Consider the following 70,973-nt stretch of genomic DNA (forward strand, 5'->3'; position numbering starts at 1 on the left):
TACAGGGGGAAACGCATCTCCTTCTCAAAGGGAACCTCGTGAGACCGAGCTATTATTTGTAGAGCACTTTGAGATCTTTGCATGGAGAGTGCTGCTGAAGGGTCCGGCGATACTATCGTGTCCTGTCCCGTCTGTGCCATTAACAAGCGGAGCGGAGCGGTGTTTGGAAGGCCCGAAGCACAGAGAACAATAGTGGGTTTAAGCACGCGTTTGTTTTTGCCAAGTTTGGATGGCTGGCACACACTTGCGTTTCATTTAGCATTCATCTAAAGGATCCGATCAAACATTTTGGTGACTTTTCAAACGTTTGTTTTGCTTGGGGATTTTTTTCCAGGCTGTTGACATGTGGGAGGATGAAAACAACCAGGAGTTCGAGACAGAAGAACTGGAAGAGAAGCACGGTGGGGACATCCCTGAGCCCAGGCTGGCTACCGATGTGAAGGACCCTTCTGCATCTGCCTCATCTGCTTCTTACCCAAGGCCTCATGTCAAGCAGTTCATGGCAAGGAAATTTTTCGTGACCAGGGTAGGTAATCCCTGGCACCAGGTCACCCCCTTTGCTTGCAATTCTGCACTGAGGGTGGCTTTGGGCCTGGGTTGATGACACAGATGTGAACACATAACACAATTACCATTGGAGCCATTTGGATGGAGGGTGCTGCTAAAAGATCCAGCAATGCTATTATGTCCTGTCACTAGGAAGGGGAGGACATGCTAGAAAGCAGCCCTCCATGCAAAATCCACATGGATAACTGAGAAGCGTCTTAAAGAGGGATCTGTCTAAGCTGGGAATTTCCCTAAATTCCACTAATCAATGGCCAGGCTCCTTACAAAAATTTTTTACTGGTATAGTTAGCTCCTGCTTACAATGGGGATAAACCAGATCTTAGTTAGTCGAGGCTTGGGTTTTGCATTGCTGCAACTGTTTCTTCTGCCAGGCACAGGTGATTGGAGTGCCCAAAATAGATCTCCGCCCAAATTACTATAGTTAGTTTGCCCTGGATTTAGGACTCCGTTAAGGTTCAGGAGAAATGTCTGTAAGTTAGCATGCAGCGATGCAGAAAACCCCTTTCCCCCAGTGCCAGTTGCTACAAAATAGGACTGCACAATTTTCCTGTTAAATATATTGACCTGGCTGGTGTCTCCTGGCTGTTTGAGCTCACTGGTTGTATAAGCCTGGCTCTCCTGGAGATGTTGAGCAACTTGAGTTTCTCTGGCTTCAGTGGTAGCTAAAGTTGCTCTGCATCTCGACCGAGGCCTTTAATTTGTGCTTTTATCTAAAGCCAGGGCAGCGTGCTTTCCTGGAAGAAGAAAATAGCACCCGGGTGGACAACTTGGGGTCTGTTATGAATAGGATCATTGCTGATCCAAAGCAGTGCCTTGCAAAAGGAACTATGCTTAATCTCCACTGAGAAGGAATTTTTATGCTGCCTTCACATTACTTTCCACGAGCTATCGTCCCTCAAAGCCAAAAGGCTGGGGCATTGGAGGCGAGAAAATTATGTCTAAACTGAAATCTGAGCACATAAATGACAGGCAGATGAACAGGGCTAAGCCTATATGATCGGTTACTATTTAATTAACAGCTCCTTGTCACCTTTTTATAGCTTGCACTCTCTTGCAGGCAGCAGGACTCTAATAAGCAGGCTCTAAGCACCCTGTTACATGGTGAGATGCGTTTGACTCTTAAGACATCGGTTCAGATCTTGCCAACACGCGGTTTGCTGCAGGCTATCAGGTAACCCCACAGGGGTCTAGCTCCAATATCACGCTGCCCCCTGAGCATCTCTTTAGGCAGGAATCAAGGGGTGCCTAGAGCAAGTTTGTGCTGCCATCCTGAGCCCACATTTATTTCTGTGGCTGGATGTAGATGGTCACGGCCTCCCTAGTGCTAAGGCTATATTATCCTTTCCTTATTGAGGATGTGGTCCAGGCTTCCTGGAAATGAGTGGCAAGATTCCTATTGATTTCACTGGGCTTCAGCATTGACTCCTGGAAAGCTTGCTAAGACAGGCAAGGACTGACCACAGTGAGGCCAGTTAGTCTTACCTCGGTCCTGGGGAAGCTTTTTGAGAGCGTTATCCTGGCGCATGTCCATGAGGGGCCGGGGGGAGATGATGCTCAGGGGCAACCAGCACAGGTTCATCAGTGGCAGGTCCTATCAGACCAACCTGGTGGCCTCCTACGACCAGGTCACCACATCCTTAGCTGTAGGGGTAGCAGTGGACATCGTCTTCCTGGACTTTCAGAGGCCTTCGACACTGTCTCTCACCCCGTTCTCAGTAAGAAACTGGGGGCTGTGGTGTCGACCCCCCCACAGTCAGATGGGTCCCAACTGGCTGGAGGGCCGCACCCAGACAGCGGTGATGGACGGGGCATGCTCGCCCCAGAGGGATGTGGGCAGGGGGATCCCCAGGGCTCGGTCCTCGGGCCCGCACTGTTCAACATCTTCATCAGTGACTTGGACGAGGGGGTAAAAAGCACCTGCTCAAATCTGCTGATGATACTAAGATGTGGGGGACATGGGCATGCTAGGAGGGAGGAATAGGCTGCAATCAGACCTGGACAGGGTACAGGGGTGGGCGGATGAGAACAGGATGGGATTCAACACCGACAAATGCAAGGTGCTGCACCTGGGGAGGAAGAACCGGCACCATACCTACACGCTGGGGAACTCCCTACTCATCAGGGCAGAGGCAGAAGAGGATCTTGGAGTCATCACTGATGCCAAGATGAACATGGGCCAGCAGTGTGGGGACGCGGTCAGGAAGGCCAACCGCACCTTGTCCTGCATCCACAGATGCATCTCGAGCAGGTCCAGGGGGGTGATCCTCCCCCTCTGTGCGGCACTGGTCAGGCCACAGCGGGAGGACTGCATCCAGGTCTGGGCACCGCACTGCAGGGGGGATGTGGACATCATGGAGAGGGTCCAGAGGAGGCCACTTGCATGGTCAGGGGGCAGCAGGGCAGGCCCTACGGGGAGAGGCTACGGGACCTGAACCTGTTCAGCCTCCACAAGAGAAGGCTGAGGGGGATCCTGCGGCCTGTTACAACTAGTCGGGGGGGACCAGCAGGCACTGGGGGAGTCCCTGTTTCCCCAAGCACCGCCAGGAGTGACCAGGAATAACGGTCACAAGCCGGCAGAGGGCAGGTTTAGGTTAGACATCAGGAGGCGCCACTTCACGGTCAGGGCGGCTAGGGTCTGGAACCAACTTCCAAGAGAAGTGGTGCTGTCCCCTACCCTGGGGGGCTTTAAGAGGAGGCTGGATGTACACCTTGCTGGGATCGTTTGACCCCAGTACTCTTTCCTGCCATGGCAGGGGGTTGGACCCAGAGGGTTGTGATTGATGGCAGTCACTCATCGTGGTGCCCTGTGACCAGTGGGGTCCCTCAAGGCTCTGTCCTGGGACCCATCCTGCTCAACATCTTCATTAACGATGTGGACATTGGAGTTAGGAATGGACTGGCCAAGTTCGCCGATGACACCAAACTTTGGGGCAAAGCATCCACGCCAGAAGACAGGCGGGTGATCCAGGCTGACCTGGACAAGCTCAGCAAATGGGCGGACGAGAACCTGATGGTGTTTAACACCGATAAATGCAAGGTTCTCCACCTTGGGAGGAAAAACCTGCAGCACCCTTATAGGCTCGGCAGTGCTACGTTGCATAGCACTACAGATGAAAGGGACTTGGGGGTCATCACTGACCACAAGATGAACATGAGCCTCCAATGCGATGCTGCGGCTAGTAAAGCGACCAAAACGCTGGCGTGCATCCATAGATGCTTCTCGAGCAAATCCCGGGACGTCATTCTCCCCTTGTACTCGGCCTTGGTGAGGCCGCAGCTGGAGTCCTGCGTCCAGTTTTGGGCTCCACAATTCAAAAAGGATGTGGAGAAGCTTGAGAGAGTCCAGAGGAGAGCCACGCGCATGATCAGAGGTCAGGAAAACAGACCTTACGATGACAGGCTGAGAGCCATGGGACTCTTTAGCCTGGAAAAGCGCGGGCTCAGGGGTGATCTGATGGCCACCTATAAGTTTCTCAGGGGTGACCGCCGGGATCTGGGGAAACGTCTGTTCACCAGAGCGCCCCAAGGGATGACTAGGTCGAACGGTCACAAACTCCTGCAAGACCGTTTCAGGCTGGACATAAGGAAGAATTTCTTTACTGTCCGAGCCCCCAAGGTCTGGAACAGTCTGCCAGCGGAGGTGGTTCAAGCACCTACATTGAACACCTTCAAGAGTAAATTGGATGCTTATCTTGCTGGGACCCTGTGACCCCAGCTGACTTCCTGCCCTTTGGGCAGGGGGCTGGACTCGATGATCTCCCGAGGTCCCTTCCAGCCCTGATGTCTATGAAATCTATGAAATCTGCTCAGGTCCCTTCCAACCCAACCTACTATGAAATGCTACATACAAGCCCAAGTCATATTGGCCAGATTTGGATCTTGCTGATGGCAGTACTAATCTGAAGTCAGCAGAATTACACGCGCGTGCACACACAGAGGAATCAACTACAATGGCGCCGCAATTATCTAAATAATTGGGAAGCCGTTTCAGTGAACCACCTAACCTCCTCCATCTCAGGTGCCATCTTGGAGTCTCCCCACAAGAGCAGAGGAGCGGTGTGGCTGCTTTGTTAGCATTTGTTTTAGTTGGAGCAAGAACATCCTTGTTTGAATGATGCTCCATTTGCTCAGGATAGGCATCCCTGTCACCTCCTGGTGAACCTCGTCACAGCTGGGCAGCCAGGGTAGCCCGATTCATTTATTCATACCATGAACCCTGTCCTGGGAATATTTCTGTGTAATGAAGGCAAGCAGAGATGGGCTGAGTTGTTCTGGCTTCCAAATAAAACCTGCTTAGAAGCCGCGTTAAGAATAGGTTCTTTAGCACTGGGGTGTGGGATATGGTGCCTGCAGGTGTTAATTGGGTTTTATTTGAAGGAGTCACCTGTATGTGTTTGGCATCAGTTGGACAATTTACTGCATATAAAGGAAGCGTCGCCTGGGATTCCTGATTGCCGTGTTTATGATGATTCTCCCCTTTCTAGCCAGGAGCGTTTGACCAAGCCATAGAAGACATCAACACCCATGTCATTGAGAACGCAGGAGAAACCGCAGACAGCTTTTGGCTTCTGACTGAGTGAGTAGTCACAATGAGGCCTGGGCTGCTTCAGTTAAAGGCTGGTAGAAATGAAATGGTAATGGGAGAGGTGCAGTGTGTTGACATATCATGAAACTCTTATAGGCCACGTCTATACAGCCGACTTACGTGGCCTGACATCAGCATTTTCCAGCCTCCTGTATTGCCCTGCATTGGCTGCCTCTTGCAAGCAGTGCAGATGTGCATACATGGCACTCCACATGCTCTAACCATTGGGGGAAAGGGTGGGCGGGGTGGCACAAATCACTCAGTGCTGCTAATTAGTCCAGCTGCAGTCCCGCACGGCTGCTTCTAGTCGAGTCTACCAGGGCACTGTTACCATGCATGGGAAGTTCACATCCTAAATACAACCTTAGCATTTTGCTTTTGGAAATGAGTGTTTAGAAAAGTCACCCAGCTGCCAGACTTCTTACTGAAAGGGAAACTATGGGCAGAAGTTGTACGCATGGTAAAAAAAATCACCGGCATCTTCCAACTGAGTGATATAAGGAACTGCGTAGAGTTTCTTAACCTCAAGGACCCATTTGTTAATGCACTGTGAACCGCAGTGATGGCCAGTGCTATACGAGGGTGTCTTGTTAAATATGTGACCTAGCCTGGAGGGTAGAGTACTGGATTGCATGTCAACAGACCCGAGTTATCTTCCCACTTGTGCTACTGGCCAGCTCATTTCACCTCTCTCTTTCTCACTTTCCCCATGTGCAAAAGGCAGAGGAAGATGCTGGTCTCCTTCACAAAGAGCTTTGCAATGTGCTGATTAAACGTGCTAGATAAGAGCTCGGTGTCATTATTATGTAAGCGTTGAACTACAAAAGAAGAGAGACCATGTGAATTTGAATGAAACTGTTCAGTTCTGTAAAGAGGCGGTGTCAGGCGTGGGGAACTGGATTGTTGTTGGTCTTGCTTGTAGAGGTCTCTGTTAGCAATTTCTTTGTAAGCAATGATAAGCTTTGATGCTTTTTCTCTGCTGGAACTTGGCCATTGCCTCGCTGCTGCTGCCGCCGCTTTCTAGTTAAGGAGTTCCCAGCAGTTGGCAAATGACAGCTCCTCAGGCTCACAAGTTGCTTGAGTCTATACTTAGGCATCTTTGCAGGCAGCAAAGACCTCTGGTTTTAGCAGAGACCAGAATCACATTTAATGCTGCTTCTGACCTTTCTGAGGCCTCTCATAGCCATTTCCAAAGTGCAGGGGTAGGCCCTGATGGGGCTGGGGATATGTAGGAGCCTTGGCAACTATTGCATGCTCAGCAACAACTCCTGCAGAGCATCAAGTGTCAAGCCCTCTCCTAGGGAGAGAAGGCTTATTTGCTAAGACCTTGCATGTTATCCACGGGTGCTTGCTCAGAGACCTGGGAACTTCTGTTTCCACCCAAGAATGGGAAAGGAGGATGTTATGCCAGATTCAGACCTGGTATGACTGAATGCAGCTGCTAGGATCTCAAGGGAATGGTTCCCGGATACTCCATCTTCCCATCGTCTTCCTGGTAGATACTAGAATGGCTTGCTTGGCTGATGCAATTTATTTTCTTCCCATCTCTCACTTGCTGCATAAGGGGAAGGACATTTAATGGGGGGAGAATAATCTAGGGTAAGAACAGTCATGAAACATTTACTCCAGGGCAGGGGACAAGGCTGAGATCTGTAGCTATTTTCTGCAGTGGATTTCACTCCTGGAGCTGGATTTGAACCTATGATTTCTAGGGATGCGAGTTGGGGGAGATAGCAGGTTCCACAGCAGCTTCCTGGTCAGGCCAGGCACATGAGCAGCAGTTTCTTAGTACACTCTTTGTGATAGGTGTTAGTATAGGAGTGGGCAAAATATGGCCCATGGACTGGATCTGGCCGACTAAGGTATTTTATTGGGGCCACGGCAGTTCCCTTGGCCAAGGTGCAGGGGGGCAGACCAGGCTGTGAAGCATGCAGCTGGTCCCGCTGCCCCCGGGCATGCAGCAGTGCAGTGGCCAGACTTGCTTTTTGGCAGCCCCTGCAGCAGTGGCTTCTTCCAGCTGTTCCTGCCAGTCTCTACCGTTGCCATCAGACCTGGCCCTACTACCCAGGCACCTCGACCCATCCACCCTGCACCCACTGCCAGGGCTGCCAGATGGAGTGGGAAGTTGGGGTCTCCATGGAAACCAGCTTGGGACCCCACGGGCAAGGTGTGCTTGGCAGGGATGGGGCCACGGACAGGCAGGAAGCAGCATCCAGGACTGGGACGGGCAGGTGAGGGCAAGATCATGGGGTGATGGTGGCATGGGGCCAGAGCCTGGAGCAGAGTCATGATCTGATGCCTGCACGTCCCTGTAATGGGCATCATATCACGATCTCAGCCCTGGCCATGCCTGCCCCAGCTCCCTCCTGCATGCCACCCCCTGCCCGCCCACCCACAGCCCCATACCATCCACCCAGCCAAGCGTTCCCTGCTCGCATGTGTCCCAAGCCAGTCCCTATTGCTGGGGCTGGGTGGTGACAATGTGGGGCTGGGCCCCGGGCCAGTTTTGGTGAGCTCCTTTGGGCCAGGGGGACAGGTGCTGACCCAGTGTAGCAAATGTGCATCCTTAGAGTGATTGTGATGCCCCCGATACTCAGCCCTTGCCAACCTGGTTTGCCTTGGGGCCATCCCCCCTTTACTCACCTGCCATGCCTTGCTGTTATTCATTGCTAATAAAAGGGAGGCTGCCCAGGGCTTTCTCAGCCTAGTCTTACTCTTGGACCACAGGTGCTCATAACCATTGCCTTAAGGTATAGTTTTGTGGGCTCCATCCTCCGCAATACCCACTCCCAAGCCTTGTGGGTGATCTGCTGACATACACCTTTCATGGGATGTGTCCTCAGCCCTCACTTTTTCTGGCCTCCAGACCTCATGTGCTCTCCATCCTTACTGACATACTTCCCTCTCTCTGGACTTGGGCCCTTTGGCCCCATCCTTTGCCCTCTGACAGGCCCCAGACACTGGAGCTTCCTTTGATGCACCACCCTGGGCACTGGGCCCTCCTGGTCTCCCCCAGGAACTGGACCTTCTCCCGACCTTCTTCTGTTTCTCACTCTCCAGTCAAGTGACTACTCCAGACAGCAGAGACCTTGTCCTGGGAATCGTGGTCAAGCAGACTTTACATGGCCAAAAGAGCAGAGAGATAACATGAAAGGCTTTTTCATCAGCATGGACAAACCTCTTTATAACTGCACCCTGCAGGATGGTGGGATAAGGTCCCTGGTGCTTCTTCTCTGCTTCAACCTCCAGGTTGTCAGGGCAGTACTTGTCCCTTGCATTAACTTCATGGGCTTGATGACAAATCCCCCTGCTTTCCCACCTACCACCAGCTCCCTTCACCCCTTCATTTAGGGAAGAATCCAGTTCCTTTGCGTTCCAGTAGAGGCTGAAACCAGGACTGTACCCCTATAGCGCTGGGCGCTGTTCACACAAGTCTGTCTTTTTTCCAGAGAGCTCATAATCCAAATGGACATGAACAGGGATGGAAGGAAGTGGCTTTTATTTCCATTTTATAGCCTGGGTGCAGTGGCACGGGGGGCAGTTTGCACCCGCAGGGTGTCTCTAGCAGAGCTGAAAACAGAGCTCATGTCTCCTGAGTCTCTCAGACTTCAGACAGGCCTTTCTCCTTCCCTGGGATATTCACATTCCCATCTCTTTCTTTGCTCTTGTCCATCCTCATCCTCTAATGGTGAGGGGGAGTTACAGGACTAAATTAAACAGCCCGAGAAGAATCTGTATCTCGTTCGCAGAGGTTGGGCTGGCAGGTAGCAGCCCTGGGGCAATGTTCCATATTCTGAAACCTCCAGCGTATTGGTAACTACAGAGAAATTACCTTCTAATGACTGGGTAAATACTGCCGCGGCTGTATAATTACATGGCAAATACAGCAAATTGCTTAGCCTAATGATAGGCTAACTCCACTGGAAACAATGGTAAGTGCATGGTTTCTTGCAGTAATGATAGCATGCTGTGGTCATATGATGCGGTTGGTAAGGAGGTTGTCAGGTCTGGCTGCATTCTCCCTGAGCTGGTACGGTTGGCATGAGCACGCTGGTTCAGAAGGGGATGCCCTGGGTTTTAGTCCCTCCAGGAGCCTGCTATATTTTTAAACTGCCCAAACTATCCAGGGAGAGTCACTTAGACCAAGCATGATGTGATTTGCTGAAGCCGAGCATGGCACGGAGAATGTCCAACTCATGCGTTATGGTGGGATATTGCCACGCGCCAGCTCCAGCATCCCGGTGCTGCTTGGGAAGATGCATCAGGGAGTACTTTTAAGTGAGTAGCAGGACCATGAGTTGCATGACAGTTAAAGGCATGTGGCCAGCATTCGTTATAAATAGTGACTGTGTCTCTTGGGTGCCCAAATCACTGAAGCATTTTTGGAAGTTTTTGCTTTCTTCCTTTCTGTGTCATTTCTGTTGAGGGTTTGGTGTCTTAGCCCGCCTGCTCAGCATTCAGAGTTTGGCTACTGACCATAATTACCCCCAAGCAGCCAGAAATATTGCTGGCATTTGTTTCTGAAATGGGCCTTGACTAGATTCGGTCCCCACAGGCGAGGAGAGCGGAAGAACCTGGGTGGAAGAGCCAGGGTCACGACCATGCATCTCACCCTCCTGGAGATGAGGCTGAACAACGCTCCTCTTCATCCCGTTTGGTCTGAGCACTGAGGCGTGTCTCCTAGCCAGGCTTTCTCTGCTGCATTGTCCTAGTCTCCCTTTAATTAGCTTGGACTGTTTCTTATGCCTGAAACAGGCACTTGTGATGACTAATGAGCTCTCTCTTCTTAACCCTTCGGCCCCTGCTTCTGCTCTGCACTCCCACCCAGGCATTTTCACTTCCCTTCATCTGTCTGCAAGATCTCTGCCTCAATCAGTCAACTGTCTGCATAAGACATTGGACTCTGCAGCCTCCTCTTTTCTCCCGAGCGTTGCTGCAGGAGTTTGGTCATCACACGGCTCAAGGGAGCATGGACTCCGCTCTTTATCTTAGCCTCATCTGGGTGGTTGCTTTGTGACCGTGTGTCATGCACTTCTCAGTGCATCTCCTCGGCTGTGGAGGCACCACATTTGGCCCATCAGAATTGCCCCAAAGACGGCAGCCCTGCTCCCAAACCAAGCCCCGGGGGCCCTGCCATGTGCTCCTCACTCACCACGTTTCAAAGACAACCTCTCGCCTTTCCCCGTCTGTGATGCTGAGCAGCGTGTGATGCATCCTGTCTCCCTCTCCTGTCCCCACAGCAGGCAGGCAGTTGGTTGAAGGCCATGCCACAGGTCTGGTTGCCCCCAGAAAGTTGGGCAACCATCCCTCCAGCAGCCTGCCATGCCAAAGGTCCCTCTACGATCTCCCCAGTAATGACTGGCAGCTGTTAGGAGTCTCCAGAAGTGCTTTTCAGCCAGGATAAAACACCCCTTGGTATTTGAAAGCTGTTTCCTGCAATACAGGCATGGAGTAGTTTCACTGCTCGGGGCCTCTGGAGCCCAGACTAGCCTGTTATGATGGGGTTGTGCATGTTGCTACCTTATTCCTTCACTGTCTCAGGTGTGCCGGGACTGGAGTGCATCACTGTCTCAGGCGTGCTGGGCATGGCCTGTTGCATAGCTCTCCATGCTTGCAACATGCAAAGGTGGTGAGGCTGGGCGAGCTGAGTGGCGGGTGCCCTGTGTGCCATGGGACGGCATGGAGCCAGCCTAGCATCTGTACCTCATTGCCCTCAAAGCCCCTGAATGGGTCCTTGTGGCCACAGACTGGAGTCTGGCTGCAGAGCATGTGCCAAATGCAGTCCTTTGGGGACTTAGGCAGATGGGCACTGCAACCCTTCCTACCTCCCTGACTCCTCAGCCTTGCAAGGTGCAGCGCTGATGGAGGGGAGGGTCTTTCCCAAGGTAAGAGTGCAATGCAAGGGGCCTCATTGCATGCATCAATAGCCGCCCCTGCCGCACACCAGTCAACGTTACCTGGTGTGGCAGTCATGACCCGTCACACATGCAGACATCCTTTGTGCACTAGGTACAACCAGCTGGACTCTGCCCTCACATGTGTATTGCAAAGCCCAGCTGGGCTTTTTCTGAGCTCAGTGACCCTTTTTTGGACATCATCAGGTAGCTGACTTAGCCTTTCTGTGCCTCTTCAGTGTGATGTGTGGATGCAGCTGAGCTGTGGACCTCTAATGAACAAGGAGCAATGGGCTCAAGTTGCAGGAATGGGGGTTTAGGTTGGACAGTAGGAGAAACTTTCTCCCTAGGAGGGTGGTGAAGCACTGGACCAGGTTACCCAGAGAGGTGGTGCAGTCTTCATCCTTGCAGGTTGCTAAGACCTGACTAGACCAAGCCTTGACTGGGATGATGTAGCGGGGGCTGGTCCTGCTTTGAGCAGTGGGTTGGACTAGATGTGACCTCCTGAAGTCCCTGCCAACCTGAATTTTCTATGATTTTATGATCTCTTGTGTCTGTATCTATGGGGTGCTTGCCTTCTCACTTGTTCTTGGCTTCTAACTTTTGTGTGGGACTTACCCCTACAGAGGTCCTCAAACATTGCTCCCATTCTCCAGACACCCCCATCAGCTCCCACTTCAGTCTCATCTCCTCCTGCTCTTTCTACCTCTCCAGCCCAAGGACCAGCACACTGGCTTGCTGCTGCTTTGGCATCTAAAAGCTCAGTCTGAAGTTTCCTGAGTACATTTGGATGCTGGTATCTGATAGCTTTGGATGGGCCTGGGCGACATCCAGGAAATGCATGCTTTGTTTTCCAGCATGCATTTGAGCTGGCCCGTGGCTCAGAAAACAGTTTCGTAGTTTCTAGTTTCATAGTTTCTAGGGTCAGAAGGGACCTGAACAGATCATCTAGTCCGACCCCCTGCCATGGCAGGAAAGAGTACTGGGGTCAAACGACCCCGGCAAGATGTTCATCTAACCTTCTCTTAAACACCCCCCAGGGTAGGAGCCTGCACCACTTCTCTTGGAAGTTGGCCCCAGACCCTAGCCGCCCTGACTGTGAAGTCGTGCCTCCTGATATCTAGCCTAAACCTCCCCTCTGCCAGCTTGTGACTGTTATTCCTGGTCACTCCTGGCGGCGCTCGGGGGAACAGGGACTCCCCCAGTGCCTGCTGGTCCCCCCTGACTAGTTTGTAACAGGCCACAAGATCCCCCTCGGCCTTCTCTTGTGGAGGCTGAACAGGTTCAGGTCCCGTCGCCTCTCCTCGTCGGGCCTGCCCTGCTGCCTCTGACCATGCGAGTGGCCTCCTCTGGACCCTCTCCATGTTGTCCACATCCCTCCTGAAGTGCGGCGCCCAGAACTGGACGCAGTCCTCCAGCTGTGGCCTGACCAGTGCCGCATAGAGGGGGAGGATCACCTCCCCGGACCTGCTCGAGATGCATCTGTGGATGCACGACAAGGTGCGGTCGGCCTTCCTGACCGCGTCCCCACACTGCCGCCCGTGTTCATCTCGGAGTCAATGATGACTCCACGATCCTTTTCTGCCTCTGCCCTGATGAGAAGGGAGTTCCGCAGCCTGTAGGTCTGGTGCTGGCTCTTCCTCCCCGGGTGCAGCACCTTGCACTTGTCAGTGTTGAATCCCATCCTGTTCTCATCCGGCCACCCCTGTAACCTGTCTAGGTCCAATTGCAGCCTGTTCCTCCCTTCCAGTGTGCCCACATCCCCCCACATCTTAGTGTCATCAGCAAATTTAAACAGGTGCTTTTTACCCCCTCATCCAAATCGCTGATGAAGATGTTGAACTGTGCGGGCCCGAGGACCGAGCCCTGGGGGACCCCACTGCCCACGTCCCTCCAGATTGAGAAGGACCCATCCACTACCACCCTCTGGGTGCGGCCCTCCAGCCAGTTGGCGACCCATCTGACTGTGTGGGTGTCTACACCACAACCCCCCAGTTTTTTAATGAGAACGGGGTGAGAGACAGTGTCGAAGGCCTCCCGAAAGTCCAGGAAGACGATGTCCACTGCTACCCCTGCCTGTAATGACCTGGTGATCTGATCGTAAAAGGCCACCAGGTTGGTCTGTCAGGACCTGCCACTGATGAACCGGTGCTGGTTGCCCCTAAGCATGCAGTCTCCTGCTGGCCCCTCCTGGATGTGTGCCCGCATAATTTTCTTGAACACCTTGCCTAGGATCGAGGTGAGACTAACCGGCCTGTAGTTTCCCGGGTCCTCCTTCCTGCCTTTTTTGAAGATGGGGACCACATTGGCCCTCTTCCAGTCCTCTGGCACCTCACCAAAGCACCACGAGTGCTCGTACAGCCGTGCCAGGGGTCTTGCAATGACCTCGGCCAGTTCCTTTAGGACTCTAGGGTGGAGATCATCCGGGCCGGCTGACTTGAATACGTCCAACCCCTCCAGAAGCTCCCTGACTAAATCCTCGCTAACCCGTGGCCCAGGTGTGCCTCCCCCGGGGCCCGAGGGGGGCCCAGCAAGGAGGTGGCTGTTCTGGTCCCTACTTAGGAAGATGGAGGCTGGACTCGATGATCTCCCAAGGTCCCTTCCAGCCCTGATGTCTATGAAATCGTTAAACATGTTAGCTTTGCCGTCTGGTGTGATCACCAAATTTCCCAACGCGTCCTGCAAGGGCCCCACATTACCCGGGACCTTCTTTTTACCCCCTACGTATTTAAAAAGGGACTTCTTATTGTCCTTAATCTGGGAAGCTAGTCCCAGTCCCATCTCTGCCTTGGCCTTCCTAACTACCCCCCTACATCCCCGAGCAACTGCAGAATAGCCCTCCCTGGTGATGACCCCTTCTTTCCATTGGGTGTAAGCCTCCTTTTTAGCAAGGAGACATTCCCGGATGCTTTCGGTGAGCCACGGAGGCTTGTGTGCTCTCCTGCTTCTTTTGATCCTTGTTGGGATTACCTTCCTTTGGGCTTGGAGGGTCGTCTCCTTAAGGAGCGACCGCTCTCCTTGGACACCCGGCTCCCCTCCCCTCTGGGACCTCAGCGCTTCTCCAACTATCCTCCTTAGCTCGTTGAAGTCTGCCCTCCTAAAATCTAGGGCTGCTGCCTTGCTGCATGCCTTTGCCACCTTGTGCTGGATGGTGAATCCCAGCAGGCGATGATCGCTGTCGCCCAGGCGGTCGAGCACCCGCTGCCCCCTCACCAGGCCATCACCCGTGGCCAGCACCAGGTCCAACAAGGCGTCTCCCCGGTGGGGCTGTGCACCTCCTGGGTTCGATGGAGGTCCTGCACTCTGGCCAAGAACCGACGTGAGCGGTCAGACCTGGCTGACTGCTCTTCCCAGCAGATGTCCGGGAAGTTCAGGTCCCCCGTGACCACCACATCCTTAGCCTTCACTGCCTCTGTGAGCTGACCCAAGAAATCCTGGTCAAGCTCCTCTCCCTGGTTGGGAAGTCTGTAGTAGACCCCCACCGTTAAGTCTCTTACTTTCCACATGAGCTTCCTGTGATGCAAAATATGTGGCTGCCCTGCTTGGATAATACCTGGTCTTTATTAGGTAGCATCCCAAGGCAGACACACATGAAGGGAAAGGCATCGTATACAGTAACAGCATAGGTCTGCAGAGGCTTTAAGGCCAGAAAGCACCACTCCTACACAGCAGATGCCAGTGCCACCCCCCCCCCCCGCCAAATAATGGCTGCAGTGGATTGAATCACCTGTTGTTGAGCTCGCGCATCTCTTTCCAAAAGCCCTCCAGTTTTGTCTTCATAGCGTGAAGTGCTGGTGAATCTATCACGGACCTACTTAAGTTGATCAATGATAGGTTTACAAAGAATGAGTCTCATTTCCGGTTTGAATTTGCTTAGCTTTTTAACTTCCAGGCACTGGGTCTGGTGGTGCTATAGTATGCTAAGTTACAGAGCCCTTTCGAGTCTAATGCCATCTCCCACTGGATCCCAACTGCAGATGCTTCCTCAGCCTGACGAAGGGTGTTTGTGCCCAAAAGCTTGCAGTTTTCCAACTGTTTGACTTGGTCCAATAAAAGATAGCAGATTTACCCAAAGAACCTGGTCTGCCAATCCCCCACTGGGGGTATTTATGTCTCTTCTGAGATCAAGTCACCTGGCAGCCTTCTCTTCAGTAAGCAAAATACATTGACCTCCTAAGCCTCTCTCTGAAAGACCTTGAATCAAAGAATTCATTACATTGGATCAATTGCCTGCTCAGAGTAGCTTCTGCCCATGATCTGTGACCGCTGTCTGATGCTGAACTCTGTTTTAAAGACTAGTCCTAATACAGGATCAGTTATTTTCTAGCCAAAATGCATCTGAATCCATTCTGCTGATTGCCCTGGATGAGCCGACAACCTCAGCTGACTGCGGAGGTTATCTGCCGTCAGCAGAGCTCCTGAAAGTCCAAGGAGCAGAGACTTGGGGCCTGAAGGGGATTTTCTGCGTGTTCACAGTTGTTCACATCAGAGCCCAGTCCCCGAGCCTGCGTCTTTGATGCTTGGAGAGTTGGTTTCATTCAGGGATAGCGGGAGGCAAGGGATCCTGATTCAGTAAGTGCAGCTACATGCTTCTCATCCAGCACGCTTCTGGCTGCAGCCTCCTGTTACTTGTTCACCATTGCCCTCCCGTGGCAATGTGGGGGATTTTGCCTCAGCCGTTGAATTTTCTTTTCAGTTTTAAACCTGGGATAATCACGATGCTGAGCTGATGTGTTCTTGTGGTATCCCTTAGCTGGATGTCTATGAGTCAAAGCTTTAATTTGCACTGGAAAAAAGAATCCCTCCACAACATGAAATCCATGATGCCCAGGGTGGTTTGAAGCACAACTTTCCCCGTGCCCTTCTGCACCTTGCCTAACATGTGCCTAACTGCCTGCTGTGCTGTGCGCTTGCAGAGCGCTGTCTGTCTGCCATGTCGGCTGTGGGGTTTTGAAGTATTTTCTATGCACGTAGGATGCACCAGCTGCCTGCTGCACCTCTCTCTCTTCATTAGCAAAGCCATCGCCTTCACTCAGCACGTGCATCCTTTTTAACAAAGGCTTTGAATTGTTTTGGCAAGCTGACTTTTTTTTTTTTAAGGGATAGTTCATTCCAGTCACACGCCTCTCTTTTGTTTGGGCAGACGAAATCAAGTTTTTATTGAGCTGTCTGGACTCAGCTGATCCCATCTTGGGACACAGATTCTTCAACGAAGGTTTATTAAATGGGCATAGAGATTTTCCCTGGTTCGCATACGACGATCAGCAGGGAAGTGCTGTAGACCCAGGCACTTTTCTGCGAGGCTTTAAAGTGGTGGTTCTCAACCTTTGTAGACTCAAGGCCCCCCTTGGAAAATGCCAGCTCTGAGCTTTCACTCATTTAGATTTCCTTTACTGTGGAAAAATACTAGAGCAGGCTTTCTGTTGCAAAGGACTGGGAAAACCACAGCACCCTGTTGAGAATCGCTGCTTTAAAGAAAAGCAAAAGGAGGGGGGAAACGGAGCCTCTTAGCACTGCCAGTCATGGACACAAGGGGCACGTCTGCACATGCATTTAAGTGCACCTAAACTTAATGCACATTAGCTTAATGCACATTGAGCAGGTTTAGGCAGGTACCTACACATGCAGGTGTTAAAGCACATTAACTCCTGCAAGACCGTTTCAGGCTGGACATAAGGAAGAATTTCTTTACTGTCCGAGCCCCCAAGGTCTGGAGCAGTCTGCCAGCGGAGGTGGTTCAAGCCCCTACATTGAACACCTTCAAGAGTAAATTGGATGCTTATCTTGCTGGGATCCTATGACCCCAGCTGACTTCCTGCCCTTTGGGCAGGGGGCTGGACTCGATGATCTCCCGAGGTCCCTTCCAGCCCTAATGTCTATGAAATCTATGAAACACTGGGTGTGGATTGACATGAGATTAAAGTTAGTCCCAAGTCAGTCCACACACATGGCATTAATGCGCTTTAACGTGTCTATACATGTGTTTAATGTAGGTATTGGATTTAGTGCATTTGCAGGTATCAAATTGGGGTACGATTAGCCTAAATTCACCATTTTTAATGTGCATTCAGGGTGCGTGTGTGTAGACATGTGTCCTTAATGCACATTAACTTAGGTTAATGCGAATTAAAGTGTCACAGAACTTCTTTTGGTAAAGGCCAGTGGACCAATTCAGCAGGTCATGAAGTGATTTACACCTCTGCTTCATTGGGCTTCCAAGTGAGGCAGAAGACTGCTGCTGTTTTAACTAATTATTATTTCCAAGCAGGGAATGAAGCTCTTTCCCACATGAGAAAAGTCTTACAGCAGCAAATGGGGTTGGATACAAAGGGATATACAGAAGGTGCTCTAAAAAGCTGTGGGACTCTTCACTGAGAGGCACTGGGGTGGACATGTCTGGGCCATTTGAGATGTCTCTGGTGGGTGTTTATGCCGATGTGGGTTGAACTCCTTCTCTGAGACTCAGTCCTCTATGGTGGAAACGTTTTGCTGTTCCCAAGAGGACCGCAGGGCTGATGTCTGGTAACTCTCCACGCTGTCCCCAGGGTGGATCACTGGAACAACGAGAAGGAGCGGATCGTGGTGATCACGGACTCTGCTCTCCTGGTCTGCAAATATGACTTCATCATGCTCAGCTGCCTCCAGGTGCAGCGCATCCCTCTCAGCCACGTTGCCCGCATCTGCATCGGCCAGTTCACCTTCCCCGAGAGGTCTCTGAGCAAGTGAGTACCCGTGGCAGCCAGGAAAGGGGCTTTGCTGAGTCCAAAGCTGCTGCTTCCATGGCATTTCCTTTTCTATTCTAGCATCTCTTCAGGGCACAGACTCTCTGCGGGTGCATCCGTACTGTTGCTACAGCTGCTTCCAACCCATCCATATTGCAAAGCCCTTTGTTTGCTCCCCGGTGTCCTGCTGAGTGTCGGGCTCTGAGGTTGTGCTTCGTACCAGCCGCCTCCTATCCCTGAAGACTGGTCATGATTTATTTGGGTGCTGTGGGGTGTAGCCCAATGAGTCCCTCATTGCCCCGCAAAAATCTGGCTCTTCGGCATCCTGTTTCCTGCCTCTGTTGTCTGTAATTAGAGTCTAGCACAGAAGGAGAGAGAAGTAGTGGGCCTGATTCCTAGAAGGACCCTCATTTTCTTGTTCTTCTAGGCATCAGTCGGTCTCCTACTTGTCCGTCCTTCAAGGTTGCTGCAGCAAGGTAATGTAGGCAGGGAGGGTGGCTGGGGGTAGTTGAGAAGGATCCTTTGACTCATCCCGAGATAGAAGGGTTAACCAGTGGTTCTCAAACCTTTTCAAGTCAAGTCATCCCTTGGCAAATGCCAGCTCTTTGCTTTCGCTTACCTTTTGACTATGGAAAAATACTAGAGCAGTTCTTCTGTTGCAAAAGATCTCAGAGACCACAGCAGGTCAGGATGGTTTTGAGCTTCTGGATTCCCATTTGAAATATCAGGGGTTATCTGGTGACTCATGTATAGATGTTTGCACACCTAATATTGCATGAGACCCCTGGCACCTTTCAAAGCATCTCATCGCCCCTATGGGTACTGCAGCACTCAGGTTGAGACTCGGTGTATTAGACATACCCCAACAGCACGGCACCAGGTAATAGGGCGGGGGGAGGTGTGACACGAATATCCCATGACAATAGCAGGGCTTGATGAATCTTATGGTCAGCGTTGCTTTTGGGTCCACAGGGTGGAGGCAGCTCAAATGATCTCTGGGAGATAAATGCTAGGCATATGGGGGACAAGGGTGGCTCTATCCTATCCCCATTCCCCATGGGTGGGGAGAGGATGTAAGCAAGCAGTAGGAGTCACAAACCTGGTTGCACTCATGGGGGGTGATCAGTGAGAAGATCCTATCTACAATGCAACGGGCATAGGGAGGAAGAAGCCCCCCGAGACTTCAGCCAAGAATGGTAGCGCAGGGGAGTCCTGCCTGGTAATCACCAGATGGTGGCATCCCTGGCTCACATACACCCACAGTGGCACCAGACACGATTGGGAGGGCTGTGTTCGGACTCATTTGAATCTGGCTCTGCTCTGGGGTTTCAAAGGCCAATGCTCTCAAGTTCATGTCCATGATGTGGACGAGCCTGGGCCATGCAGCCTGGCTCCACACTTCCCCATGTTTGTGCCTTGCTGAATCCACAGTTGTCCCACATCCAAGCTTCTCTCTCTCTCTATATATATATATATATATATTTTTTTTTTAAATGTGTTTTTTTTTATTTTTTTGCACCACTGAGCTGTCAGTGCAGCCCAAACCAGCTGCACAGAGCTTCTGCTGGGGGCTGCCATGCCACTGTCTGCCTGGCATGGAAAGATCAGCCTCCTGGTAAGAATGATCCTGCTGCCATCTCCGTTCAGACGGGCCCAGGTGAGCAGAGCTCAGGAGGGGCAAGCCTGTCTGTGCAGCTTTGCCATGGAGCAGTTGCTCCCAGCACCCTCCCTGAGCTGTGTGGGGTTTAAGAGCCGTATCCTCCCCTGCAATGATATCCCATTGCTAGAGATCCCATGGCTGCTTAAAGAAACCATCATAATACCACCTTCCTGAGAAGGTAATTGCTGTGCTTCTTATGAATGGCTGCATGCAAGCGACTGCTATCAGCAGCAAGTCCCAACACATCTTGCATACCAGGCCCTTGCCAGCTCGTGCTGTGTTTGTTTGAATTGCCTGTTGCCCTGCGCGTGATGTTTCTCCGGTGGATGTGTGTTTTGTTTGCTTTCGTGGAGGCCAGAGTTCACTTGTGCCGTGGGGTGCCTGGGTGCAGGGTCTGATCAGGCCAGGAGCCCCTTTGCCCGATCGAGAGCGTGAGACCAGATGCTCAGCTGCTGCAAAGCAGCGCTGCTCAGACCTCAAGGCAGCTGCGCTGATCTGCCTTGCCTGGGGGTCTCATTGCCACTAGTGCTTCCCTGGGGGTCTCAGCCCCACGGTGCCTGGGTTCTGCCCACGGTGATTCTTCTTCTGCACCTCGCATTTAATAGTCATTGCATCAAACAGGTACATGAAATGGCATCAGGGCAGTTCCACATCACTGCTGTGGCTTCCTCTTTTCCTCCTGGATCCCTTCCTAGCTGCTGGAGGGTGCTCTGGGCAATGCATGCCCGGTGGTGACAGTACTGTGCTGGAAAGCAGGAGATGCAGGTTCAAAACCAGGGCAAGGCTCAACTATGGGTGTCCATATTCTCCACGTGGCATGGTTTTTCTTTGACCTCAAATTTCAGTTGTGCGTGAGCCTGGGTGGTTCTGTTGCATCCCAGAGCCTGCACAGCCATGGGGCAGCCTACCCAGCATGACAAGGTGCACGTAGCTGTGTTGGTCTAAAGTGCCAAGGATGTCACCAGTGTGGGTACTTAAGTGGTGCTTCAGTGCGTAAAGACTGTATCTTGTGGGCTAGTGAGAGGACTTGCAAAGAGGGCAGGGAACGTGTCCCAGAAGTCCTTCATTGAATCATAGAAAATGAGGGTGGGAAGGGACCTCAGGAGGTCACATCTAGTCCAAATCCCTGCTCCAAGCAGGACCAGCTCCAACTACATCATCCCAGCCAAGGTTTTGTCTACCCGCATCTTAACATCCTCCAAGGATGAGTTAATGAGCTTTAACATGCAGATTCTTGCATTGTAAGTGCTTTTAGTATGGTTTAAATGTCACGTGTAGCTTCACCCTAAGTTCTCTCTCTGTTGAACTACATCTAACCAGGCCACACACGTGATGCTATGAGAGCCTCGGTGGGGCTGCAGAGTGCTTGTAGAGAGAATCCCAATCTAAACTGGTTCAAAATGCCTCGCGTTTAGTCGGGACCTGAGCCATCATTGTCCTGATCTGGCAGCCCTTTCAGGGGGTGTGTGAGAAGCCTTTACACAAGTCAAAATGTGCCTGACTCTCAGCTGGGTCCTGCAGGGCTTGTGTCTGACTGCACATGGCAATCTTGGTGCACAGCTCTGAAACCCTCTGCAAAACCTTTCTGCTTGTTGCTGCAGCAGCCGTAGCATCTCCTGTCTAGACAGTCTAATTGCAAGAAGCAGGAAGCATACAGCTGGCCATGTGGCGAACCCTAGATAACTCCTGGGAAACCACATACCGGTCCCATATACTCCCTTATGGCCCCCTGAAGTGGCTTTGGTCATTTGTCCACTGCTCTGCTATTCCAGATGAGATGCCAGAGTGGAGAAGGGATAGTGTCACCTGGGCACTAGTCCTTGAATGTGGCCCTCCAAGACCTAGCCCATAGAAATCCCAAGCAGATCTCTCTTGGAGTGTAATAGGGTCAGGATTTACTCCATGGACTAATATATTAATAGACCTGGATATTTCTCATGGGCTCAGAGACTTCCTAGGCATATTTATTTAAACTTCTCAAAACTATAACCAGCTTCCCATTTATCTAGCTCTTATTGTCTTGTCCAAACTCCCATTGTCTTCAGGCGATTTACTCCACATCTGTGCAGGGCATCCGACTCCGGCCCTTGTCTATTTTGCTGTGTCTTTTAAACAAGTGCTTTTAAAGCTACTGATTTAGTCAGAGCCTGTCAAGAAATCAATATGCTCAAAAGACTGGAACGTACCTTGGTCCCCCGCCCTTGCAACAAGCTACGGCCAAGAGCATTTCACTACAAGAGAAAGTTCAAAAATGAAAGGGTGAAGGAGTCTTTCTGCCTCTCTCCTTAATGCATTTTTCTCCCTGTTTTCTTAGCTGCAATTTACCCAAGGGCTGTCTCTGCAATTTAGCAGGTCACGCGGGGCTTGAGGACATTTCAGGTGTCAGGTCGGAGTGAGATTTACAGCAGAGGCGGGGGGTCAGGCTGCTCTCTGCAGAGGTTGGGAGGGTGAGCGAAATCTCCCCTCAAGGTTTGGATCCCAAATCAAAGGGACTTTGAATATTTATGGCATCAGGGTTGGGTTTTTGCCTTTCCTGTAGAAGCTTTCAACCGGCACTGGGTGGCACAGCAGAGCAGGCATGCTGCCGGTGGGTGAAGAAATAGCTTGCTGTGATGGCTCCAGCTGCATCTGGGGGGTCATTTACTGTAGCCCCTGATCTTTGTCAGGACCAGCGATCCCTCTGATGCAATCGGAGGGCAAAAGAAAGACATCATGAGCCAAGAGGACTTGACAGACGACTTTCCAGCAGCCAGTCAGAGCTGCCAGCGGAGCGTAATTTTGTTTGCTTATAGGGGAATAACCATCATCCATCTTGGGGCTGCCCTGGAGCTCTTAGATGCTGGAGACGGACATTTCTGATCCCTTGTCTGCATAGGAAAGCTCTGTCTCTTTGCAGCCGATGCGTCCCTTCCTTAGACACTCCTCTTTCAGCTTTATTACACTCTGCTTATCCCTGCTCGCAAATTAGGGTTCATTAAAGTGGATCAGGTCACTCAGAAACACAGGGGTCTGTGCCAGATGAGTACAGTCAGTGGAAGGGAGCACCTTAGGTCTCACGAGCACCACTTCCTTGGTGTAGACAAGGTGCACCAAGGAAGCTCGGGGTGAGCTGGGGTGCAAATCTTGCCCTGCTGAAATGGATCGGAGCACTCCCACTGGCTCCGGTGAAGCCAGGATTTCACCTGTGTTGGTCTAAAGCCATTTGGCCTATGCTGATTTGCTTCCAGGCCATGAAGAGTTTGTGTTTTCCCATGACGGCTGGAATCGTGGGAGCAATGATGCTCCCAAGATGAGACAGTCCCATGAACCAGGTTGGGCTTGGGACCCTGCCAAGTCCACCTGGGCCAGTTCGGTTTCCAGTGGAAACACGAGATGCTCCTTCTGGTGTTTCAGCTCTAAACCAGGTGGCATTTTTGGCTCATGGGGGGAGTTTTGCATGGAGTATTTTGTGGGGGTTGCTTGAGACTTAATATCCATGGGTTGCAAGATCAAAATAGGAAAAAGAGTATTTCCAAGGCCTTAAGCCATGCTTTGTTCCAGATGAGCCACTGCTTCGTCACATCACCTTGCATGGGCATACTGATACTACATTAACACATTGTTGTGCCCTTGATATAGCTTTAATATGGACCATGGCCCAGTCACCCAGTCACTTGGGTGCTAGTTATGCATTCCTGGACCCCACATAGCTGAGCAGGTGCTTCACGGTTTACACTGCCCAGCTGTTAAACATTAAGCAAGAACAGGCAGCTGGTGGGTAAATGAACTGTAAAAGAGAAGGATCGGTATGAGAGGGAGCTTCTTGGTGACGGCTAGACTTGCACTTCCTCAGCTGCTTTGAATGTCAGGATGGGAAGATGCAATCAGGACTTGTAGTAGAGATGATCTCTTTTATTAGACCAACAAGATTTTTGCAAAAAAAAAAATTCTTTAATTGCAAGCTTTTGGGCACAAACACCCTTCATCAGGCATCGGAGAAAAGATTGTCAAAGTTTTCCCGGGTAGAAATGAAAGTTCATATTTCAAAGGATTTCACAGAGGAGTCAATAGATGGAGTTCATGGATGGGAAGATGCAACTCAGAGGACCGTGACCGGCATTGGAGCAGTTGGTTGATTCTCTTGTGGCTGTGGTGAACTCAAGTAGTCTGTCACCTTTCACTGGCTGTGGGCTGTACATGCCTTTCTGAAATGCAAAGGATTTAGCTAACAGAGAATCACTGAGAGTTGCCTTTTGCCTTGGCAAAAGAGCAGGGAGACTTTGAAAAAGGGAATTTGGAGGCAAATCATTGATGGGGGAAGTTGGGTGACCAATGGGTGATGCTTTTTTTTTACTGCCTCCTTATATTCCAGGTGTAGGAAGGGGAGGTGCAAGCTAAGAAAAGGGAAGAGAACATGTAAAACTTGAGGTTGTTCTGGGCACGTGGAGACAATACAACAGCATGCTGGTGAGCTACCTAGCACTTCTCAGTGCTGGTTTCCAAAGTGCCCTGCAAAGGTGGCGGGGGGAACTAGGTAAGGGGAGACTTACCCTGCCTTTGGGGCAACTGAGGCATATGCAGTCCGGACAAAACCGACCATCTCCAGAGCACGGAGCGACTCCTAGCTGTAGGTTGAGCTCTTGCAGTAGAAGACAGGGGAATTTGCAAACTTAGGGGTGGATGGTGGGCATTGCCTGCAGCTTCCCTGAATGCTTGGGCACTGATTAGTGCCAGTAGCCAAAGCCTGGATTACTTGGCAATGGGTAGACCGGCTTGTGGCATTTCCCATGTCTTAACAGGGAATGTAATAAGTTGTTATTTTCGTCAGGGGCTCAAGCTCCCCAGAAGGCGTTGCTCTGGTAGGGCCCCAGCTAGATAGCAAATCATTTGCAGTAGGAGCCTCTTGCCCCCAGCGCTGGCTGAGAGCCCTGGCTCACTTCCCTGTGAGGCCAAGGTTTGTGCAGGGAGGCAGGCATCAGCCGACCCGTAGCCGACTACCCCTTCCTGCAGGCTTCACTTTGCAAAGACGGCATCCACATGGGAAGGTGGGCAAACAAACCCCCACGTCCCCCAGCCCCACAGAGGCAGTCCAGCCCCTTCATGGAGCCCCCATCCCAGCTGGACTCCCCATTCCCAGGGCAGGCCGAATCCATGCAGAGGCCAAATCATGCATAGCTATGGCCTCTTGCCCCCTCCATTACTTGCGGTCCTTCTTTGTGGCAGACCCCACCCAGACCCCAACAACAGGAAGGAAAAGTCACAAGAGACATTTCAGCTGGGTGTGTGAACCCCATCCTGATTGGGGTGGGGTGGGCGTTGCCATTGGGATACAGCACCTCATCAGCATTAATGACTGCCTCCTCGCAGGGTAGGGAAGGGCAATTGTCCCTATTTTACTGATGGGACATCGAGGCCTAGAGAAGAGGCAGCGAGTTGCCTGTCATCACTTTGGGCATCTGTCCAGCTCAGCCAAGCAGCTGTGCCTCAGGCCAGATGAGCTATTTTGGCTGCAATCAGGGCATCTTTGGGATAAGGGTGGCTCAGAAAGGGCTGGAGCAAGCCCCCCTGGCCCAGCGTGCCAACACTTCAGTTGGCTAGAGTAGGCACATTTAGGTTGGATATTAGGAAAAACTTTCTCACGAAGAGGGTGGTAAAATGCTGGAACAGGCTCCCCAGAGAGGTGGTACAATCTCCATCCTTGGAGGTTTTGAAGACCCAGCTCAACAAAGCCTTGGCTGGGATGGTGGAGTTGGGGCTGGTCCTGCTTTGAGCAGGGGGTTGGACTAGCCAAGGTCCCTTCCGACTCTCATTTATCATACCACATCTTTTCCACAGTGCTCCTCTCTGCTCTTGGGGCAGAAACACCCCATTTTGCGGCCTTGAGAGCTGCTGTTGCACTACCCGAATCCTTGGCCGGCTTGCCAAACCCAGCATGGGAGCTTTGGGGGGTGACTCCATTGTCTTCTTGGCAGGATCTCCCCAAGAAAGACCCTGCAGGGACCCTGCAGGTCAGGCCGTGCTCCAAGCGGGATCGTGTTCCACTGCATACCACTGCAGACATGGCAGGCGAGGAATCCTTCGTTGTTCCCGGTGACCTTGCCTCGAGGAGGTGACGTGCCAAGCATGCCCCGTGTTTGATCAGGGTGGGGTGCCACATGCGGCTCCATGCCCAGTCCAGCGTGCTGACAGTGATGAATGCACGGCAGGAGGGTCCGGGCATTTACTGGTGCTCCGAGTAGGGGTAGGGGTAGGGTCCCACATGCCACAACGCTGTTATTTTGGGTGAAGGGTTGAGACTTCAATCCAAAGCCTCCGACAGCTTCCTCCATTTTCCTCCCCCATTTGCTATGGCCGAGGGTTTCCCCAAACTGTGAATCTCCGTAGTATCTCAGCTGAGATACCTAAATGCTTCCTGGGAGTGGAAAGTACCCAAAATAGAGCCCACTGCAGAAGCTCCTATCCATCATCGAGCCCCTGAACTGTGTTCTCAACAAAGGAAAAGACGTCTGGGAGACACTATAGAGCTCCTTGCCTTATTGCTATTTCACAGCATCCTTCCCATCCAGTCCAGTGCCTCTTAACCTTTTTGGACTGAAGGACCTCCTCATTAGACTCGAGGCAACCCTCGGAAAATGCCATCTGTGAGCTTTCCCTTGCCTTTTTACTATGGAAAGATAATAGAGTGATTCTTTTCATCCAGGTAACTTAGCAAGACGTCAGCAAACCCCGGGTCAGAAATGGTGTGATGCTCTGGATTCCTATTTGAAATGTCTGAGTTAAGCTTGTGAATTGTGTGTGGGCATTCGCACACCTGTGTGGGCATTCCCTACCTTGCGAGGAGGCATTCGTTAATGCTGATGAGATGCTCTATCCCAGTGGCAACAGCTCCCCCCATCAGGATGGGGTTCACACACCCAGCTGAAATTGGGTGCTATCTCTGGCAGCCTTAAAAGGATCTTGCAGGCACCCCGGTTGAGAATCACCCGTCTAGTCAGACTCAGACCATTGCGTACAGGCAGAGAAAAGGGCCCCAAATTGGCTTTGTAACGCCAAGGTAAATGCTTTGCAAACCTAAGGGTGGATGAGAGCAGGCAGCTCTGTCTGCCAATTGCTTTCTCATTAGGACAGTCCACCAGATCCTGATCATGTGTCTGCAGAGCAGAGGGGGAAGATCCAGGCTTTAATGGGAAAGCAGCACTTAGGTAGTCCTTCTGGTCCATGGGTGTCCTGGGGTCCCAGAAAGCCTAGCCGGCCTGTACATTTCTAGTTAATAGATGGGCTAAACCCAGACACAGGGAGCTGAAGTGACTTGCAATGAGACCTGAAATCTTGTGACCCATAGCCTGTCTTAGTCGCAAGAGCATCCTTTCCTGTTGAGGGGCAGATTCTGCATGGGATATCCTGGGGGTGAGGAGAGGTGCGAGAAAGAGGAGAAGCAGGGCCAAGGGGCAGGCCAAATGGCAGTCCCTGAGAACAGGAGCTGCTTGCATCGAGTGCAAGGGGAGGGGAGGTCCGTACCAGATCTGAACGACGGCCTCTTGCCCCTGATTTGCAATGATGACAAATAGGGTGCAGAAGAAAATCCAAGCCCGCGGCTTGTTGCTTGTCCAGCCCACGCTGCATGAGAACGATCTCTGCATTGCAGCAGGGGGTGGTGCTGAAGAAGGATTTAAAAGGGTATAAACTTTGCACATTTTTATGGGAACTTTTTCCCATGCATGGCAGCAAGCACTGAGGCACATGTGGATAAATGGGGACTGTGGGGACTTTTGCCTTCCTTGGTAGCAGGTGCCATGACTGTCTTCCTAGGATCTCTCAGATGTATTTTAACAGTCCTCATAGCAGTAGGACGTTGGCTGCTCTTGTCTGCCTGCTTTACCCGTGACATGATAGGGGCTTATGTCTTGCGGTTGTGTGTCAGGGTGGATTTGTGTAGCTGTAGTAATAGCTTAGACAAGGATTTGTCTGGGGTGGTTTGGATAGGGATGATCCTGCTTGTAGCAGGGGATTGGACTAGTTGTGACCTCCAGAGGTCCCTTCCAGCCCACTTTCTATAAAATTCACCGAGGCCTGAAACTTGCGTTTCACCCCACCCACCGATGCGACTGTTTCTGGGGTGAAATGCAGCAGAGGCCTTCTGGGACACCTTGGAGCAGGAGATGAAGAAGAGCACATCTTGTTCTAAGTGTCAGGGGTATATGCAAGTAGACCGACGGGGTCTCTTGGTTTCATCTTGGTCACCGCAGTATGAGCAGGTAGATGGGAAAGTATCTAAGAGCAGGCTTGAAAAATGTCGAAGGTGCCCAGAGTTGGAGGAGTAAACCAGCTAGAGGATGGAGATCCTTGTCAGTGTGTTCACAGCACAACCCTCCTCCTTTTCTCCACCCCAGCATCATAGAAAATTAGGGTTGGATGGGACCACATCCAGGGACCTTGGGAAGTATGCCTATCTGATTTCTGGGGACAGGCGTGCACAGCTGGCTCTTCTTTTCCATGCTAAAAACCACAGCCCACTTGGGGAAAGGCTCCTTTGCTCCCTGCTGACAGCAGTAGAGGAAACAACAGCTCTGATGAGAGCTAATTTTTGCAGTCTTTGGAGAGTGAAAGTCTTGCCCAAATCATCCTGCCAAGCTTCAGCCAAATTGCTAACTCCGTGTGTGTGTGTATGCAAGCACACACGTGTTTTATTGCTGCCACCCAGCGTGTCTGGGCCGGTCTGCAGGGACTGAGGCTGTATTTGTGAAATTTTTGTGGCCATTTTCTATTATTCTCCTGAAAAGCAGGATCCCATCCCTACAATGAAATGGAAACGGAAACATGGCCACGCCTGCACGGAGCTGAATGTTTCAGGTGTTAATTTAATTAAGCATTTTACCAAGGCTCCACTTCCCTCACCAAATGTACTGCAAACGATGGGGCAGCTGGAACAGTTTTTCCCTGGCAATAGGGTGATCGGTAAGGGCACAGGGAAACTTTGGGGTCTGCAGTTAAAATCTAGGCCAGGTTCATATAGTCAGAGAAAATTCAGGTTGGAAGGGACCTCCAGAGATCACATCCAGTCCAACCCCCTGCTCCAAGCAGGACCAGCCCCAGCCCCAGCTACGTCATCCCAGCCAAGGCTTGGTCTACCTGGGTCTTCAAAACCTCCAAGGATGGAGACTTCACCACCTCTCTGGGTGACCTGCTCCAGTGCTTCTCCACCCTCCTAGGGAGAAAGTTTTTCCTAATATCCAACCTCAACTTCCCTTGCTGCAGCTTGAGCCCATTGCTCCTTGTCCTGTCGTCTGCCCCCACCGAGAGCAGCCCAGCTCCATCCTCTTCGCAGCCCCCCGGCGGGGAGGTGACGGTTGCTATCAAATCAACCCTCGGTCTTCTCCTTGTCACAGGAGCACCCAGGTGTCCTGTGCCATGTAAGTAGAAGTAACAGAGCTGTCAATCAACAGGGCAGTGCAGCTGTGGGTTGCTATGGCAACCAGCCAGTCAGGTGACCGGAAGGGGGCAGGGCCAGGCCCTTTATAGCAGCCCAGGCCAGAGCCTGACCAGCAGCTCCCCTCTGGTAGCCACGGGAGCAGGAGCCCTGCGGCAGAGCTGAGCAGCCGGAGTCGGGGGTCGCGGCCTCACCACGCTGACCGGCTGCGATGATGCCGGGGAGGAGAACACCCTAAAGGGAGGTAGGGGTAGGGTAGCGAGCCCTAGAGGGGCTTGGGGTTTACTTTGTGAGCGGGGAGGCTCTGAGTTGTTCGTGTTGTAGCCAGGTGGCTCGGGTTTCGGTTATAGTTACCCCGGAGGCGCGGGTGAGAGGAGGCCTCACGGGGGCTCCCCAGCAGCTTGGGGGTTCCCGGTGCCCAGTAGAGGCACAGTGCGCAGTGCCACTGTAGGCACAGCACGAGGAGTGCCAGAAGGGCGCTCGGGGAGTGGGGCTGTAGCCCCAGCTGCGCCAGGAGGGCGGCGTAGGCCCCAGAAGGGGGCGGCGGGCGCCAGGGGGCGGCGTAGGCCCGGGGTGCCAGAGAGGGGCACCAGGGCGGCATAGGCCCCGGGGCGGCAGAGAGAGCGCCGGAGGGCGAGGGACCAAACCACGTCCAGAGAACAGCTGCGAGGCCTGGGGCGTGCTAAAGGGGAGGTAGGAGGCATGCATAGCCCTGAAGGCAGGGGTGCGCAGAGGCACCCCATATGGAGTAGGGGTAGGAACACACGTACCGTTCACCCCGGGATAAAGGGAGCCTCCCATATAAACTTAATTATCATCAAAGTCGTGGCGGACGAGAATCGGAGGGTGCTGAAGTACCTGAAGTGACGGTAGGGGGGCTAGGGAGTACACGGCCACTCCTAGGCCCCACTCCCTCACACTCTTCTCCAGACTCAGTCAGCCCATTTCCTTCAGTCTCTCCTCACCAGTCCTGTCCTCCAGCCCCCAACCATTTTCGTCGTTTCCTTCTGGTGTCCCATAGTCACTTGTGGGAAATGTCGGTCCAGTGACATGCCAGTCCAGTCCTTAGTAGGCAACATGGGCAGGTGCGTCGGGTATTCAGCAGTGAGGAGACTGTGGTTTTATTTCCAGCTGGTGCATGGCTTTGAGCAAGCCAGTTCCCTACCCAGGCCCTTTTCTTCTCCTCTCAGCCTTGGCCTTTCTCGCTTGAGGCCGTGCGGGTGGTCAGGAGAAGAGCCAAGGAGCCCAGTTCAGCACCATCTCCCCTAGACCAAACTGCGACCTCTGCATGTCTTTTCTCAGCTAAAAGGTTGGCAGATGGACAGCCCCTGAGGAAAGGAGCCTTGTGCTTAGACCCCAAGAGGGGTATAGTGCAGCCCTCCATCTTTCCAACCTGCCCTTGAAAAGGAACAAGTGTGTTTTCTGCAGGCAATTCACTTTGTGGACGGGGCATAGGGAAATGCGGTCTTCTGGATTATCAACTCAAGTCAAATACCAGCCACAGCAGACAAAGCCTTTGGGATGTGCCGGCTTCATACAAGGCAGGGAGGTGGCTGGTTGTCTTTGACTTATCAGGCTGTATAACCAGGTACCTATTTTATAGCCAGGATGACCGAGGCAGGCTGTTGCATTCTTGCTTCTGGAACTGGAGCAAGGCAGCTTCCTTGCTCTGCCAGCAAAGCTTCATGATACCAATTTGCCTCTCGTGCAATGGGCTGAGGGAACATCCTCCTGGAGCCAGGAGACTGGAGCCAGTATCTGCTTCAGCCTGCAGTGCCCTTTCCAGCCCATTCCTTGCCCGTTCCACCTATACGCCCCCTGGGTGCCTGTCCCACCCCGTGACATATCGGATGTTTCAGAAACACTCCTGCCATTGCACTTGCAAGCCCCTGGGCCCCGCACCCCTTCCCGTGGAGCAGCGCAAACAGAAGTGCTGGGTGGGAACGCAGCAGGAAGGAAGGGAGGAAGCATCAATGCAGCTGAAAGGGCGAAACCGCGGCCTTCCCGGAGCCCAAATGGTGGCGGCATCAGAAATAAAAGTGCAGCAGGTCTCTGAAGAGCTTCCTGTCAGGTCTTGGTAAACTCATAAGCTGGCACCGCAGGGCAGTTTAATTTCCTGAAATGTCAAGTGGCTCGTATCGGATGCCTGCTCTAGTGGTGTTTTCTGATGAACGCATTGTGCTCCGTTTCCTGCCACGAATTCCTATCAGCTCTTGATGATCACTTAATAAGAAAGATCTGCCAGGCCGCGGCAAGTTCCCTGCCAGCAGGGGAAGATAACGTCTCTGAACTCCCTCCTGTGTCGCTGGTGGCGGTGGCTTTTTTGCAGCCCACGAGAGTGGGAGATAACATTGATTTAAGGCTGTTGCAGCTGCGATGCCGTGCCCTCCACAGGGCCTCTATCCCCACAGTCTCCAGAAGCAGTGAAGGGTCCAAGCACACCCATGCACTGAATCCTTAGAGGATGTCTTAGAAAGGGAGTGGTGGGGATATTTCAGGACTGCCAACTCTCCGCTTGATTGCAAGCCTTTGGTCCGAAGACCCTGCTCCTGGCTGGGGAAACATCGCAGCGTTCATAAACACAAGTAAGAATCAAGCCCTGGGGCTTGCAGCTCAAAACCTCGAGATACGGCCGGCCAGGAGGCCCATACACTGTATGGTGTGTCTGGCAGCCTCCCAACAATTATTTTATGTTTGACTTGTGATTTCCAAGCCCCGGGAGTCAAATTGTCAGGACCGAGGCTAAAGGCTCTCAGTCACTCGCATATTAAATCTCATTGCAAACGGGAGGTGTTTCTCATTGTGCTGCACTGAGTCAGAGGGCCACAGGAAAGAAAAGCAACTTTCTTTTGAATGAGAAAGTGTGTCTGATGGCCACCACCTAAAACCTCTGTCTTCACAATGCTGTGCAAATATTAACTGAGTATGTAATTTGAGGTAGACAGGCAAATAAGCAAGATACTCCTACAGTATTAACACTGCACGTAAGAAGTTTCTTGTAGTCATTTTTGCCATGTGTTTTTAACCCAGTTGCTCAATTTATACTTCTGTTTATAGTCTCTTTTTTTCCCTTGCCCATAACTGTTCTGTTTGGATGTCTAACAATGCACATGAAGTAAAAGTCCCTGTCGTTGAAACAGGGACTTTTTAAAGGATGGCTCCCCTCCACCCTCTGGAGTTTGGCATATAAACTGCTCCCCCAAGCCCCTCAAGGGTCCCAGGGTGGATTGAGTGGGCGGGGGGGTTTCACTGGTGCACTTGCACCCTCCTTTGATTCCTCTTTCACTCAAAGTTTAACACCAACTTCCTGGGCAGCCAAGCAGTGCTGAAGGAGTTAATTGACCTTATGGCCCCTTGTAATCTTCCTGGGCCCTTTCTAAACTCACGATATTAATGACCCTCTCTTCTTTGTAACCAACTTGATGGTCCACCAATCAGGCTCACCTTTCTTCTGCAATTCTGCTGTTTTGCAGCCCTGCAGCTCGTTTTTAACTTATTCCAATGATGTCCTATTTGTTTTTGCTTCAGTCTTACCCTGAACAACTCCACCCTAGGCCTCTTGCCTATTAGAAAAGCCTCTAGTGCCTTTTTAACTGGAGAAGAATATGTTGTGTGATATGAGATGATGTGCCTTTGCTGATTTCTGTGATTTGTGATTCTTCAGTAGTGTCGTATCAAAGGAGACGGCATTGCCTCATAGTTAGGTCAAAGGAGGCTTGTTCCCAATTTGGAGTTACAGCCTGGCTTTAAGGGAACCCCTTCACCTCCATGTCCCCATGTATCAAGTGGGGATAACACAGTTACCTACTTTGGGAGGGTTTTATTCTCTTTCGAGATGAGGAGACTGATGCGACGTAAGGGCCTGATTCAAAGCCTATTCAGGGTAATGGGAGCTTTTCCCACTGACCTCCGTTGACTTTGGATCAGATCTTAGGTGCACAACAACACAATATGCAAGACTTGGTTTTGTTTTGCTTTCAGAAGGCCCAGCGGGTAGGAAATATAATTTTTAAAAGCCCTTGAAGTTAATTCCATATAGAAAAATGAACTCTAGCAGTTTTGATTTATGGTAGCAAAGGAAAAAAATTCTTAAGCAATCTAGCAATGCTAGCAGGCTCTGAAACAGCTATGGGAAAATGTTGTTGTCGAGCTGCTGTCTAGCTGAAGTCACTCATCAGAAGTTTTTCTGCTTCAAGTGTGAAAAGTTTGCGGAGCAGCTTTGCACCAGCTGGTGTCTCACAATAATCAGGCATCTTGGGCAAAGCGCCGATGTCCCAGAATCACTGCAATGCTGAGTCCAGACCTCATGCAATAAGCAGGGTTGGGCCTGTTTGGGTTTTGGACTGGGAGACAGTGAGGAAAATTCAATTCCTGCTGTCGTTTTGACGTGGTAATTTCATAGGTGGTGCTTCCCTCTCCATAACGCGTGGGCTGACATCCCAGGACAGTGTTAGGAGGTGTTGTGCCTCCCCATTTAAGAAGAGATTCAATACCACCATGCCGACCACTCATCTTTGAAGAGCGCATGGCTCTGATGACCCCGCTGATGTGTAAATCCACCGGGTAGATTCAAATAGGTGTAGTATGTTTTACCTCCAGCTTTGTAGTATTTCCCACTCTTTTGAATGGCAGCGTAGAAAAGAGACACTTGAGGGGAGACCTGAGATGGGTTTACTAAATGGGGGAGAGCAAGGCACTGGGGTTTGCTTAGGGCTGATCCTGCCCCACTAGATGATCTCTGGAGGTCCCTTCCAGCCACACTTCTCTGTGACACTGTGATTTATTATTTGCTGCTTCTCTTAGTACAAGAAGGACAAAATGAAGCTAGAGTTGGTAGTAAGTTTAAAATGAACCAAAGAAAGTTCTTCTCACACTGGATGTCATTCGAGTGTGGTTAGGGAGTCTCCAGGAATTAGATATAAATCCCTAGGAGATTGCTGAGAATCACCCAGGACACAAATGATGGGGCATTCATTAAAATACATATTAAATGTTGAGTCTGACTTATACAGCGAGTTTTTAAAATGCAGTAGTCAGGTGCAGTTGCCTCCCTGGCATAAAGTCTATGCACCATAATCCATAACTGATATATGCAAGCATGCGGGCACATTTGTGGTGTGTGTTGAGGGCACATTGGCATCCCAGAAACCTCTGAATCTATTCCAGGAGTTGGTGAGCATAAGTATAGGATTCATTGCCACTAGATGCGATAGAAGCTGATGGTTTAGCCAGCTTCACAAAGGGATTGCATACATTCTTGAAGGCAAGGTGTATCAGTAGGTATTGATCATGTGAATTAGGGGCACAGGCTCTGAATCAGAACATCCTAGACCTGAAATACTGGAGGCTGGCAAGGCAGAGGGGGACAAGGGGAAAAACCCTGCTTAGACCCAGTTCACTCTCCCTTCCAGCCCCCGCTCTCTGTCCCAGTGTGACATAGGACCCTGGGCAAGATGGACTTATGGACAGACCCAGGACATGGCAGCTCTTGTGTCTTGTGTTGTATTTCAGAGGCAGTGGCAGGTGTCAGGGTCCTCCCTTAAGCAGCTTGTGTAAAAAGTACCTGTGTGAGAAATGCTGTATGAATGGAAGACAAGGTTCTTTAGGTAAATCTGATATATTTTATAGACCAACTAAAATACTTATAAAAATTCTTCTTTGCAAGCTTTTGGGCACAAACACCCTTCCTCAGGCAGAGGGAGCATCAGAAGCACTGCCTAAAGAAGGGCGTTTGTACCTGAAAGCTTGCAAAGAAGATTTTTCCAACTATTTTAGTTGCTCTAATAAAAGATATCAGATTTACCCAAATAATTTTGTGTGCCTATATCCTTAAATGAACAAAGGTACAACCAACACCCCAGACATATGAATGGAAGATATTTTTTTGCGCCTAGGAGGTTTTAAGGGTTAAGCCTAAGAAATAACCCCACAACAGAGAACTGTGTGGATGGAAACCCTGCTCGCTTGGCACTTGGTGATGCCCTCTTTTCATCAGCGTGCTCTTATACTCTTAAAGCAAATGGGAATCCAGCTGTAATCCAGCTGCCATTTCAATGGGATGTAAAGAGCATATTTCACTGCCTCCAGACCTAAAAGGGAGAGCACTGTGAGGAAAGGCAAACCTGCCCCACATGCCGTAGACCCTGAAACAGATGCATTGCAAGTGCTTTGGAGCAGCATCAGGCATGTGTGGATAAGCACAGCAAAGAGAGCAGCGTGCCTGGGGAGCACTCAGCACTCCTCTAAGACAGTTACATCACATCTGGGTCAGAGCTTAGTGCATGCACTGAGTGGGTCTTACTGTGTTTCATTGCAGCAGTCCCTGGTCCAGAGACTGCAGAGACATGGATAAAGGTTTGCTTAGTTGTTTATCACCTGTCTAGTGACAATCTTGTGGCTCCTCAGATAAAATTTGGACATGATTGATGTCATTTATCAGTACAAGGGTAGAAAGTGGAGTAGTTTATACCTGGAGAGAGTAAGGGTAGGATGGTAGCAGGAAAAACAACCAGCAGAATAGCATCAGATGGCACTGTATGTGGTGGGCTGCTGGGGTGGTCACCTATAGCTTGGTCTAGTCTATAAGGGAATTGGCTCCTGTCTGTTAAAAGCTGTTTAGGCCTTTGTCGGCATCTGCCCCTACCCTGCATGCAAATATGGGGGGGCATGTGCCTCCCCCATGACTCCCCCAGGAGTGCATGCAGCAGTGGGGAGCCACCTGTGGCTCTGTCCCACTCCCCGCCCCAGCTCCAGGCCCCATGCACCAACCTAGCTGGGCAGCGTCCCCAGCTCCAGCCCCTGCCCCACTCCCTCCCTCGCCATGCGGGCCTTTATCTGACCCCCACCCACCCACCCTGTGTTCCCTTCCCCCATAGACTTACCTGCAGGGAGCTGCTCTCCATGCTGCCTGGCTGTCTTGCCAACCATGTGCATGTGTACAGGCACACATGTGCACATGGCATCCCCTACGCCCAGCTCCCAGCAGCCCCTGCAAGGGGAAACCTGCCACTTCCTGTGATTTTTCCATGGTGAACGGAAAACCCAGATCTCTGTGCAACACTGCAAATCTGGGACAAATGCTGTCCCGGAGTCATGCAGCCTGGGACTGGGACTTGATGTTCTTATTCCGGGATTGTCCTGCCCAATATGGCATGGGTGGTCACTTTACTTTTCATGTCAAGCCTCCCCAAAAACAAAGCAAACAAGATCCCTGCCACATACTTCCTGCTGGAACTGGCCCCCATGCCCTGATCCTAAAGTCTATTTAGACCAAGAGATATGAATCCTAGACCTCAAAACTGTCCATGAGACCCCTCGGGCCACCGCCTGCAGATGTGCAGGTTGTCATCCAAATCCCTCCCTTACCCCCCAGCAGCTCTAGCAGCGCATGATGGGAGAGGCAGACTCTGTGGCTTAATGCTTTTTTCATATTCTTTACCTTGCATGTCGGATCTTGATATTTTGTATTATGCAAATTGCTCCATGGAGAAGAAGCTGTCACGTAAACCCAAAAATGCGACTGAAGGCCAAATATATAAGTTGCTTGGTTGGGTTCTTTCCCCCCCACTCCCCCTTAATTAAAAATAACCTATAAAATGATGATCTAGTTAAATAGCCCATTACATGTTCTAGGTGATATCTGAGTCATGCCATTTGCTCTGTGCTTTCTGCCCCCGGGGCAGACCTGCTTGTTCCCTTTCTGACATACCTCCTGGCCCATCCCAGGCAGACATGCCAGATAGCCCCATGGCTGTTACATGCAGCGAGCATGTGAATGCTCTCGGTGGGCATCCATAGACTCCTGCAGTCAGTGTACTCGTGGAGAGGGGTAGTTAACAGTGTTAGTCCCCAGTCAGTAGGGATGCACCTTTATAGACTGTCATGAAATATCAAACTACCCCTTTCTAAGGGGAAGGGGCAAACTTTTCCTTGGGACTTTCCCCAGAAACAGCCATATTTGTCCTGAGAGGACCCCTGCAGCCAGCCCTCGTGGGGCTTCACAAGTGGCAAGCCTCTGGCTTGGAGAGCCTGGCTCCTTTCCATCCCTGGCTTCCCCAGTGTCACTCCAGTTCCCTCCGTCCTCGTTGGAGCCATTTCTTTTCGCTCTGTCTTCCCTCGGACCTTCTCTTCCTGCCCAGCTCTCTGAGCCTCACTTCTCCTCAAGCCCCTCCAGCCCACTTGCAAGAACACCATTACCAAACTGCAACTGCCGAACGGCAAGAAAACAGCTATCAAACTGCATCCAGCCACACTTGCAAGAAAACAGTCTTCACCTGGGGACAGAGCTCCCCCACTACCATGAAACAGTATATCACGGGGAGCCCACTGGGAGCAGGTCTCTAGAGAGAGACCACAAGCTTTCATGGGCTGAAGCTCACGGTTGTCTGACTGCAGTGAGCTAAGTGGTTGGATGCATTTAGCTACCTGGCTGCCTCCCCGATGAGGCTGGATAATGGTCTGTTGTAAATGGACCCAAACCCAGGGCTCCTTGCCCTGGGCTGTGACTTCCTTCAATGTGCAGTTCACCTTTGTGGTGCTTGGGGCAGATCTGTTTGAGGGGGTTGGCTGCTTGGCCTGTCCTTTGTCAGTGCTAAGTAACTACACATGTCATGTCTACACTGCTCCCATTTTAGGAGGCATCTCGCCCAGAGAAGCTCAGTGTCCAGCAGGCCCCATGGCCTGATGCATGTGCCACGGCCCTCACAAGCCCCTGGTTGTTCAGGCATGTTTCCTTACAGTCCTCCTGGATGTGGGTGGTAAGGTTTTTAGTTAAACCCTTCATGCTTGAGATAAAGCAGCACCATGCTGGCTCAAACCAATAGCCCCAAAGCCTGTCTCCAATGATGACAAATAGCAGATGCTTTAGAAGGAGTGTGTATGAATGGGGCATGTTTAAAGTCAACTGTCCTCTGTAAGACCCTCCCTGGCATCCACCATCATTGGTTTAGGGATGTCCAAAGATACTTCCCTGACTTCTGCCCAGTATCTTCAAAGGTGTCTGCTGCCTGGGCTTACCATGCTCAGGACTTGGCAGCTAACTTGCAGGTCTTTGGCTAGGCTGTCGCTAAATGTCCTTAGCATTTGATGGGGGGAGGAGAAGGGAATGGCTACCCCTCCCAAAGGCTAGGCATTTAGCATGTGATAATATGCAGAAGAGATTTTAGCAAGCTGTGTACATGCACTTGGAGAGGAACATTTTTCCTTATCCCAAGGGCTGCAGTATGTGTAGGTATTTTAATGCACTGGGACAGCATGGCCTTTGGCCCTCACTACTTGCTGGGCTCTATAAAGGTCCATGGCAGTTGCTAGCTAATGGATTTACTCCTTCAGTTCATAGGGTGGAGGCGGATGCTTCTAGTACCAGCAGTCTCAGTTTCCAACTCTGCCGGGGACCGCGTGAGATTCCCATAGACGTGCCGGTCTTGGGTGGGTGACTGGCGGTTCTGCAATTTGGAGGCCCAAAGTCTTTGTGCTCATCTCCGAGCTCTCCAGAAAACCAGAGAAAATGCTCCCTGCTTAGAAGCTGGAATATTCTCCTAAAGCATTTAATAGCTTAGAGGATGTGAATGCTACCCTGAGTCCTCCAGGAAACCTACAATTAGCAGGATGAAAATACCTTCTGCAAGGGATTTAGCTCCTGAAACAGTGCGAGTAATTCGAATGCTACACAGGACAGAGCTGAAAATCCTCGGAGGATTATCGCAGCGGCAGGGCATTGTTTAAGAAGAAGTATGTGGACAGCGGCTGCACTGTCCTGTGTGCATGCCTTAGTCACTGTGTTCCTGGAGGGCTGCATAGGCCTTGCATGTGTAACCTGAGGAATTGAATAGTTCTTTCCATCTTCCAAGTGGTAGGGGTCTTCTGAACTGCAATACCCTGCAAGGAATGGGCTCTTTCCTCTGAAAAAGTGGTTTTGGCTTCTCCATTTATTTGGAGCAACCTGTACATGTGTAATGGCTGTGGTGCATGTAGCACAAGGGTGCCTAACCCATGGCATGTGTAGCACAAGTGACACGGCAGTCTCTGTGCGTGGCATGCAGCAGGAAGCTGGGACCACAGGGACACGTGGGGAAGGAGGTAGAAAGCAGAGCAACTGATCAGGCTGGAAGCAGAAAGCAAAGCAACAGATTGGGCAGGGAAAGGGGATCCGAGTGAGGAGGGTGTGGGGCTTGCTTTCATAAAATCCTAGGAAATGAGGGTTGGGAAGGACCTCCAGAGGTCACATCAAGTCCAATCCCCTGCTCCTGGACTCTCTCCAATGTGTCTACTTCCTTTCTGTAGGGGGGTGCTCAAAACTAGACACAGGACTCCAAATGTGGCCTCCCCGGTGCTGAATAGAGGGGAGGAATCACTGTCCTCAATCTGGTGGGAAGGCTCCTACCCATGCAGCCCAGGATGCCGGTCACCTTCTTGGCAACAAGGGCACACTGCTGGCTCCTGTCCAGCTTCTTGTCCCCTGTGCCCCCAGGTCCTTTTCTGCAGAGCTGCTGCCCAGCCCGTCCCCCCAGCCTGCCCCGGTGCAGGGGATCGCTCCTTCCTCAGTGCAGGACTTTGCATGTGACCTTGTTGAACCTTATGACATTTCTTTTGACCCAATCCTCCAATTTGTCTAGGTCAGTCTGAATCCTAGCCCTGCCCTCCAGGGTATCTACTACTCCCCCTCTGCTGTCCTCAATCTGGAGATCAGATTACTTGACAGAAATATGACTGCTTTATGTTATTCAGGATGAATTAAATAGCATTCAAACAGCAGCATTCAGAAACATCTGTCAGGAGTCATGTTCACAAAGGAAAAAAAATGGGTTCAGTCTCTCATAATCAAAACTGAAGCTGACAGCATGCACAGATATAAATATAGCAGGTCTGAGTGGTAAGGTTGACCTTCACTCATGGAGCAACCGAGCTGAGCTAAGTCCTGTTCTGTTGTATGCAGAGGTGTATATCTCCCAGCACCACCCTACAGATCCAGATTTTCAAAGGCCATCAGGGGCTTAAAAGTAGGTGTTAGGTCAGCTTTGTGGTATTTTTAAAAGCTCATTAGCAAAGCAGGCACCAAAGTCAAAAGCCACACATTCAAATTAAGGCACAACACAAACCAGCTACAAAGATGTTCCACATGTTATGGTGTTATAACTTGCGGTACACATGCAGCATGTGAAAGTGTATGGCACGCTTAACACATTAATTGTGCCATAAATGTAATATATGCCAGAGTCCTAGCACTTGATTTTAGTGGGATTTAGGTGTCTAATCATCTTCATATTTTTAATCACACTAAACAACTCTTTGCCTTTGAAAATCTGGCCCATGGTGCCTAGAGAAATGGATTTATCTTTCTTTTGGAGGCAGTAAAACCCTTTTAGTTATTGTTAGAGTGTGTTCCTATCTGGCCAGTCCTTACATAATTCTGCTGTTACATCTAAATGGAAAATGCCTCCCCAGACAAATCAGTATGTTGAGGATATATTTAACCAAGAGCCTTATGAATTGTTACATCTGAGACAACAGGACTCATACAGATGATCTAAAATCACGGAAACTTGGAGTAGATGAGTTACTCTAGGAAGGATGTTAAAACCCTGTATTATCTTTGGGTCAAACAAGAAGGCAGCTTTTCTCTTGAAGCTTGATCTTGCATAAATGGAGTAAGAACGGGTTTACAGTAAACCAAGCCACTCTTGAAAATGAAATAAGAGCGTCTACACAGCAGCTTGCACTGGTTTAGCTAAGCCAGTGGAACGGAACATGTGCAAGCCCATTTGAAAACCAGAGGCTCAGAGTGTAGCAAATAGCACACAGGAAAGTGAAAATGTCCTTTAAAAAGAAGCCCGCCTATTAAAATAGTAAGAAATTAGACTTTGCAGCAGCAGTAGGGGGGTCTGCCACTGAAGTGATGCTTACAGGTGTTCCTGGAAAACTATTGCAGACTTCCAGAGCCATTTGTGTGTGTTGTTCTGTAACACCAGTGGTGATGTTACACCAGCAGATTCATCACAAGGAGACTCCAGTCCAGCTGGACAATGCTGAATCCATTGCAACCCTGAGGGAAGGATCTACCTCAACCTTTTTCTCATTGAAAGTCATGGACAAATGTCTATATCCTTCCTAACATGGGTGGTCTTTGTGGTCTGAACAGCAAGTGCAAGTTCTGCGTAGGGAGAAGAGGGGATTGGCATACAGCATGCCAAGTGACAGAGGCCCAAGGGGAAGGCCATGCAGTTGGGATTGGGAGAAGGGGTTGAAGTGGTAAAATTTCCTGGTGAAGTGAGGAGAAGGAGTAAAACATGAGAGTGTATAATGTGCAGGCCGAGACAAAGTGGAAACAACCCGTATCAGGAAAGATGGGGAGTGAAAGCAGCAGAGGTAGAAGCTGAATCCAATGGAGACCTCTTCTTCTAAGTGAAGGAGCTTCAAAATGGTAGACATCCTCTCCGCGTGGGTGCTTCTCAGCTCCATTAAGGCTACCTGTATCTGTCTGTGCCAGGAAGCTTTCCAAAAGCATGAAGAACAGCTTATTAAGTAGCTTGGTAAAGCCCCTCCTTTACATCCCACTTCTAATTCATGTTTCCTCTGCTGTGGTGGTTGCTTAGTAAATACTGCTGTTAAAAGCATAATTATCATTCTTCCTGGTTGTATGGTATTAAGGGCGTAACCTCTTGGATCATCTCCTGGAGGCGCGTTACCCAAGAGAGAGGAGCCAGGGCATTATAGCTGAATTAAACCGAGGGAAAGGGAGCGTCTCTGAGCCACAGGTATCCCAGAGATGAAGGAGAGCATTTTCAGGACAGGCCACCTGGACTGCATCACCCTCCCTACCAGGTTCAGAAGATGTCCTGTTGGGGAGTAGGGAGATCAGTGATATGCACACATACTAGTCAAAATATGTAGTTCTGTGACTTTCTACTGCATGTCTCATAGATTTCATAGACATTAGGGATGCAAGGGACCTTATGAGATCCAACCACCTGCCCAACGGGGGTCCTTGTACTCATGACTCTTCCAGGTGACCCAGTAGCTTGCCTCAGTCTTACCTTTACAGGGAGCTTTCAATAGATTTCAAAGCCTGGAGGGACCCTTGAGATAATCTAGTCCCAACTCCTACATAGCACGGGTCAGCAGTTACTTCCTCCACCCAACAGCTTGCAAAGAACCATGCCCGGCCCTGAGTGCACTGTGCCAAGGGTTCATAAACCTCAAAATTAAAAAAAATGCCACGGGTTGGTCTAGTTTCAGCTGCTAGCCATCGCTGCTTGTTAGTGGCCTGTCTTGAAAGTCCATCTTTGCTCAGGTACGTCTGTGGTAGGTACTGCTCAAGACCAGGCGACCGGAGGGTGCCCTCTCCTGCAGGGTCACCAAGGTCCATGGTGTTCACCCCACAGAGCACCAAAGTCAGCAAAGAGTTAAAGTAACTCAGCCGGAGGCCTCTGGTTGGGAGCCAGGTGAGCAAAGAAGAGATAAAGGCAGCACCTGCCTTTGGGTTTGGAAAAGCCCGGGGCCATGGATAGAATGTAAATACATTCTGAAAATCTTATTGTCTGACTCGGTGCCAGCGTCTTCTGGGCTCTTGTCATGGAAAATATTTCGTCTGAGGTCATTCAGTCAGCAAGAAAACAGCATTTAATACCCTTGGAGGTGCCAACTCGCTTCTTCCTTTGTGTCAGTAAATAAACAGAGTGGGGTAGCATTTCGTGCTGCCAAGACCATCTTTGTTTTACTCGCCAGGGTTTAAGTTTTTCTTCCTCCTCCTCCTCCTCGGCGCGTAGCCTCTGTAAATCTCGGCTCCGTTTTGCTGTGTTTGCTCCTTCTGGCTCACACACACACGCCCAGCCTTCAGAGCGAGAGCTCATGTCTCTGCTTCCTTGTAAATCTCTGCTTGCTGCCCCGGGCTATACTTTTAATTCCTTTATTCAGCGCTGAGATAGGTGCAGCTTTTTGAGATGATGGAAGTTGCCATTTCCCTTCTTTCGTCAATTAGGCGGCTTCAGCTGGCTTCAGCAAATTCTGAAAAATTTCCATTGAAGACGAATCCGTTCTGGAAGGGGGCGGGAGAGGGGAATGGGGGTGGCGGCAGGAGAAGACAACGGTAACGAGATTATTGCTGGGTAAAATGTGGCTTGTTTGCTGCCTGGGCCCTGGGATGAGAGAAGCCATGGGGCTTTAGAGCAGTGTTTAAAGAAATGCCGTCTCTTCTTTTCTGCATCCCTCCCTGCTTTTTCCCCATTTTTCAGCCCTTTTTTGTCCAGTCTCATGTATGGTTTGAGCCAATGGGAACCAACCTTTTTGGCAGGTGTGCTACAAATTAGTCCCATGCCTTCCCTAAGTGCCACTCTGATCTCCTTCCTCATCTATTGCTCTGCTTTTTGCTTCCTGCCCTGTGCTTTGTGTCTGATCTGCTGCTCTGCTTTCTGTTCCACGCCCTATCTGCCACTCTGCTGCCTGTTCCCTCCCCAGTCAGCCATGTGCCAAAAACACAAGGTTTGGATGCTCAGTTTCCATTAAAATGGACTTTAACACTCTCAGCTCGACTGCTATACTTTCTTCTTGCTTTAATCAGGGATGTGGCTACTTGGCCTGTGTCTTTTTGTAGTCTTGAGGGACAGTGGTGTGTCCCAGAGATGTGTGTTGGGACCTGTGCTGGTCAATATGTTCATAAGCCATGGGGAAAGGGAGTAAATCATGAGGATGATGCACAGTTACTCCAGGTAGCCAGATCCAAGGCTGATGGGGAAGACTCGCAGTAAGATCTCACACAAGTGGGCAGTAAAGTGGACAGTAAAGAGACAGATAAAATAATTCAGCATTGATAAGTGCAATGTGATCTACATGGGGGGAAATATTTCTAAGTAAACATGCACAAGGATGAGCTCTGAATTGGCCACTACTCCTCAAGAAAGAGATCATGGATAGTTAGTCCTCCAAAAACATCAGCCCAATGTCCAGCAGTGGCCAAACAGGCAAACCAAATGGTAGGATTCATTAGGAAAGGCATTGAAAATGTAAAAAAGGATATCACAACGCCATGATCTCTAGCCATGGTGCGCCCACATCCTGAATACTGCGTGGTTCTGGCCCCCCAGCTCAAAGACATGATTGTACAACTAGAAGAGGACCAGATAGGAAAATAAGGGGGTGAAGGGACCTCAGGGGGTCACATCTAGTCCAACCCCTGCTCAAAGCAGGACCAACTACACCATCCCAGCAAAGGCTTTGCCAGACCTCCAAGGATGGAGACTCCACCACCTCTCTAGGTGACCTGCTCCAGTGCTTCACCACCTGCCTAGGGAGAAAGTTTTTCCTAATATCCAACCTCAACTTCCCTTGCTGCAACATGAGCCCATTGCTCCTTGTCCTGTCAGGGGTATGAAATAGCTTCTGTACAAGGAAAAACTGAAAGGGTCTGGACCCTTCACAGCAAAAAAGAAATGACTGAAGGGGACCTAATAGAGGTCTATAATACTTTGAATGCTGTGGAAAAGATGCATAGGGGAACTATTACTCACTCTGTTTTGTAATACAAGAACTAGGGAGTACCGCCATCAAGCAGCAGCTGAAGAAAGAAGGAAATCCTTCTTTTACACAGCACATAATTAACTTGAGCAACTCGTTGCTGTAGGATGTCCATAGTATAACCAAGCCAAAGCGTATGGAGGTCAGGTCCATCAGGAGCTCTGGAACAGTTAAGGATGTGTTCTCAGGCTTAGCACATCCCTTAACCGGCTGCTGGTGAGTGGATAGGCATGCAGAGGATGGGTCACTCTGTGTATGCCCCAATTTTTTATATTCTTCCATTAAAGCATTCACTGCTTGTCCCTGGCAGAGGTCTTTGGCTTGACCCATGGTGGCCCTTCTTCTTCTATTCTTAATCCCTCCTCACTGGAGCCGAGACAGACCTCAGAAAGGAGGACGCAGAAGTTGGCAATAACTCCACGCTCCTGTATGCTACCATCATTAGAAAAGGGAACAACTGCTATAGGCAAGTGTCCTTTGGTTCTTGCTCATAAACCTCATCCAGGAGCTGACTTAGCAAAAGGATAGCAACAGATCCTTGAATTGGTGAAAATTTGGGCAAAGTCAAACCTGCACATTGCAAAGCAGTTAATATTCCACTGTGCAAGATCCCTCGATGGAACGAAGCCAGAATGCTTCATTAACCACACACGTATATAAAATACTCATTGAGCTTAGGTTTTGTTGCCAGGCTGGGGAAGGGGGTAGAAACATTGTGTATAGAGATAAAAATGGCAGCATTGAGGGATGAAGGGGGGAGCTGATAGTGCATTCTGAAACCTTTTCCTTTTGTAAAAAAAAAACAAAACAGAAAGAAAGAAATCTCTAATCTTTAGGAAAAAAGAGGATTAGATGCAAAAATTATTGGGTTTTAGATTTCAACTATAATTGTCCAAAGTGTTAAAGACGTGTTAAAGTACTGCTGCTATTTGTGCCAAAGTCTTTGCTATAATTTGCATTGTGCATACTCTACAACTTAAACCCAGGATCAGTCTTAAGAAAATAATAATAATAAATGTGGAAACCACAAGAACATTCCCAAAGGGACTCTGCGCCGAAGTAGAGGGATAGGGTTCCTAAACACAAGAAACTGAGGCATTGTGGTGACAAAGCAAGTCAGCACTAGCTCTCCTATCGAGAAATCCCAGGTTTCATTTTATAGACGAACATAAAGCCCATCTCCTGTTTTGTGCTGGTATCAGTTGTTCAGAATGACAAGCCTTCCGATTCCGTGACCTGCGTATTGAATTGGGAGTGAACATTTATATGAGGTGTATTAAAAAGGGATTGACTTAATTTCTGGCAAGCATTTACATGAAGAGACAGTGGGACACATTACAAACTCACGTTCCAGAAGAATGAGCAGTGCCACCTATGAAACCAGGTGAACTTGCAGTTGTGTTTCCCACTTCGGTGTCCTCTCAGATAGATTTCATAGACATTAGGGCTGGAAGGGACCTCGGGAGATCATCGAGTCCAGCCCCCTGCCCAAAGGGCAGGAAGTCAGCTGGGGTCATAGGATCCCAGCAAGATAAGCGTCCAATTTACTCTTGAAGGTGTTCAATGTAGGTGTTTCAACCACCTCCGCTGGCAATCTGTTCCAGACCTTGGGGGCTCGGACAGTAAAGAAATTCTTCCTTATGTCCAGCCTGAAACGGTCTTGCAGGAGTTTGTGACCATTCGACCTCGTCATCCCTCGGGGCGCTCTGGTGAACAGACGTTCCCCCAGATCCTGGCGGTCACCCCTGATAAACTTATAGGTGGCCATCAGATCACCCCTGAGCCTGCGCTTTTCCAGGCTAAAGAGTCCCGTGGCTCTCAGCCTGTCATCGTAAGGTCTGTTTTCCTGACCTCTGATCATGCGCGTGGCTCTCCTCTGGACTCTCTCAAGCTTCTCCACATCCTTTTTGAATTGTGGAGCCCAAAACTGGACGCAGTACTCCAGCTGCGGCCTCACCAAGGCCGAGTACAAGGGGAGAATGACGTCCCGGGATTTGCTCGAGAAGCATCTATGGATGCACGCCAGCATTTTGGTCGCTTTACTAGCCGCAGCATGGCATTGCAGGCTCATGTTCATCTTGTGGTCAGTGATGACCCCCAAGTCTCTTTCTTCTGTAGTGCTAACCAATGTAGCACTGCTGAGCCTATAAGGATGCTGCAGGTTTTTCCTCCCAAGGTGGAGAACCTTGCATTTTTCGATGTTAAACACCATGAGGTTCTTGTCTGCCCATTTGCTGAGCTTGTCCAGGTCAGCCTGGATCACCCGCCTGTCTTCTGGCGTGGATGCTTTGCCCCAAAGTTTGGTGTCATCGGCGAACTTGCCCAGTCCACTCCTGACTCCAATGTCCACATCGTTAATGAAGATGTTGAACAGTATGGGTCCCAGGACAGAGCCTTGAGGGACTGGTCAGAGGGCACCACGATGAGTGACTGCCATCAGTCACAACCCTCTGGGTCCGACCACGAAGCCAATTTCCCAGCCAGCGGATCGTGGTGGAGCCAAGGCCACAACTGGGCAGTTTGGCCAAGTGGTGATCGTGGGATACCAGATCAAAAGCTTTTTTGAAGTCAAGATATATGACATCAATCTCTTCTCCCTTGTCCAGGTCATCAGTCACACAGGATGCCCATGCCCGCTATGGGACAGGGAAATCTGGGTGAGGAGGATCCCCTACCCTCCATCAATGCTGACCTCGTGAAGGAACACCTTGAGAAGCTGGACACCTTCAAGTCAGCCGGCCCTGACAACCTGCACCCCAGGGCACTCAAGGAGCTGGCGAGCGTCATAGCCCAGCCCCTGGCACGGATCTTTGAAAACTCCTGGCGCGCTGGTGTAGTGCCCGAAGACTGGAAGAAGGCCAATGTGGTGCCGATCTTCAAGAAAGGGAGGAGAGTGGATCCAGCTAACTACAGGCCCATTAGCCTGACTTCTATCCTGGGGAAGATCTTAGAAAAGTTTATTAAGGAGGCCATCCTTGAGGGACTGGCCCAGGCTAACATCCTAAGGGATAGCCAGCACGGGTTTGTTGCGGGTAGGTCTTGTTTGACCAATCTCCTTTCCTTCTATGACCAGGTGACCTATTTCATAGATTTCATAGACGTTAGGGCTGTAAGGGATCTCGGGAGATCATCGAGTCCAGCCCCCTGCCCAAAGGGCAGGAAGTCAGCTGGGGTCACAGGATCCCAGCAAGATAAGCATCCAATTTACTCTTGAAGGTGTTCAATGCAGGCGCTTGAACCACCTCCGCTGGCAGGCTGTTCCAGACCTTGGGGGCTCGGACAGTAAAGAAATTCTTCCTTATGTCCAGCCTGAAACGGCTTTGCAGGAGTTTGTGACCGTTCGACCTCGTCATCCCTTGGGGCGCTCTGGTGAACAGACGTTCCCCCAGATTTTGGTGGTCACCCCTGATAAACTTATAGGTGGCCATCAGATCACCCCTGAGCCTGCGCTTTTCCAGGCTAAAGAGTCCCATGTCTCTCAGCCTGTCATCGTAAGATCTGTTTTCCTGACCTCTGATCATGCGCGTGGCTCTCCTCTGGACTCTCTCAAGCTTCTCCACATCCTTCTTGAATTGTGGAGCCCAAAACTGGACGCAATACTCCAGCTGCGGCCTCACCAAGGCCGAGTACAAGGGGAGAATGACGTCCCGGGATTTGCTCGAGAAGCACCTATGGATGCACGCCAGCATTTTGGTCGCTTTACTAGCCACAGCATCACATTGTAGGCTCATGTTCATCTTGTGGTTAATGATGACCCCCAAGTCTCTTTCTTCTGTAGTGCTAACCAACGTAGCACTGCCGAGCCTATAAGGGTGCTGCAGGTTTTTCCTCCCAAGGTGGAGAACCTTGCATTTTTCGATGTTAAACACCATAAGGTTCTCGTCTGGCCATTTGCTGAGCTTGTCCAGGTCAGCCTGGATCACCCGCCTATCTTCTGGCGTGGATGCTTTGCCCCAAAGTTTGGTGTCATCGGCAAACTTGCCCAGTCCACTCCTGACTCCAGTGTCCACATCGTTAATGAAGATGTTGAACAGTATGGGTCCCAGGACAGAGCCTTGAGGGACCCCACTGGTCAGAGGGCACCACGATGAGTGACTGCCATCAGTCACAACCCTCTGGGTCCGACCACGAAGCCAATTTCCCAGCCAGCGGATCGTGGTGGAGCCAAGGCCACAACTGGGCAGTTTGGCCAAGTGGTGATCGTGGGATACCAGATCAAAAGCTTTTTTGAAGTCAAGATATATGACATCAATCACTTCTCCCTTGTCCAGGTAATAGGTCACCTGGTCAAAGAAGGAAATGAGATTGGTCAAACAAGACCTACCCGCAACAAACCCGTGCTGGCTGTCCCTCAGGATGTTAGCCTGGGCCAGTCCCTCAAGGATGGCCTCCTTAATAAACTTTTCTCGGATATTCCCCAGGACAGAATTCAGGCTAATGAGCCTGTAGTTAGCCGGATCCACTCTCCTCCCTTTCTTGAAGATCGGCACCACAATCGCCTTCTTCTAGTCTTCGGGCACTACACCAGAGCGCCAGGAGCTCTCGGAGACCCGTGCCAGGGGCTGGGCTATGACGCTCGCCAGCTCCTTGAGTACCCTGGGGTGCAGATTGTCGGGGCCGGCTGACTTGAAGGTATCCAGCATCTCAAGGTGTTCCTTCACGGGGTCAGCATTGATGGAGGGTAGGGGATCCCCATCACCCGGATCTCCCTGTCCCGTAGCAGGCATGGGCATCCCACGGGACTGATGAAAGACTGACGCAAAGTACCTATTTAATAGGTTGGCTTTTTCCTGGGCGTCAGTTGTCAGTTGCCCCATCTGGTTTAGCAGGGGTCCAGCGTTGCCCTTGCTTTTCCTCCGGCTCCCCACATATCTGAAAAAGGACTTTTTGTTGTCCTTGATGCCTGAAGCTAGTTGGAGTTCAGTTGCAGCCTTGGCTTTCCTGAATCACTGAATCATGGAAAACAGGGGTTGAAGGGACCTCAGGCGGTCACATCTAGTCCAGTGCCCTGCTCCAGGCAGGACCAACCACAACTACATCATCCCAGACAAGGCTTTGTCTACCCAGGTCTTGAAAACCTCCAAGGATGGAGACTGCACTACCTCTCTGGGGAGCCTGTCCCAGTGCTTCACCAACCTCCTAGTGAGAAAGTTTTTCCTAATATCCAACCTCAACTTCCCTTGCTGCAGTTTGAGCCCATTGCTCCTTCTGTCATCTGCCCCCACTGAGACCAGCCCAGCTCCGTCCTCTTTGCAGCCCCCCTGCAGGGAGGTGAAGGCTGCTATTCAATCTCCCTCGGTCTTCTCTTCTGCAGACTAAATCAGCCCAGTTCCCTCAGCCTCTTCTGATACATTATGTACCCCAGCCCCTAAATGATTTTCATTGCCCTCCACTGGACTCTTCAATTTGTCTATAGGATGTACTGAGAGCAGTGTATTGATTTGGGCCTGTGTTAGTGGGTAGGCCATGCTGCTGTTTCCCTCTGGGGATGCTAAATCCAGATGTGGATGTCATATACCTCTGGGCACATACCAGTGAAGTCATGGTATGTAGGTAGGGTAGACTGGCCCACAGGTGCTTTCTAGCCATGAAGACTGTAATATTGTGCTTAAAACATGTGACATTACTGGGGCATATTCCAGGCTGGTGTATGACTTTGGTTTGGATGTAGGGTTTATTTTGTAACTGGCTTTGGTTGGCAAAGGACATTATTCCCATGGCATTTGTGTAGATGGTTCTAGGTGATGATTTGGGCCCATAGTTGATCTGTAGATGATTTGGGCTCGTAGTTTTTCAGAGGGGGGTCTTTAGACCTCCACTGGAAGCTTACCAAATCCATGTGTTGAAAGTGAATCTTCAACCATGTCCAGCCATTTCTAGCATGAGGATGGCTTTATAATGTTAACTGAGACGGGATGGGACACAAAATAATGACCTTAAATTACAACAAGGGGAATTTAGAGTGGATATTTAGAAGAACTTTCTCACTCTGAGGGTGGTTCAGTATTGAAAAAATTGCCTTGGCTGTGGAGCCTTTATCCTTAAAGTTGGACAGAAAGTTGGACGAGATAGTATAGACAGGGATGATTCTGCTATCACTGGGGGTTGGGCTTGGTTATTATTCTGTCAGGAGAGACAAAGCAAGGAGTTGTGTGTTGCCTGCATTAAAATAAAGTGGTATCGGATAGTTTTTTGGGTGGCTAAACGCGGGACTGTCTACCCTAGTGATGGTTGCACCCATGTCTTTAGAAAGGCTCATAAGTCCCTGACTCCCAGTTTGGGACTCTATAAACACTTAGCACCTAATAGTGTAATTACTCACCTTGAGAATCATATATCCCTCAAGCTGCAACGTAAAGAGGTATCCAAGCAGGTTGTACCTGAAGCCCCTTTTTAAAAACTCTCACAACCAGGGTTTTCATGTCACTCACCCTTCTGCCTAACGCGCTGTCCTTGATTATGGAAAGTTGCTGGTTAAGTAGGGTTGAGATCCCTGTGTTGAGTCACCCCATCTAATGCACGTTTCTCTGTCTGGATGGCTTGTTCGCTAGGAGAGAAGGAGAAGGCTTGCGAATCCACTGGGATAATCTGAAAGAACCATCTTTCCTGTCCCGCTGGAACCCGTGGTCCACAGAGGTCCCGTATGTCACATTCATGGAGCATCCCGTGAAGGGCAGCAGTCAGAGGTTCACTGACATCTGCCAGGTAAGAAGCATTAGCCCCTCAGGGCAGCAAATAAAAGCCATGGTTGTGGGACCCCAGGACAGTGACAAGCTTGTATGTAGGGGGACCAAGAGGCCAGAGGCTGATCTCATAGCAGAGGCAATGGGCTGCCTCCCATTGCAATTCGGTTATTACCCCAGTCCTGCACCCCAGACTTGTGCGACTGTCTGTGCAGATGGAGCCATTCCTGTGTGTGAGGACTACAGTGAGAGGGGCCAAATGAGAATTAAAGTGAACCAAATGAACCAGAGCATTTGAGGTTTCCTGGCTTGTTTTCCCTCACCCCCATCTTGGGATCTAGGCCTCTCAGTGCAACATTGGCTCTGAACATGGTCCCGTATGCAGGCAATGCACTGTATCCACGCATGCCGCCTTTGTCCACCCCTGTGCACGCACAGACACGTAACTGTTGTGTAACATGATATACATGGAGCCTAGAAAGTAGGTTGCCTGTCCTCTACCGTGCTGCAGCCAGGCCAGAGGGTGGGCTCTGCAATTCTCTTCCTTTACCAGGGTTGATGGTTGTAGCCATATTGGTCTAAGGACATACTTTGGGTAGACATGCTATCTTTTATTAGACCAACTAAATAGTTGGAAAAATTGTTCAATGCAAGCTTTTGGGCACAAACACCCTTCTTCTGGCATAGAGAAAGCGTGCTGGTGAAGATATCACATCTACCCAAAGAGTCTTGTCTGCCTTCCCTTGCCAGTGAATTCTGGTCTGGGAACAGAGAGTGCAGCCACGGAGAAATGTAAATAGGAAGTGAGCAGTGGCCTCTTACCTCTGACCGCAGACTGAAACACAAACTCCTGAGCTAGGGTTTTTAAAAAACTGTGGGCACCCTGTAAGCAATGGCAGCTCCCAGAAAACCCACCTCTCTCCCTGCTTCCTACATCCAGGGCTTGGTGCAACCCGATCCTTTTTTTTATTTGGAAAACTGAAAGCTCTGCAAGGAAATGGGCTGCCAGTAGCATTTGTTTAGCCCTCTGGTTGAATTCAGCTGTTGGAAATGCATGGTAGTTGCTCCAGCCCCGTCTCAGCTTATGGTGCAATATGCTGGCTCAGTATAATGTGCACGCGCGTGTTTTTACAGACAAAGTAGTCCGCTCTTGCAAATAGAGTATAAATAATTTCCAGTAATGCTTCCACTACCGTGGGTGTGAAACAAAGTCTGCGTTTGGGCAGTTCAGAGTCTAATGGGACTGGCCTGAGAGTCAGACAGTGATGAGGGGGAGGCTAGGGACTGAAACCATTAGTGAATACTGCCCTGGCTGTGCAGGAGGGAACCTGCAGATGTTTAGAGAGAAAAAGGTGCTGCATATACAGGGGGTGAGCGGCCTGAAAGCGTGCTAGCATCTTCCTCTGTGGGCACTGTTCTCGTGTATGTGGGCTCCCGACCTGTATACAGAGGCTCATGCATTTCCTGCTGTGTGTTCCTTGCACGCTGCCATTGGAGGTGTCTTTGGGTTTTAAAAGGGTCTGCAATGAGGAAGGCTGCCTCTCTGGGTGAAGTACTGTTATTTTAGAGGCCTAACAATAAAAATGTTTTCTTCATAGATTTCATAGACATCAGGGCTGGAAGGGACCTCGGGAGATCATCGAGTCCAGCCCTCTGCCCAAAGGGCAGGAAGTCAGCTGGGGTCATAGGATCCCAGCAAGATAAGCAAAGGTAGCATCTGAGCACTGGCACTAGCTCATTACTTGATGAGCCTGGGTGAAATTCTCAGTGTAATTGCAGAGACGCCAGAAATGTCTCTGCTCTGGATGTGGAGATTTAAGTTGGATATTAGGAAAAAGTTTCTCACGAGGAGGGTGGTGAAGCACTGGAACGGGTTACCTGGAGAGGTGGTGCAGTCCCCATCCTTGGAGGTTTTGAAGATCCAGGTAGACCAAGCCTTGGCTGGGTTGATGGAGTTGGGGCTGGTCCTGCTTGGAGCAGGGGGTTGGACTGGATGTGACCTCCCGAGGTCCCTCCCAGCCCTCATTGTCTATGAGTCTATGTGAGATAGCAACAGGTGATGGACAAATCATTGCATGATGATGAAAGACTTTTCACTCCATTAATCACTTTGGAGGATGTTCATTAGCAGCTTCTGAAGTTAGGCATTTTCAAGTTAACTAGGTCATTTTAAACAGAGTTTAAATTAGTGGTCCCAGGGGCTTTCTGGCCCCTAACTGGTGATTTTCATTCAGTCTTGGGACACTCGGGAAGTTCTGGAGAACTGAAAGAAAACAAAGATTATACAGATATCAAAAAAGGGCAAACAGAAAGATCAAGGTAGCTCTGGGCCTGTCAGCCTGACACTGTTTGAGCCAAGCTAAGGGATTAGTTGATATGGGAGGGGACTCATCAAGTATTTTTAAAGGAGAGTAATAACAGTTATACAAGTTTATACATAAATATATATATCTCATAGGAGCATTTGTGATGATCTGGGAACTTTTACACGTACTCTGGGGATTGTGAGGTAGGTGCTTTAATTTGAGCGGCTCTGAGAGCTGCTTGAATTAAAGCACCCCAGCGTCTCATATCAGCATCCCAGCACGATGGCAGCAGAGGCACTTAAACTAAAGCTTTAGTTCAAGCACCTCTGCCATCATTTTGAGGCACAGGGGCGCTGATGCACGAGACACGGAGGCTGGCTGGTGTGCGGTAATTGCGACTTCCCAGTAGACTCAATTAATGAAGTCTGCTCTGATGCGCTATAATTACAGCACATCAGAGCAGCTTCTGTGCTCGTGGATAGGCACCCTTTTATAGCCTTTTATGCATATTAACTAAAAAGCACAGTTTTTAAGTGGTGCTTAATGTGCATTAACTTATTTTAATGTGCATTAACTAAATAGCACATTTTTTAGCGATGCTTTAATGTGCATTAAAATAGGCCAATGCGCATTAAAGTGCACATCGATTCATTGATTGTAAGGCTGGAGGAGATATTGGCAAATGGTCAGGTCCAGCCCTCTGCACCAACCAAGAAAAATATTTGGGGTCAGGCAACCCCAGCCAGGTGACCGTCGTCTCCTCTTGAAGATGTCCACGGTCAGTGATTGTACCACCTCTGGAGGGAGTTTATTCCAGTCTGGACAATGAAGTTTTTCCTAATGTTGAGCCTGAATCAGTCTTCCAGGAGTTTGTGGCCATTACTCCTGGTTTTCCGCTCAAGTGCCCTGGTGAACAGTTGCTCACCGAGCCCTTGATGTGCTCCCCTAGTGTAGTGGTACCAGGCCCGCTCTCAGCCCCCTTGTCCTCAGGCTGAAGAGTCCCAGATCCCTCCGCCTTCCCTCGCATGGCTTGCTGTGTAAGACTCTGATCATACAGGCAGCTCTTCTTTGGACTCTCTCAAGCTTGTCCACATCCATGTTGAAGTGCAGTGCCCAAACCTGGATGCAGTGCTCCAGCTGTGGTCTCACCAGTGCTGAGTAGAGCAGAGAATCACCTCCCTGGTTTTGCTGGAGATGCATTGATTGATGCACGCCAGAGTATTATTTGCCCTGTTGGCTACAGCATTGCACTGCCAGCTCATATTCATACTGTGGTCCATTATTACCCCCAGGTCCCTTTCATTCGTGGTGCTAGTCCATTTGGTGCTGTTGGGGGTTGCTCATCCCGAGATGCAGCACTTTCCATTTCTCAATGTTGAACTTCATCAGGTTCCCACCTGCCCAACTTACCAGCCTGTCTAGGTCCACCTGTAACTGTAGCCTATCGTCAAGCGTGACCACGCTCTCCCATAACGTGGTGTCGTCCGTGAACTTGGCCAGTGAAGACATGTAGACGCTCCCTGGGTTTGGTGTGGTCCATATGTGTCAGGTGTGCTCTGAGGATGGCTATATGATGAGCCATCTCAGGGGGTTTGGGAGCAGGGACACTTCTTCTGCTTGCGAATCCCACGTGGCCCAAGGCATGAGATATCCTGACCACTGGTATAATGCTCTGTCCAGCTCTGGTGCCCACAACTCTAGAACAATGTTGTTGAATTGGAAAAGATTCAGAAAAGAGCCAGGAGAATAGAAAATATGTCTTGGAGGGAAAGACACAAGGAGCTCTATCGGGTTAGCTTGTCGAAGAGTGGGTTAAAAGGTGACAGTCTGTAAGTATATGTGGGGAAACTGAAACTTGATAATAGAAAGCTTCTCAGTTTAGGAGACAAAGAAATAACAAGAAGCAACTGCTGGAAATTGAAGCTAGAAAATTTCAGACTCCAGATAAGGCATGCATTTTTTTCAGAGTGAAAACAATTAAACATTGGATCATCTTACCAAGGATTAAGGGTGAATTCTGTAGCAGTTCTTACATGAGATGGTATATTTTTATTCCTAAAAGATATACTGTATACTGTAGTTCAAACAGGAATTAATTCAGGGAAGTCTCCTGGCCTGTGTTATGGAAGAAATCGGACTACTCAGTCCCAGCAGTCCTTTCACTCTCTGAATATAAAGAGCTCACAACCTTGGTAAGAGATGAGTCTTCGAATGCGATGCCCAGCGTGTCGGTCGGATTCTGGACCGCTCTGCCATCGAAAGAAACTTGAAATACTGTCCGGCCAGAGAAGCAGGGATTGGAGATCTTTGGATGCCAGATTTTGGTTCGGGTGGTAATGGCCTTGGCGTGCAAAGGTGAATATCAGATCTGGGGTCAATCCTGACCTGTTCCCATGCCGAAGCTTTGCAGGGAGGTCAGGGCTAGAGGTTAGGTCTGTTTCTAGAGCGGTGGAAAGCTGCTGCCCGTGAGGGCGGCTCAGAGTCGTCTGTGAAGTGAGTGGTATCTCTTTGCACTGTAGCTCAGGCCTCAAATCTGGGGGTGTTTCATTTCCTGTTCGGCTGGTCCAGATGCAAGGCAGGGCCCCTATCCACTTGACAGTCTTTCCCCTTGTCCTTGTTTGTCCTTCTTTGCTCTTGAACTTTGCAGTCAAGCACACAGAGCTGATGGATGTCCCCAGCTCTGAACACGGCCCTGTTCACAGCTTGGATGGTAAAGCAAGCAGCCCTCCCTTCCAGGGAAGGTGCAGCTGCTTAGTACAAACCCCAAATCTTTCAGTAATCCTCAGTTCCTTTCCGTGTGGCTTCACTTTCCTCAGAGTCTCGTCCTGGGCTTCCAGATCCTGCTATGACTGTGACTGAGTCTGTGTTCCTGATATTCCTAACTTCCTCTTCCCCAGCTCCAGGGTCACCACTTCCACACCTATTTTGGCTCTCTGGGTCAGTGCTTCACGCAGTCTGCCTCTCTCACTTGATGGTTATGCACCTTCTTGGGCTTCTTTGCATGTTCGGGATGGCTCCATGTGCAAGGACCTGATCACTCTAGTCCTTGACTGTACAGAAAGTCCCCGCATCCCTTGCATGTGCAGGAAATGGATCCTTGAAGTTTGGCACCTCCACGTTGGAATTAAAATCTTTTAACCCTTGGACCACTGCCATCTTTCCACTTGGATGGAGAAATGTTATTTAGCAGTGGTGGGGGGTGGAGGCGAGGTGGCAGAGAGATAAGGGGAAATGCCTGTCTATATGCATCCGCAACAAGCCAAGGATTGGATTACAGAAAAGGTCATTTGCCACTGATAGTTGATTTGTTCGCTGCATTTAGCAGCCAGGTTGCTTCTCTTGCAGCATCTACAGCTTAGAGGAAGGATCCCAGCCTACCTCTGGGGAGTATACACTCAACTAATCCTCACTCCTGTTGTCTCCTCCTTCCACAGATGTCCACGTTCAGTGCTCAGCTGGTCCAGGCGATTCAGAAAGCCCAGAGGAAGAATCCGCCACCAGGCAACCCCATTGGAGTTATGGTGCTCAACCAGCCCCTCTTGATCGACACCTACGTGGGGCTAATGTCTTTCATCTGCAACAGCAACAAGCTGGGTTATGCCATTGCCCGTGGGAGCTTTGGTTTTTGAACACCGTGCGTGGTGGGGGAGAGCTTTGTGGGTCCCTTTTGATTTGCTCACTTTTTCCACTGGTCTTTTCAAGTCTGCATAGGGCATCCTTCCTTAAGGGCTAAGGTTATGAAGCATCCCTTCACTAGGCATGTACCAAGAGGCACATGCCCATTTAACCCAACATAGGTGCTATTTTGAGGACGTAAAGATTTGAGGACCTAAAGATTGAGGACATAACAGGCTGGTCCTGACCCCATGCTCAGGTTTTCCTGGGCCGCTTGGGTCCTGCTACATTAGTTATAACCTCTGTACAGTGTGTGCTTTAGAAGTGGATCAAAACAAGAAGCCAAGACCCAAATGCTGCCAAATCTGGTGGGGTGCAGCTTTTGGATAGGAAGTTAACCTTGACAGCTTTTGCCCGTCCATTGTGTGAACCCTCTCACTCAAAGTAGCCTTCCACATCCCTCTGGCTCATTGCTAATGGCAATACAAAGATAGGGCTCCTTAGAGCTGAGGGTACCTTAGTGCAAGGTAGACGTGGGTCCTAGCTAGCATGATAAACATGGGTCCTAGCTAGCAAGGTAAACATGGGGTCTAGCTAGCAAGGTAGACATGGGTCCTAGCCAGCAAAGTAGGCATGGGTCTTAGCCAGCAAGGTAGGCATGGGTCCTAGCTAACAAGGTAGTCATGAGTCCTAGCCAGCAAGGTAGACATGGGTCCTAGCCAGCAGGGTAGACATGGGTCCTAGCCAGCAAGGTAGACATGGGGCCTAACCAGCAAGGTAGACATGGGGCCTAACCAGCAAGGTAGGCACGGGTCATCGCAAGCAAGATAGACATGGGTCCTAGCCAGCAAGGTAGACATGGGTCCTAGCTAGCAAGGTGACACGCGTCCTAGCCAGCAAGGTAGACGTGAGTCCTAGCTAGCAAGGTAGACGTGAGTCCTAGCTAGCAAGGTAGACATGGGTCCTAGCCAGCAAGGTAGACATGGGTCCTAGCCAGCAGGGTAGACTTGGGTCCTAGCCAGCAGGGTAGACTTGGGTCCTAGCCAGCAGGGTAGACTTGGGTCCTAGCTAGCAAGGCAGACATGGGTCCTAACCAGCAAGGTAGACATGGGGCCTAACCAGCAAGGTAGGCACGGGTCATCGCAAGCAAGATAGACATGGGTCCTCGCCAGCAAGGTAGACATGGGTCCTCGCCAGCAAGGTAGACATGGGTCCTCGCCAGCAAGGTAGACGTGAGTCCTAGCCAGCAAGGTAGACGTGAGTCCTAGCCAGCAAGGTAGACGTGAGTCCTAGCCAGCAAGGTAGACGTGGGTCCTAGCCAGCAGGGTAGACGTGGGTCCTAGCCAGCAGGGTAGACTTGGGTCCTAGCTAGCAAGGTAGACTTGGGTCCTAGCTAGCAAGGTAGACTTGGGTCCTAGCTAGCAAGGTAGACATGGGGTCTAACCAGCAAGGTAGGCACGGGTCATCGCAAGCAAGATAGACATGGGTCCTAGCCAGCAAGGTAGACATGGGTCCTAGCTAGCAAGGTGACACGTGTCCTAGCCAGCAAGGTAGACGTGAGTCCTAGCTAGCAAGGTGACACGCGTCCTAGCCAGCAAGGTAGACGTGAGTCCTAGCTAGCAAGGTAGACATGGGTCCTAGCCAGCAAGGTAGACATGGGTCCTAGCCAGCAAGGTAGACACAGGTCCTAGCCAGCAAGGTAGACACGGGTCCTAGCCAGCAAAGTAGACACGGGTCCTAGCCAGTAAAGTAGACATGGGTCCTAGCCAGCAGGGTAGACATGGGTCCTCGCCAGCAGGGTAGACATGGGTCCTAGCCAGCAGGGTAGACTTGGGTCCTAGCTAGCAAGGTAGACATGGGGCCTAACCAGCAAGGTAGACATGGGGCCTAACCAGCAAGGTAGGCATGGGTCATCGCAAGCAAGATAGACATGGGTCCTAGCTAGCAAGGTGACACGTGTCCTAGCCAGCAAGGTAGACGTGAGTCCTAGCTAGCAAGGTAGACATGGGTCCTAGCTAGCAAGGTAGACATGGGTCCTAGCCAGCAAGGTAGACGTGGGTCCTAGCTAGCAAGGTAGACGTGGGTAATAATCAGCAATGTAGCCAGCAGTCCCCACTTCCTCTAGCCAGCGAGGGGGCTAGCTAGCAAGACCCCTTGGGTTCCTAGCCAGCATTCCCCACTGCCTCTTCAATAACCAGGATGTTCTGTAGTCTCTTCCAGATCTCAGGGCTTTGGGCACCTTGGACCACAATAAGATGCCCTTGCTTCAAATCTTAGGCCCTATATTAACCTGGCCAACACAGAGACATTACTGCTTGACCAACCTGAGGGCATTTATTAATGGGGCTCTGAACTGATGCAAGCATTTTGCTATCTGTTCTACCTTGACTTGCCAGACAGATTATATTGTGGTTGCATCTTTTGCATGAGCTTGGAAAAGGCATCCTGCACGATTCTAAATATTACTCTTTGTTAAGGCATCTTTTGTTCTTTAAAAAGCGTCCTTTCTTGCAGTTCAGCTTGGAGAACCCGGGGAATCCTTGGAGCAATTTGGTAATATGTCTGGAAAGGACGTTCCCTTTTTTCGGAATAAACTGTTCACAGGAGGCCTGATGTGAAGCCATTGAAAGCCAGTGAGAAACTCTTTGTGGCTTGATTCTCTTCAGTTGGGGCCCAAGGGAAAAAGCAAGAGTGAAATATCTTGAAGCAAATCTTACAAGATAAAAAACCCCTGAAACAATGTCTTTCCTCGTAGCAAAACGTCTTTATATTGCATATGCAGCATCAGCATCAATTTTCTTTTAGTGGGGGTGGGTGGGGAATCTAAGAAAAGGAGACGCAGCATTTTCTAGACAGTACAAAATATTCTAGCTCAATAGAATAGTATCATAGAATAAAATAAGAATATAATATTCTAGCTCCACAGAATAGAATAATAGATTATTCTCACTCAGTAAAATAAGATAGTATAACTGGATCTTGGGGGGCTTTATTTTATATGGATCAGAACTGGCATATATTTTTACTGGAGATTTCAAAACTTCATTAAACCAGTACCCTCGGTGGTTTTGTTCGTTTTTTGAGTGCCAGATGGGATAAATGACACATGAATAAATATATCTTTCTTTTGGGATTTGGATGTCTTTGGGGTTCTCCCATTCTCCCCATATACACGGACTTCATGTCTCTAAACTCTGCCTCCCTAGGATCAGAAAACCTGCCAGGGTCTCCATCCAGGTGCGTGTGTGACATCTCTGCAATGCTTTCAGCTCCTCCGGGCTCCTGGGATGGTGGGGAGAGAGAAGAGAAGTGGACATGAAATCCAAGTTCACGGCCTGGATCACCGGACAGGTCCTAAAGGGTTGCATTTAATAACGTGCTTTGATTAATATCGCTCATCCTTTAAGGAATTTTCATCAAAAGCCCACGAATACCTAATGCAAACCACAAATGTACCATGTAAGTTGTAACGTCCTGTTTGCTTGGCATGTCACCAATAGAAGAAAGTGGATGAGACTCTCGGTCACACTGGGCTCTTTCTTCTGCATACAGGGCTTCACAGAGTCTGGGATCCTCAGGTTTTCTGTTGCCCTTAATGGGTCCGTTTTAGCTCAAAATACGTCAACAAAAAAGTTCTGAGATCCTACAGACCCCAGTCTGTGCAGCGGTTGAACATGGGAATGAAGCAAATCTGTGTGTGTGTTTTCCCTCTACATCCGTTAAAATCCTTCCCCCCCACCCCCCCCCGCCATTTAATTCATTATGTCAGTTAGCGTGGCTGTCCCCAAGGCAAAAAACTTTCAATTCATGCTTCAGGAGGAAATGTTGGAAGGAGGTGGATGAGATAGCTGCTGCATTGCTTTGGCAGCTGTTCTTAGGAAAGCATCATTGGCAAATTATCACAATCGCTTTGCAGAAGAAGAAGAAGAAAAAAAAAAGAAACCTGGCCCAGAAACGGGGAATTTTGCTGACGAGGCATTAAGAAAAGACATATCTGCTTGTATTTTGTTCTCTTCCCTACTGGGGTTTCGTGTTTTGCTCGTGTCGCCCTTTCCTAGCAAACTCCTTTTCAGAGTAAACCTGGCTCCTTTGGTGATGGGCTCTTAAAGGCACAATGCAGCTCTGTTTCCTAAGCTGTACCTGGAAAGTTTTGAATCTGTTTTTGTTTCTGAGCTTCGGAGCCTTAAAAAAACGCTGGTCCTTGTCTCAAGTATTGCCTCGATCATTAATGAACAAAGGTCACTAACGTTAATCAATGGCTTGGGAGCTGCTGCCACTTTCCGGCCCTTTACCAGGACAGATGTACGTGCGGCGCCTACCACGGCTGCCCTGTCCTCCAGACTATTTGCAGTTTCCAGGTAGAGGCCAAAAGGGCAGTGGAGAAAGACCCTCCAGATCCAGGTAACGGGCCTGGATAAGGCGACATCTTTATGCTCAGATCCGTCCTTTGAATCCTTGACGTGGTTTTTCAGGGGATCTGGGGCCAACCGTGCAGCTGAGCAGGTTGGGGCTCCCCGCTGCATTGCGGTTGTGTTGCAGGACGCTTGTCTGGTAAAGAGCAGGGCCCCGAAAATGAACCTTTGCATGGGGCCTCCAAAAGCTAACTCCTGCCACCACCAGGCAAGGTCTGCCCACACTTTAAATGAGCGCTGGAGATTGATGAGGGTGTTGTATAGCTCCATCCTTGGTGTGCGCTGTCTGCACACTGTTCAATGCACAAACCTAGCTCCAACCTTCTTCGGGTGAGGCGGGCCTGCTGCTTCTCATGTGGTTTGTGTGTTATGGGCTAACCTCATGAGTCTAACAGCAGTGCAGAAAGAGCAGCCGCCCCTTCCTCGCCATATTTTTGGCAAGCTTCTTTGTTTTGCAGTCTAGTTTGGTTTGCACTGGTTGATGCTGTTATGCACTGGAGCTGCCCTGCATGCGCAAGGTGTGCTTTGTCTCATTGCATCTGCTTGGAGCCACAACAGCATGGACAAAAACTAATGCGTCTTCATGAACTTACTGCTGGCCTCCTTTGTGTCTCATTCAGGCTCGATACTGGATGTTTAGACACTGCTTTAGATGCCTATTTTCCAGGTTGCTTTTAATGCCTGGTAAATGCTGTGCTCTAAATGAATGAAGGGGTGATGTCTCAAAATGACAGCCAGACAGTTGGGTTTTCTTCTTATGTTGCTGGGGGATGGATGGTGGAAGTGGCTTCTAACTGTAGGTGTCCCTCCTCGGGGGGGCTGGAGCTGTAGGTCCCGGTGTAAGACTTACGGTGTTCGAGTTATGGTCTGTGTAACTCTAACACTGGAGAGGACAGGATAGCAGTCTTCAAACATGTGGAGGGCTGCCATAAAGGAGAGGGAAAGCACTTTTTCTGTCTTGCTGCAGAGAGGCAGTTGCAGACCAATGGCTGGAAGTTGTAAAGTTGGTTTAGATTGGATATCTGGAAAAACTTCTTCACAGTGAGAATAGTGAGGTAGTGGAATAGGCTACCCAGGGTATCCTCAGGGTTGAAAAATGAGGTATTCCCAAGTAGAGACCACTTTTGGAAGTGCAAGCCCAAACCTCATGAAGTGTCTCAGTGTCCCCAGCTCTGTAATGGGCATAAACATGTGCCTGACTTCTTTATCATGCAACCCTACTTCCTATTCCGAACCCTAATACAGTGCTAGGGGCCCATGTGGACTCTGTTTCTTCATTTGCCCATCAGCCCCCTGCTCTCCTCAGCTGTGCCCTCAGGCGCCTTCGCTCCTCTCTGAGCAATTCCCTAAGCAGTCGCTGGGTAACTCATAACTGTGTCGAGGCAGCGAGCGACGCCGGGTGGCAGCAGGAATAAGGAGGCTCTGAATTCACGGCTTGTTTGCAAAGCAGTGGCAACTGCAGGGCCTTGGAGAACAGGAGGGCTATGGCTCAGCCTGCCAGATGTAGGGAGCAACATCCTCACCCCTCACTGCCCCGGGTCTCCGTGTGCTGCTAGCGAAGCCCCGTCACCCTGGCACCATAGCAAAGAAGCGCGTTCGTCTCTCCCACCATGCGATTGCTTCCCCTGCAGCCCCCTGGCAGAGGAGCTAAGCTTTCCCAGTGACCCCTACCCTCCACCCGGCCCCGTGCCTGCAAAACGGTGAAGCCAGAGCTCCCGGGGACTCCCACCAAGAGGTGCTGGTGCAGCTCAGGGCTCTCCCCGTTCACGGCACCTGCTCTCCTTCCCCGCCCCGCAACTGGGCTGGTGAGGACCGCTCCTTCCCTCTCGCTGTTATGGGAATGAGCTCAACCTGAGTCATTCCCAGCATGAGGTGGACCCTGTTTCTCAGGAAATGGGGCCTTGCCAGCAGCTGCAGGGCTTAGCACCGATCTGACACAGCTTCTGGAGAAGGGCAGGGCATCTACCAAAGCATTCAGGGCAAGGCTGGGCCGGGCTCCAGTTTGGCAGGCGGCTCTTGCCTGAGTACAAGAGGCGGGGAGCGGAGGAAGGCGGAAGGGGAGTGGGTCCATTGCTCTCATTCTCCATCGCTCACTCCCATCTTTGCACCACCCACGCCCCATGCAAAAGGCTCACAACGGCGGTTAATTAATGACCGTAGCCCTTGTTCCAAGGCCTCGCATTATTGACTGCTGGTGGCTTGATGGGGCTGGCGGCGATTGTTGAGACTTGGTGGCTGGAGGAGAGATGTGGGGTCAGGCCGCGGCCCGGATCTGGAGTGCGGGGCTGCAGTGTGAACGTGACGCTGTTAATTGCTAGGTTTCAATAGCTGGCATGCCTCCCACCATCCGATTTCCAGCCCCATGGGCCAGATGAGACAGTACCATGCTCTGGATTCAGCCCACAAGTAGTGGCCCCTGTCCTACCATGAATGCCAGCCCTTCTGCTCTGCAAATTGTCCCATTCCTGCCTGTTTCCCCCTCTGAGTTTTGTGATTCCCCCGAGATCCCCTACGGTTTCATAGACTGGTGTCTTCCTTCCTTCTTCCCTTGCTTCATGAGCCTGCGGTCTTCCCTTCCCTCCAAGACCCTTACAGCACCCTACCCCAAAGCCATTTGCTTTAGTGCAGTGACATGCTGGGCAGCTAATGAACCCGCACAGCTGTGTCGAAGCATCCAAACAATGAATACGCTCTAAAATAGCATCCAGTAGCTGGGAACATGCAAACCCTTCATGTGCCAGAGACAAAATCCAGAGAATGCCGGGCTGGATGGCTGGCTTTTCACGCCTCTCGCTAATTAAACCCCATGTCTGTAGCTCACTTGACTATTGCAATCCAGCGTCGATGGCTTTCGAACGGCTTAATGGAGGTATTTCCATCTGAGCATCTTCCAGTAATGACAGAAGCCCTCTGGCCTCACCTTTAACGCAGAAGCACTTAATTAAGTCACTTTACATTGGGAGGTTGATTTGCTTAAAAGCTAATGGTCCACGGCTGAGCTGGTCCACAGAGGTTCAGTTGAACTTAATCCCTCGCCGGTGGCCTTTGCACTGGCTTCCAAGGAGTTTAAATGGTACAACTTAAATCTTTTTAAAAGGGAGGGATGGCATACTTGTCTTATTCATTCCAGCAAAAGAACCCACATGGGCCAGCCAAAAGGTTTTCAAGCCAAGCTGGGTGATACTCGAAACACACAGAGACTGAGTTGATTTAAGGATCCAATTCCAGAGAATGGAGCTGAGCTGGCTACTTCTTTTCCACCTAACCAATCTTGTAGGTAAAAAAAAAAAAAGGACATGACTTTTGCCATGTTGTCAGCACAAGCATATTGTGAATTTTGCAGTACTGGCTGCTTTTCTTTTTAAAGCCTCATTTCCAGGAATGTGTGATGAAAGAAGTTGGATTTCTTTACGCAAAAGAGAGTAGATTTCCAGCTCTTCTGATAACAATCAGAGTTGTATAGCCCAAGTGCATCCTCGAGAAAGGCCAAGACAACAAAAAGAGCTCCCAAAACTTGATCTAATTTTTTTTTAATTGTGTTTTTTAAACCAGCCTGCCTTTTTTTTTTAAATTTGATTTGCATATTTAGCAAATTTTGCATCTATTAGATGTCCCAAAGCAAAAGATCTGCCTGAGCTTGCCTTACAAGTGCTGCCGATAATTATCCCAAGGCAATAGTGTTGTAACCAAGAACTCGGTCCAAAGATCATCCAAAGGAGACTGGGTGGTGATTCAGGACATTTGGGTTCAGTTCCCACTTCGAAAGAGCATCACAGAAAGGACGTTATTATGCCAGGATTGTTATTATGCCAGAAGTTACCAAACAACTTTGGTGAGGAGAACGACGTGGCCGCATGGGACTTGGAGGATCTCCAAGCAGTCCTCTGCACTGTGATGAATTTTATCCTAAAAGGTGTTTGGCATGAAAGCTGTGTGTGAGGATAATCCCTATTTTGCTACCCGTGTGCAATCCCAGGAGACACAGCGAGCAAGGCATGAGTTTCCCCTTTGTGTTTCCCAAAACGTGGAACATGGTAGGGGGTGGAAATGCATTGGGAAGCCTGCATTTTTAGCTGGGTAAGCACAATGCACTGCAGGCCCTGCCATAAAATTGAATAATAAATTTTGGAATAATTGCAGTGGGAAAACGATTTCCTCCAAGTTGCATAAGCTGTGCATCATCCAAGCATGTGGTTTTAAAAGATTTTAATTGTACATGATCTCGAAAAGACCACAGGCTTCTGCCTGGTGATAAGGAGGGTTGAAATACAAACATGCACTATTCTCCAGAGACCCTTTCCCCCCACCACAGAGTACTAGCGACTCGCACAGCAGTCGATGTGAGTGGCTTATATCTTTGCCATGGGGAAAATAGGTCTGAAAAAGAGAGCAGAAAGCTGCTCGAACCTTTGACTTGAGTGGTGGAAAACAAGGAGTGGGATTTTTTTAGTCTGTGTCCATAATCTGCCCTCACATTTTCTCATAGCTCTATGCACTAAGAATTCTTTAATTGCACGGTGGATTTGCAGTGAAACACTCTGGCTATAATTACTTCTATTATCCAAAGCAAGAGAGACGTGTGCGAGTCTGAAAAAATAAAGACATAGCCTCAAAGAAAGAAAGGAATGCTTCCCTCTCTTGCATGCACGCACATATATTTGCATACCAACTACCATCTAGCTACCTATCTGCCTATGTTCCTATTCTCTTTTAACAAATTCATTCCTCTCCTTGCAGTGGCAGGATATTTCCAGAGCTCTGGTTCCCCTCATTTACCATGGCAAATCAAAGGATGTTTTTAAGATCATCAGAACTAGCATTGACTGGGTCAGACTTTAGGTCCATCTTGCCCCATCTTCAGTGTCACACGGGCAGAGAAAGGATGTGGACAAGTTGGAGAGAGCCCAGCGGAGGGCAATGGAAATGGTTGTGGGGCTGGGGGACAGGCCTGGTGAGGAGAGGCTGAGGGAACTGGGCTGATTCAGTCTGCAGAAGAGAAGACCGAGGGGGATTGAATAGCAACCTTTACCTCCCTGCCGGGGGGCTGCAAAGAGGCTGGAGCTGGGCTGGTCTCAGTGGGGGCAGACGACAGGACAAGGAGCAATGGGCTCAAGCTGCAGCAAGGGAAGTTGAAGATGGATATCAGGGAAAACTTTCTCATGAGGAGGGTGGTGAAGCACTGGGACAGGTTACCTGGGTGGGGGGATCTCCATCCTTGGAGGTGTTTAAGACCTGGGTAGACAAAGCCTTGGCTGGGATGATGTAGCTGGGGCTGGTCCTTCTTTGAGTCCAACAGAGAGAGAACTTAGGGTGACGTTATATGTGACATTTAAACCCTACCAAGAGCACTTATAATGCAAGAATCTGCATGTTAAAGCTCATTAACTCATTCTTGGAGGACGTTAAGACCTGGGTAGACAAAGCCTTGGCTGGGACGATGTAGTCAGGGCTGGTCCTGCTTGGAGCAGGGGGTTGGACTGGATGTGACCTCCTGCGGTCCCTCCCACCTTCATTTTCTATGATGTTTTGCTGGAAGGGAGAGTGAGCTGGGTTTCCCCTCTCCCTTGCAGCCTCCAGCATTGAAGGTCCAGGAAGTTCTGAGTCCGAGGCCGTGCCCCTCGCTCCCCTGCTCCGTAGTGACTGATGCTCCTTTTCTCCAAGCCTACATCCAGTCCCTTTGTGACATTTGGGGCATTATGTTGGGTCATTGCATGTGCAGGTTGTTCCCAGACTATTTAGGGATCAGGTAGACAAGCACCCATATAGGGTGGGTTAGTCAAGGATGCCCCTGCCTGCAGCAGGGGGTTGGACTAGACGTGCCTTCCAGAGGCCCCTTCTAGCCCTACTGTTCAATGATGGTTTGAATCTCAGTCACCCCATCACACATCCTGAGAAGGAGTGAAAGAAAACCTGATGCATCTGTAGAAATTCAAGTGATCCATCCTCCCATGCTCTGTCATTCACACCCTTTCACTGGCAGCAAGGCATAAAGATCTTTGACCCCGACTGACTTCCTGCCCCTGGGGCTGGACTTGATGATCTTCAAGGTCCCTTCCAGCCCTAACGTCTGTGAAATCTTCCATGATATTTGCTGGGAGTGGGTGATATCAATATAGCAGACTTGTACTGGACTCTTTGAAGGTCCTCTCTGCAGAAGGGTGGCTGGAAGGGCAGGGAGCAGAAAGCAGAGCAGCAGATCAGGCAGGGGAAGGGGATTGAAGTGCCACTTGGAGAAGGTACAGAGCTAATTTATGGCTTGCCTGCCAAAAAGGTTGGCCCCTCACTGCTGTATTGCATCTTATAGGACACCCAGCTTCTCCTCCCCTACTCCAGCACGCAGCTCTCCAGGGATACAGTCCCCTTTATGCATATGCCACCACCAAGAGCTCGTGGGTGCTCTTTGAGCTCGAGTTGGAGCAGAAGTGAAGTGGGAATGTTACAGCCTTTTTGTGACAAGTTTCTGCTGTCCAGAGTTTTCCACAGGGGTCTCCGCAGGGTGACACCAGGACTCTGCTTGTAACATCCTTTCCTTTGTGCACCTTGATGCATTCGGGCCAAGAAGCATCTTCTAGGCCTCAGTTTGTCTCCCAGGATTTTAGCTATTGGGCAAGACATTGACTACATGTGAGGAGGACTGAACTTCTAATCCCATGAGAAGCATTAAGTAATATTAAGGAAACGATTTCATGATCAGTATTCAGCTTTGACCCACTGCAGCCCACCTCCGAAGGCCCACGGGGGAATTCCTTGGCCTGCATTGGGAGTCACCGTTACTAGCACTGGAAACTTTAGCTAAAAAAGACAGCTTAGGGGCAGCAGGGTATTTTGGGCTTGGCATTAGATTGACCTTTCAGATGTTCTTCACCCCTTTTTTAGAACGAACATGGTCGGAGGAACAAAACAGCAACACATGGAGCAGCCTTGCAAAAAGGGAAGCGGCATGTCGAAATCTCACTGTTCTGCAAAGTGGTGCAGAAGGAGTTGGTATGTGGCAGCAATGTGGTGTCCTTTTTCACAGTGGTTGCATTTATCTCCCTGAGCCAGACACCAGGGGGAAAAAAAATATTCTCGTTTCCAACGGCGAGCAAGTAGTTACCTGATTGCCTTGTTTCGTACAAACACATGGAAGTTGCCTGGAGACCTCAGCAACAGTGATGATGACAGGCCTGCTTGGACTGAGATGCTGGGTGTTGCTCACAGATGCTTTTGTCATGCTGGCTCATTCGCAGCTCCATGGAGAATGGCTGTCTCTTCTAGCCAAGCCGGTGTCTTTTTCTCTGGGTGGCTAAAGGAGAGCAGCAGGGAGAGCTAGAAAATGGGAGGAGGGACAGTGTGGGTCACCCAAAACTAGCCTGGGACTTGCATTTCTCCTGTTTGACTGTGCACGTCATGTAGGCTCAGATCCTCCCACAGAGTTAGGTAGCTAAATCCCTTGGAAGATAGTGGCCTGAGTCTCCTTATGCCTCATGCCCCCGTCTGTAAAATGGGTATAATCGTGTTTCCCAGCTTTCTGCAGGTGTGATAAGTGTCTGTACAGTGCAAGAGTATGTGATGCTCAGATGGTTGCTGTGTTGTGCCCTCTTTCTGGGCTCCCACAGTTGTCAGGTCTCTGGGGGTAAGGTGGAAGTTGTGGGTATGTAATAAGTGCTGCATCTTCCAGCGTGTCTTGCATCAGAGGAGGTTTGTGCAATCCATGCATATAGTTCAGGCAGGGATAACCGGAGGTCACCTGGGTGGGGTTTGAGAGCTGTTCATATAACCAGCTGGATGCAGGTAAGAGAAACAGTCACTGTTAAATCTTGAGCGTACAACGCTGGTTTTATCAAGGTGCAGAAATGGTTATCCTGATTTGCAGCCACACTCCTGTGGTAGCAGTCCTGACACTACCAAGGGCTGCCCTTGCCTTGGCTTCTCTTTTTCACCCTCTGGGTTGTTTAGTCCTTCAGGACACAGATGTTTTCTTCAAACCTCTTGGCACCCTCCTGGGAGAATAAATAAAAGAAATATCCCTGGGAGTTCATCTGCTGTCAATAATTGGCCCATAAACTCCTTTTACCCAAGGATCTCAAGGAGTTTCAAAACGCAGGCGAAGCAAACCTCAAAAACATCATGGCTATCGCTGCAGCAAGGATCATCATTCCCGGTTTACAAATGGGTCAGCTGGGGCCCAGACAAGGCATCTATTCAGTGAAGTCCTGAAGCAAATGCTTTCATGGGTGTGCTGAATCGGGCTCCAATTGACTTTCCAATAGTCCAGCCAGGGTCCACAACTGGGAGCCAGTCGTTCTCAGCACTCCTAGCCCGGGACTAACGAAGACTAACAAACAGGCCAGCAGTAAATACCTCTTTCAACCAGGAAAGTGTTTTGGAAAAGGAGCATTTGCTTCTCTCCCCTTGCATTTCACGCCACCTGCCTTTCAGGTGATATTTGAACGAGCTCCTCGCTTCGAGAGGCGTGAGGGTTTTGCAAGCAGCAAAAAAAAAAATTTGGGGGGGGGGCAGGGGAATATCATGATTCCGCAAATCCCCGTGCCCTTTTAAGTACTAGTGGTGTGAGAGAAGACCATTTCTCTTGCACAGTTTTTCCTGTCTCACTGAAAACAAGGGCCCGATTGCACAGGCGGTCGGGAAGAAGGGTTTGGATACGCGGAAAGCAAGGGCTTGCCGTCTTCAAACAGACAAGTCTGTTCAGCAGCTTGAATCTTGGAACCAGAGACTAAAAGTCATGTAAGGGAAATACAGTTTGCAGCATTTTTGTTGCCTAAAAAAAAAAAAGAGTATTCCTGGCACATCCCACTGGCAGCTTGGCTAGGAGATTGAGTTAACTTCTGTGTGGGAAAGTTGGACGCGGAGCCGTAGTCTTGGCTGCAAGGTTTCTTGAATGTGTAAGGGTCACTGTGACCCAGCGGTTAGGTTATTTGAGGGCTTGTGTTCCTGAGTCCTCTTTGTCTTGGGTCCAGACAAACCTTCCTGTTGAGAAACACTGGACTCGTTCTCAAGACTCAAAAGCAAACAACATTCCAGCCATTTCCCTCGAGGGACAGCGAAAGGCTTTAACTGTTTCGTCTTTCTGCTGTCATCTGAAGAGCGCTCTCCGAACGACCTGTTGACAGCCCAAATCTGCCGCCTCCTTGCCGTCGGATCGCCTGCCCATCCCGGCGTCTATTGAGGCAGGGCTGGCTCTTGCAAAGCTGCAGCGGGAGAGGTGCCGCGCTAACGGGGCGCTGAGGACAGATGGACGCACTGCTGCTCTCGTTCCTTCTCTCTCTTGCAGAGGTCTGGGCCCAGATGTGCTGCACGCAACTCGCCTGGGTCTCTTCCCCGGGTGTCCCACCGTTCGGAAACCCCGCAGAGCTTGCAGCTTGGTTGAGAGCATGGAGAGTGATTTAGTCTGAGACCAAGCAGATGCTCATGACTAAAGCAGTAAGCTCCATTAAAAAGGAGAAGGTCCAACAACCTCAATGAAAGCTAGGAATAGAGCAAGGGCTCATATGCCAAGTAATGTGCAACTGCAGCGATGCAGGAAAATGCCTGGGCTATCCTGGCAGGCCAGTGGTGGATTCAATGACACGGACCCCCGGCTGTGCTCTAGGTCTTAGGAGGCACAGCCTAGGGA

At 50.2% G+C, this 70,973-nt stretch overlaps 1 protein-coding gene across 1 annotated transcript; it reads left to right on the forward strand.

Moving 5' to 3' along the window:
• The first annotated feature begins 343 nt into the window (after window positions 1–343).
• Window positions 344–58,433, forward strand: TPRG1 (tumor protein p63 regulated 1). Its single transcript, XM_090054145.1, has 5 exons — window positions 344–526; window positions 5,052–5,143; window positions 17,592–17,768; window positions 50,893–51,046; window positions 56,765–58,433. Exons 1-5 carry the CDS (start codon window positions 344–346, stop codon window positions 56,957–56,959), a joined length of 801 nt encoding a protein of 266 aa, XP_089910271.1. The 3' UTR covers window positions 56,960–58,433.
• Window positions 58,434–70,973: the final 12,540 nt, after the last annotated feature.

This window comes from Crocodylus siamensis, chromosome 6 (genome assembly GCF_052110815.1).
Source record: "Crocodylus siamensis isolate JL-2025a chromosome 6, ASM5211081v1, whole genome shotgun sequence".
Classification (NCBI taxonomy): Eukaryota; Metazoa; Chordata; order Crocodylia; family Crocodylidae; genus Crocodylus; species Crocodylus siamensis.

Bases quoted from the DNA above. Each gene is read 5' to 3' on its own strand.
- TPRG1 (XM_090054145.1), top strand. From the start codon at position 344: ATGTGGGAGGATGAAAACAACCAGGAGTTCGAGACAGAAGAACTGGAA. The intron at 527-5,051 runs GTAGGTAATCCC...TCCCCTTTCTAG, and splicing joins GGAAATTTTTCGTGACCAGG to CCAGGAGCGTTTGACCAAGC. The intron at 17,769-50,892 runs GTGAGTACCCGT...CTTGTTCGCTAG, and splicing joins CCCGAGAGGTCTCTGAGCAA to GAGAGAAGGAGAAGGCTTGC.